This window comes from Hordeum vulgare, chromosome 6H (genome assembly GCF_904849725.1).
Source record: "Hordeum vulgare subsp. vulgare chromosome 6H, MorexV3_pseudomolecules_assembly, whole genome shotgun sequence".
In the NCBI taxonomy this organism is placed as follows: domain Eukaryota; kingdom Viridiplantae; phylum Streptophyta; class Magnoliopsida; order Poales; family Poaceae; genus Hordeum; species Hordeum vulgare.
Window position 1 is genome coordinate 128,205,077 of NC_058523.1, and position 72,089 is coordinate 128,277,165.

The 72,089-nt window shown below is 45.8% G+C and overlaps 1 protein-coding gene across 3 annotated transcripts; it reads right to left on the reverse strand.

Annotated features, from left to right (window-relative positions):
* Positions 1-9,435: 9,435 nt before the first annotated feature.
* On the reverse strand, positions 9,436-48,429 carry LOC123401453 (putative callose synthase 8). Of its 3 annotated transcripts, XM_045095277.1 has the most exons (41): positions 47,900-48,420; positions 46,762-46,862; positions 46,454-46,524; positions 46,208-46,289; positions 46,028-46,132; positions 34,170-34,286; positions 33,979-34,071; positions 33,806-33,897; positions 33,560-33,686; positions 29,384-29,521; positions 29,225-29,301; positions 28,981-29,155; positions 28,278-28,403; positions 28,062-28,179; positions 27,602-27,930; positions 27,272-27,324; positions 27,133-27,193; positions 26,755-26,836; positions 26,589-26,638; positions 26,425-26,511; positions 26,212-26,346; positions 26,042-26,139; positions 25,882-25,966; positions 24,722-24,882; positions 24,483-24,606; positions 23,194-23,288; positions 22,941-23,088; positions 22,706-22,857; positions 14,853-14,959; positions 14,657-14,755; positions 14,495-14,563; positions 14,117-14,303; positions 13,925-14,036; positions 13,590-13,709; positions 13,400-13,515; positions 13,243-13,326; positions 12,936-13,048; positions 12,628-12,857; positions 10,315-11,157; positions 10,042-10,227; positions 9,436-9,963 (listed from the first exon to the last, which is right to left on the reverse strand). In XM_045095277.1, exons 1-41 carry the CDS (start codon positions 48,183-48,185, stop codon positions 9,733-9,735), a joined length of 5,865 nt encoding a protein of 1,954 aa, XP_044951212.1. In that variant the 5' UTR covers positions 48,186-48,420; the 3' UTR covers positions 9,436-9,732. The 3 variants fall into 3 exon arrangements, with proteins under 3 accessions (XP_044951212.1, XP_044951213.1, XP_044951214.1); XM_045095279.1 differs by lacking the exons at positions 9,436-9,963; positions 10,042-10,227; positions 12,628-12,857 and having other exon boundaries at positions 10,982-11,157; positions 47,900-48,429; XM_045095278.1 differs by lacking the exons at positions 33,560-33,686; positions 33,806-33,897; positions 33,979-34,071; ... (4 more) ...; positions 46,762-46,862; positions 47,900-48,420 and adding an exon at positions 30,191-30,214.
* Between the last annotated feature and the right edge of the window lie 23,660 nt (positions 48,430-72,089).

Genomic DNA, 72,089 nt, shown 5'->3' on the forward strand with positions numbered 1-72,089 from the left:
CAATGGGCCCAACTTGGAACTCGGGGTGGTCAACATCCAGCGGCGCCGTGAACGCGGGTTTCCGTCTGTCCTCCTACCCAGCCATCCCAAAGGTTGGGCCGAGTCTTGGTTTTATTGCGGTGACACTTCTCCTCCGGGTGAGAACCCACTTCCGGGTTATAGAGAAGATCGCTTACCCATGGACTTCAAGCTGCCAGAGAAGCTTACCGAAGAAGAAGAATCAGAATTCATCCCCATCTTCTCCGAGTTGCGGTCTTTGACTAATAATGGGCTCACCGGGGTGGACCTATTCTGTTGCTGGGTGGAGTGGAATATTCTTCCTCTGAGTCACCGGAATGGTCTGATGTGCGAATACGATGCCAGCATGAACCATCCACAATATTTTCATCATAAAAGACTCCCCGAGAGAGATATTGTTGACATAATCAAGAAGCTAACCGGCGAGTCCTTGGAAAACTGCGCCAAGGTTGGACTCAAGCCTTTCTGCCTCACCAACCCGGCTCCACCGGTAACATTCTAAGTCGCCTCCTTCTACATTTTTCAACATATGTGCCACCATTCCAAGTTTGAATTTTGATTCTATCCACCGGAAAGGTGATCTATTTTTCTCTCGAAGGCCAAAGGTGACTGCCCAGAAAACAACTAAGCCGCCGCCGAAGAAGAAGAAAAAGACGGGCAAGGGCAAAGCCACCGTCAAGGATTCATCCATCGTCGGCGAGTCCCAAGCCGGCGAAGAACAGTCAGAGGTAAAAACTTACCCTTTTGTTTGTCATCATTATGTTCCGACTTATGCTTATGTCCGGTTACCTTTGTACGTAGGACGATGGCTATGAGAGACAAGATGACGTGGTCGAGGTAATTTCTATTTCTTCCAACTCAATTTCCTCTTCTCCTAGGCCGGCCAGGCGGATTTGTGGAAAAGTTCCCTTGTCTCACCCAAATGCTTATCTGGACCCTGATTTCCTTTTGAAGAAGGCGAAATATACTCCCAAACGTAAAACCCGGAGCCGCTCTGGCGACTTAGTTTCCGGGTTACCTGAAAATACAACCGGTTGGAAGCGCACAAGTGAGGTATACTCTTGCTAAACACACTCTCCTCCTTGTAGAAAATGTGATTCACAACTCATTCGCTCTTTGAACTTTTGTTCTTTCAGGTTTCTCCTCCTTCATCTAGTGACTCAGTGATGTCAGCTCTTCCGCCAATGATTCGTGTACAAGGGTAAGTTATTTTATTAAACTTTTCCCTTGCAATAATGATATTTTTTCTAACTTTGATGTCCTTATCTCAGAGCACAAGCAAAGAAGAGAAAACTGGCGACTTGTCTTCTGCTCCTAAGACGACTGAAGTGTTAGGCGTTAGCACCTCTTCCCCAGAGCTTGATGAGGAGCAAGCGGCGGCTCATGATGATCATGCGAATGACATTCTTGACATCCGGATCGACTCTCCAGGCTCTTTAAAGGAAACTACTAACAATGTTAACCCGCCGAGTTCTTCCAAGGCGACTGAAGATCCAGATACTGTAATTATCACTAGTACTGGTTACTCCAAACCTGCAGCGGCGGTGTTATCCAAACACACATCAAAAGAATCCCATCCTTCCACAGAACAAGATGTCACTAAGCTGAAGCTTCCCCATTATGAGAAGCCCGAATTTGACCAACTCTGCTCTGGCTTCGTAAGTCGCCTGGAGACGAGTTATGAAATGGATAAGAGCTTGATCCACATGATGAAAGTCAAACATTAGGTACGTCCTTTATTATGTGTTCTTCCACCCATTAGCCTTCCAGGAAACTAGTGTTGCTTGATGAAATAATATTTGTTGCAATCTCTCGTAGACCCATATTTGTCCATAGCCCCCAAGGGCCGGCTCATCTTTTTGAAAGATTAGTCGGGTCTTGAATTGATAGAAAAACTTCAACTTGTAGCCCCCAAGGGTCGGGTCATCTTTTGAAAGACGAGTCGGGTCTTGCATTAGATAAAAACTTCAACCTGTAGCCCCCAAGGGTCGGGTCATCTTTTGAAAGATGAGCCAGGTCTTGCATTACATAAAAACTTCAACCTGTAGCCCCCAAGGGTCAAGTCATCTTTTGAAAGATGAGTCGGGTCTTGCATTAGATAAAAACTTCAACCTGTAGCCCCCAAGGGCCGGGTCATCTTTTGAAATGTGAGCCGGGTCTTGCATTAGATAAAAACTTCAAATTGTAGCCCCCAAGGGTCGGGTCATCTTTTGAAAGATGAGTCGGGTCTTGCATTAGATGAAAACTTCAACCTGTAGCCCCCAAGGGCCAGGTCATCTTTTGAAATATGTGCCGGGTCTTGCATTAGATAAAAACTTCAACCTGTAGCCCCCAAGGGTCGGGTCATCTTTTGAAAGATGAGTCGGGTCTTGTATTTTGTATGACTTCGAATAGAATCATACATTAGCGCCCAAGTGTCAGGGATGTTGCTTGCAACAGTTCTGAAACTTGTCTCCCCAAAATTTGTTTGCAGGAATCTGTGACACGGGCCGAGTCATCTCTCGCTGACTTGAAGAAAATCTTAGCTGAATAGCGGGATGCTCGGACTGCATCTGACAAAAAATATCAGTTGGCTCTGGCTGACATGGAGAAGATGAAAGCCGACCATAAATTTTTTGAGAGGAAAGCCAATGTTGATCAAGCCGCCCTCCTCAAGCGGGCAGAAAAGCCGAGGCAAAGTTAGAAGCCACCCTACAGGAGCTCTCCAGGCTAAAAAAGCACGTCTCCAACATGACTCAAGCCATCTTTGGTAAGAAGCAATTCCCTCGTTCAAAAAGAGAAGTCATAATGTTAGTTTCCAAATCTTGATTGTCATTTTTTTATCCTTTGTAGGTCCACGAGCCGCCAATCTCCAAGACGACTGCATCCTGAAGCTTAAGGTGATTTACACTTTTACGGAGCAGGTGTATACAGGGAGCATGCGGACGATGAAGGCAGTAATGGGCAACAAGGAACCAATCAAATCCATTAAGAATATGTTGGGCTGCTTGTCAACGTTGCCACCACAAGTAGAGGAGCTAAAGAGGTCAGCCGCCCGCAAAGGAGCTCTGACCACCCTAAGCCGGTGCCTGGCGTATGCCCGTGAACTCAAGCCAGAGGAAGTAGCAGCTGGTTACCCTGAGTTGAAGGACGATGAGTCGGAGTTTACTGAAGATGATTACCACCGGGTTGTGAAAGAGTCCCGTGTCGTGGCGACTCAGCTGGCGGCCAGTTTGGACTTGAACAAATACCAGGTTGCGTATGACGACAATAACCAAAAGGTGACTCCTCCTTCGTTTCGAATTACCAGCCTGACTCCTTGTCGGCCCAAGAATCCCTTCGACTTTGAAGCAGGCTTATCTGTCTTTCTAAATGACGAAGATGAATTCGTCGCCTTGTCCAAGTGCAACTGGAAACTCGATGACTTACAAATTGAAGATAGAGAGAGCTCGAGGCAAGGCGACCCGGAGGCGGCTTAAGTCTAACCAGGGTGTAGTCGTTGCTAGAAAAACAATTTGATATTTCCTTGACCGGGAGATGATACCCGGTATGGCCGTGTGAGCCATGTAATAGTTGTTAGGGAAACAATCTTCCATCCATGCCTTTTGCTTGCCATTGCTGAATAGTTTATCCTTTAGGCGAATCAAGAGTCGCCTTTACCAATCTTGATGCTTGATAGTTTAGGAAGTGTCATATGTCAACAAGAGAAAACTACTTCAATCTGTTTATCACGGAGAAAACGCCATAGGCCGACTCAATAAGTCATGGCAAGTTATAAACAAGGAGCCGGCTCAGTGAGTTGCGGCGAGTCATATAAAGTTTTACAAAACCTTGCAGCAGTGCCACGAAGATAGTCGTAAAAATTTGTCTGCTCGATGAGCTACGACAGGATAGGATGAGTTTGCAAAACTCTAGTGCTACCCGAAGAAGGCTTTTGCAATAGCCCAAGTTTTTAGACCGGCTGATCAGGCGCGATTCAGGCTTCAGTGAAGCAGGTTCAGTGAACCAATGGTTTCTCTATTTTCCATGTGTGGCTCTCGCCGGTACCTTTCATGTTTTAACCAAGGCGAGTTCAGGGTCCAAAAAGCGGATTGACTCGCCAAGAGTACATGGGTCCATACAGTGACTCGTCCAACACATAGTCCAGTATAACCATTTGTAATACGGTAATTTTTCGCTAGCCAAGAGGGTATTCAGGCTGAACTCAGTGAGTGGAAGCCCCCAAGTGACCTATGGTTAGGGAAAAGTCGGACATAGGATTGCAGAAGCGTTTTACGCTCTTACTGCAAAATGACTTGGGAACTAGTAGCCCCCAAGTAAGCCGGCTTTATCCTCAAAACTATATAAGGCGCCCATGTTTGAACCGTGCAACGTGGCAACTTTGGTCCTCTTTGGCTTATCAGTAGCCAGTTTTGAAACAAGTGTAGCGTGGCGACTTATGCTCTTTGGTACTGATAGTGTCCATGCTTGGCCGACTCATAGAACAATAAAGACTCATGCTTTCCAGAAGCTGAAACGGCAAAGGACCCCAAAGTTCGTGGGTGCCGGCTTTATTGCTTTATAAATAAAAGATTACAAGTTCTGAGGTTTGCAGAAAAGAAAGGAGCCCATGGCTCTAGGTGTAGTAAGGCCGCAGGTGGGCTATATTCCAGGGGCGAGTTGTCTCAACCTCTATAGTTGGCCGATCAGGGCGAAGATCCAGGCTCGGCCCCAAGGACAACACCGCCTCCGAGTCGTCGTAGGTCACCTACACCTCCATCACCTCCAAGCCCTCCACATGACGACGGCCAGCACAACACAAGTCCATCTCGATCACCACCGCCGGACTTGGGTCGTCCGTCTCCGCCGCGGCCCGCTCCGGATACTAAGCGGAAGCGTGCCAGCAAGAATGCTCCGTCGATGATTTCTAAGCGACGGAGCTCTCCAAAGCGCAAACTGTCGCCCCTCCCAAAGGTACCTCATGCTAATCTTCCTATCAGACCTTATGATCGTACCGCCGAGGAAAACGCCAGGATAGCAAAGGAACATTATGATGCGCAGATGAAAAAGAAGGAACCTGAGCCCCGCCCGGAATACACCGAGAAGCAAATAGCATATGCAAAATACTTCACGACCCTTCCATCGCAGTATGACTTACACCATAAGCCTGATGACTATACACGCACATTGCATAAGGAAGGGCAAAAGAGCAGATCACGTGCAAGTGCAAGTGGGAGCAAATCAAGTTCAACTACAAGCAAAAAAAGATCAGACGTTCCTCAGCTTGGACAACAGGCCAAACAGTCGATCCCACCCCTCAGGGTGTTACCTGAGAATGTTCCCCCTCTGGTGGAGGGGCAAGATTTGGAATTAGCAAAGAAGTGGGCGGATGAATGGGGTATCCCGGTTGAAGACGTTCTGGCTTCCCAAGACGACAGGTTACCCAAGGCTGTGGTAGCCCCTAAGCCACAGTTTGTCATGCGAGCGCCTTTGTTCAGCAAAGATGATCTCCCAACAAATATGCGTTACTTGCATACATGGTACTTAAGTGAATCAAAGAATGGGAGAACGATGATCGTGGCGAGTGTCCCACCGGAGTACTACGGCCGCCCCGAAGAAATCCATATCGACTTTGATGAACTCTTCCAGATGTACAATGCGACGCCCTCGACAAATCGCTTATGAGTTGCTATTGTCTGTAAGTTTTTCAATTCGTTGTCTACATATAACTTGTTTAGTTATTTCAATTCATTGTCTACATATAACTTGTACTCTATTATGCAGAATGAAGATTCTGGAATGTAAAAGCAGGAACATCCTAAATATTGGGTTTATTGACCTAGATAAAATACATATAGCGACGCTAACTGATAAACCCAAGGAGACGGAGGAAAACCTTCTAAGGTTTCTAACAGATCAAAATTTCTGTGACCACATACTGTTTCCATACAACTTCAAGTGAGGGTCTTTACTCTGTTGTGTCCATTCACTTATAAGTGTAATTGATAAGTTACTGACACACACATATATATATATATATATGTGCAGCTTCCATTGGATTCTGTTGGACATTCAAATTGATAAGGGAAGAGTTGATGCCTTCGACCCATTATCGAGACCCTTGGAACAGTTCCAAAGCCTGCAGGACATGCTCCAAGGGTAATTTCAATCATTCTTGCGCTCTATCGGTCTCTTTCGATGATTTTCTGATATATCAATTAATGAAAAACTTAGCAAATCATTTTCCTTGTCGGGCAGGGTTTGGAAGCGGTTCAAGTGCGTGACTCCCGGTATCGAGCCTGAGAAGCTGACCTTTAGAGCGGCTCAGGTAAGTAGTAGTATGATATACTTCTATTTTCAATACATTTATGATGCTAGATTATTATTTTGATTATATATATTCTATTCTCGTAAAGTGCGACCAGCAACCACGGGGGACGCATCTATGCGGATACTATGTTTGCGAGACCATTCGCACGTTTACCTCTGAGCACAAGGATCACAGATACGACGTAAGCAATGAACATTCACACCTCTATTTTTACCCGTCATTCTTTGTTATCATGATTGATATTCATATTCATCTCCTCTTCTTATATAGTACACGGCCATGAGGGAGAAGTCCCTACCAGAGCAACGCGCGATTGCTGTTGCAGAGGAGCTTGCGACCTTTCTGAGGACGGAAGCTATAGATGACAAAGGACGATTTAGTGTAGCTAGGGGCCATTACTGATGTTGGTCCATGTAATCGAATAGACGGGCTCTAGTCCCGATAATTCAGATCTCCATATAATTGTATATATATGCTCGCTTGTAAGATAAGTTAATCTTATATATATGCATAAACATGTATATTTAGAATTATATGAAAACTAATTCCCGAACACCAAACGAGGCATCACGTTAATCTCCCGAACACCTAAACCCTAAAACCCTAAAATAAACAAAATCTGCAGAAACTCTTTAGTCCCGGTCCGTGTTAAGACCCGGAACTAAAGGGCCTGCCCCTGAGGGCGCTCCGAGGCGCCCACGTGGAGCACCTTTGGTCCCGGCTTGGAATAGGGTCGGGACTAAAGGTTAGGCCTTTAGTCCCGCCCCTTTGGTCCCGGTTGGTGAACCGGGACTAAAGGCCCTTACGGGCCGGGACTATAGGCCCTGTCCCACTAGTGAAACAATCCCAATGGTTCAAGGCAAACTGGGGAACATGGTTTTCTTAGCAGAAATACTCACATTTACATGATCTGTAGTGTTTGGTAGAAATACTGACAGGTATTGGGAATGTTGTAAGATTCATGAACTGGAGGATGGAAAACTCAGGGACTTAGTTCAGGATCTTGAGATTAACTACATCCCTAGTTAATTTGCATGCACCCCTTTTGATAGTACTATTGTCCTCAAACTCAATGTGAATCTCGGATCCACTAAAAACCTATAGGGTACATGCTACGAAACCAAAGGGCAAACCACCTGAGTTAGTATAAAAGTTAGAGGTCACCAATGATGTTTCCACTCATCAACATGGACTAAGTTCCTAAGATAAACTTAATAAAATATTAGTCCTCTTAATTGCCTCGACATTAATCATCAAAAAATCTATGCACTTTAAATACAATCATCCGCTCCTTACCGCGTAGCTCATAGACATTATTTGGTGATACTACGCTGCAGTGAATCAAGGTATTGCCCATGACGACAAAGGGTTCCCCCTGCTTTATATTATAAAGCAACCATCCGATACAACCAACACGTTGGGGCCGCGGCATAAACAAGACCAAAAGAAAAAACAAATAAAATGAAAGAGAAACAAATGCCGACACTAGCAGATTGACGAAGAGAAGAAGATCAGCAATCGTTGCACCCATCAGAGAAGTACCGCCGCGTCCCCAACATTCTGAAGCATTGCACGCCAAACAACACCTTCAAGACGGAATCTGACGCCACCGCCGATGTTGCCCAAACAAGTCCTAGGGTTTTCCCGGTACGTGGAGGGCAGTGGAGGAGGGATATACCCGACGCCCTTCGGGAAGGTCCAGCGATGCCCGCGGGTGTCACTGTGTCGGTGTCGGGCAAGCCGCCATGGATTTCTCCTGATCCACAATCACCACCGCCACCCAGACACTTCGTAATGCACCACCCACTCATCCATCCACCAACCTATGACACCATGGTTACCGGTCCATCCTCGCCGTCTCTCTGGAGCGGCCAACATGAGGCCTGGAGGGGAAAGGAGATAATGGCCACGAGAGTGACCACAACTCGATTGAAGGGAGGGGACAACCTCCACTGCTCTTTCGGCACTACCCCAACTCTATCACGTATATCATCATTCCGGATTCGGTCATTTCTTGTGTGACCACACATCCATCTCAACATGTGCATCTCCTTCACACCTAATTGTTGCACGTGTCTCTATTAGTTGACCAATACTCAGCGCCATACAATATTGCGAGTCGAACCGTCGTCCTATAGAACTTGCCTTTTAGCTTTCGTGGCACTCTCTTGTCATAGAGGATGCCAGAAGCTTGGAGCCACTTCATCCATCCAGCTTTAATTCGATGGTTCACATCCTCATCGATATCCCCATCCTTCTGTAACATTGACCCAAAATATCGAAAGGTGTCCTTATGAGGCACCACCTTCCCATCAAGGCTAACATCCTCCTCATCCTCGTGCCTAGCAGTACTGAAAGCGCACCTCATGTACTCGGTTTTAGTCCTACTGAGTCTAAAACCTTTCGATTCCAAGGTTTGTCTCCATAACTCCAACTTCTTGTTGACCCCCGTTCGACTATCATCGACTAGCACCACATCATTCGCAAAGAGTATACAACATGGGATATCTCCTTGTATATCCATGTGACCTCATCCATCATCAAGGCAAAAAGATAAGGGCTCAAAGCTGACCCCTGATGCAGTCATATCTTAATCGGGAAATCATGAGTGTCGCCATCACTTGTTCAAACACTTGTCACAACATTATCATACATGTCCTTGATGAGGGTAATGTACTTTGCTAAGACTTTGTGTTCCTCCAAGGTCCATCACATGACATTCCACGGTATCTTACCATAGGCTTTCTCAAAGTCAATGAACACCATATGCATGTCCTTCTTTCGCTCCTTATATCTCTCCGTAAGTTGTCGTACCAAGCAAATGGCTTCTATGGTCGACCTTCGCATGAAACCAAAATGGCTTCCTCTGCCAACTCAGCACACCACATATTTCATCCCACGTGGCTTCATTTCGGGTCGAACCAAAAGTGAGACGGGTTTAGCTTTACAAAATTCTAAGTTGCCAGTTTGTGGGCTAGAATGTGAATACACATGAAAAGTTAATGTACCGCAAGTGCATTTCACTTGAAACTAAGAACGGTGCTCCTAGAAACTTGTCAATGGACACAGGTAAACAGCGAGAACACTTCACTTTTCCAAGAAATAGGCCCATTTTGGAAAAGGAAAAGTAAAAAGGGACCCATGTTCCTCTAATATATACATTCTAGAATCCAACATGATTTGTCCAACAGCAATAGTACAACAGTTCCACTTTTTCTAAGAAATAACAAAAAGTATAACGTTTTGGTATTACATGAATGGTACTGGGGATACAACGTAAGTCTACATCAAAACTGAGCTGTTAGGTTGGTCAACGACATGGACCAAAAAATATATTTACACCAGAATACAGAGGCTTATTATCATCCTGACCAACCAATACATCATATTCACAAATTCAGTTCTCATCCGCATGCAACCATCAGTTACCTTCGTTTAGTTTTACCAATAATAAAAGGTTGGATCTGCAGTTGCCGTGAAAACGCTCTATTGAAAAGAACCCGAGTTTGGATAGCCGAGATAATAGGCATCCATGCTAGTACAGCAATTGGAAAAAATAGCAGCGTACCCATTCCATAGTCATAAGCATGAGCGATGACCTGAATAGGCTCCCATATTGCATAGTATTCTATTTTTGGCCTCAAAACCTGAACAATCTGTGTAGTAAGGGAGGAATTAGAGCAGTTGCGGAAAATAATATTGTACAATTGGTAGAGTGCACTATTGATACTTACAAGGAGGAGGCCCCAACCAGTTGGTATGAATGCAAGGCAACAGACGATCAAGTCCATGATGGATAGTTTGCACAGGCAAGATAGAAGGATAAAGGAAGTCACCACTGCCAGGAATGTCAACAACTTTATGAACCTGAAGATGAGTTGGTGCTTTGAGCTCAACTGACGACTAGCACAATTAACAAGCTGCAGAAATTTCAGAAAAAGAAATCAGTATAACATGAAGGATCACAATTGGCAGAAACAAAGACATATTCAGGACAAAGCATATACCTTGACCAGCCCAACAATGGAAATTATCACAACCCAAGAAAGCAAGTACACAAGAAAATTTTTGTTATCACGAGATATCTTGAGATGATAGACAAGTCCATACTGATAAACAAAGAACCGTAAACAGAGCAATACTTCAATAATCCTAGAACTCAACACTGAGTAACGGAGATGCGCATTCTCAGCATTCCACCATGACTCCCAACTCTTTTCTGGTTGCACACCTATTCCCCCTTGGTTCATCATCCATCTATTCCAATCTGCCCAGTCGTCAACAATCTTGTGCCAAGCAAAACCAGCTGGATTGAAAAGAAAAGGTGCGAACAGCCAAGTCATTGCCATAAACCATGTTGAATACGTGACCATCACATGAAACTTTCCATCGGATTTCTTAAATATGTGGTAGATTATCAAAAGAAAGAGCAGCTCAAATGCTTTGACAAAGTGACTCCGGGAGTACAACTGATAGTTTTCTGTAAAGCTCGCATGAAAAACTACAAATTTACGCCCTGTTGGTCGATATTTAGCGCCACCATGAAGAATAGTACGTCCATAGTAGTGAGCTTTCGTTCCAAGAGAGAATGTGAAAAAAACTGAAGCAACCTGCAGTTGCATGAGGATGAAGTCACTCAAAGCTGCTCTGAAACCCTTCTCCAACCCTAGCTCCATCACCATAGGTAATCCTGTGAGCAGTCCCAACTGAAGAAAAGATTGAGATGCAAGGGCTGTTTCTAAGGACTTCATATTCTGGTGATGAGCTTTAATCAACAGAGCACTCTGTAATCCACTGAGAACCAAGTATAGTTGTCCATATAGGAAAACATAAACACCTACAACTGATATCTGCACAAGATATGAATCCATTGAAACAATAAGAATCGCTGTTGGTGATAAGCTCAAAGATTGTATTCACACAAAATATTATATGTGACGGGTCACTTAAAAATGTGTATGTAAAGAAAAGAAAAATATTAGTATTCCGATGGGCCACATGGATCATTATTACAATATAAGTACAGAAAAGTCATATGATTAACCTACAAAATTTCAATGAGTATGACTTTTCCTGATCTGTAGGCAGGAACGTGCAAAAACTTAAAAGGTAATATTATTCATATTCAAAATCAAACGTTAATAAAAATATATATAAAGATCGTAGCAAATTGATTCGTTCAAAATTCACGGTTGAACCTCCTAGTTTACTTCAAGTACAATTTGCCCTTTACATGAGGCTGGATTGGTCTATCAGCATTTGTTTTGAGAAATAGCATGTCTGGTTATCCAATGATATATGTGGCATGAAGCCCGCATCGTGTATTTGCATTGTGGCCTGTTCTAGGGCTCCCTAACTGGTGAAACTTTCACACCTGGTTGAAACAAGGATAACCAACATAAAACAGACTATTGGTATATCTCTGGAAAAAGAAAAGTGAAGCTTGGTCTGGCCAATAATTACTAAATCAATCTTGGAAGCAGTTCAGTTTAAACTGCCAATTTTCTAAAGATCAAGCCGGCAGGTCTTAGGACAAACATTGATTTTACTGGAATCCATGACCTAAACTTACAACAACAACAACAACCACCAAGCCTTTCAGTCCCAAACAAGTTGGGGTAGGCTAGAGTTGAAACCCATAAGATCTCGAAGCCAAGTCATGACTCTGGAACGTGGATAGCTAACTTCCACGCACCCCTGTCTATGGCTAAGTCTTTGTCGATATTCCAAACCTTCAGGTCTCTCTTAACGGACTCCTCCCATGTCAAGTTTGGTCTACCACGACCCCTCTTCACATTCTCAGCACGCTTTATCCGTCCGCTACGCACCGGCGCTTCCGATGGCCTCCGTTGAATATGTCCAAACCATCTGAGACGATGCTGGACCAGCTTCTCTTCAATCGGTGCTACCCCAAGTCTCTCTCGTATATCGTCATTCCGTACCCGATCCTTCCTTGTGTGGCCACATATCCATCTCAACATGCGCATCTCTGCTACATCTAACTGTTGGATATGTCGTCCATGACCTAAACTTAGATAAACATTTTTTACATCATATTTAAGGTTTGAACCAAAGATTGTCAGCAAAAGATAAGGCTTAAATGGCAGGAAGCAATATTCTTTTTTCTTCTATTATTCTACTTCAATGGTTCTTGCTCATCTTTCTTTTCACATTTTTTGTAATTTCTCAGGAATTGCCATACATTATTGTTCTAGCTGCAATGCTTCTGGGCATCATAGTGTACATGTGGAGACAGACTTGCAAGCATGCACGTCGAGATGGATTTGGGGGGGGGGGGGGGGGGGGGGGGAGGGGCATACTAGGCTGTTGAAGTAAAATCCCACTGTTGTGAAATAGCATGAAAGCATCCTGAAAAAATCGAAACGCCGCCCTAACCGGTAGATATCACGGCTGAGGGTTTGTTCACTGTTGCCATTTGCAACTTTAGCTTCGAATTTTGATATCTGATTAAGTCCAACATCACGCCCTTTGCCAACTTGAATGTACTCATTGTAAGTTATATGTCCACGACGCAAAATGGAATTATACCCTGTAGAGTTAATATTAAATATGAAACCCTCTGAAAATGACATAACAATCTAGTTTCTGAAGGAAAATATTAACTTACCAGCAAACACATCCTCACTTAAGTTGATAGTTTTAGATGCTTTGCTTATGCCGCCCCTTGTTAAATGAAACATCCGGTCGAAAATGTCTGGATGGCCATAGTGAAACCGTACCCTGCAGCCGTGGAAAAGATAATTTAGACAACAGATGGACTTTACAGAATGAAGATAGACAAATACACTAAATTCTTTAGAAAAAAATACATATATCTAACATAAGTTTTAGCACGGATAAAAATCTTAGCACATAAGTAATGTGTTCATGGCATCATCGCTAACACTAAGATCAAATAAGAAACATGTTTTCACCTAAGGGGGTCAGCAAGGAATCTCTGTCCAATTGTGACGAAGCTTGTCTCTTGGTATGACATGAATCCAGCAAGTGATGAAACACTGCACAAACAATAATCTCATATTATCCAAAAGACGTTATATGTTTAAAAGCCATTTCAGGAAAACTACAAACCTTCCTGTGAAAATATGCTCTCTAAGCCCAAGGATGGTTGGAGCTTGGTCCCTAGGATTCCTAACAAACTCTTGAAGTACATTTCTCATTTTGTAAGCTTCTTCCAAATAGTTGTCCTGATAGCACCGCAAATAAGTGGAAAGAAAATATTTTATGGAGACAAGCTATAGAAGAATGTTCAACTTATTACTTGATTCATATCAATCGTTTGTAGAGCCTCTCCACGGGTGAATATAATTGCATGGTTTTGATTTTCAGGCTTCCCTTCTCCAATAATGGGTGGGCCAGGTAGCTTTATACGGTAAATCTCCTATGTAGATAATCAACAAGCAAGAGCATTTCTATGAGAAAGTATATTATGGTTATGCATGTCATGCTTAACAAAAGATAGTTGAACAAATAAAAAATTGGCATGAAAAAATAACTGATAAAATGGAAAAGATGATTAATACAACAATATTTAGAGGCTTAAATATAAAAACAGTACAAAAATTTCTAATTTTATTCTTAAACTAAGATCATTACCTGGTCTAAGTTATTTTCTGCTTTTATTAAAACCGAGGAATAAACCTTATGAGGCATATTTTGTACTATAATTTCCTTCTCCTCGACGTAGGCGACACGAAGAGCTGGATACCTTCATTGAGAACACAAGAAATATCAACACAATTTGAGAGATAATAATTACTCTACAAATTTATATTTTTCAAAGTGTACCTTGACATCAGATCAATAATGTCTTTAGAATGTGCATCACCATTAGATTTTTGTTCCCCAAACTTTTGACATGAGATGACATATGAAAATTTCATATCCGCAAGGGCGTCTAGTTCAGTTGATAATGACTGGTGGATGTTTCTCTTATTTTGTTCTCGCTCTGTCCCCACAGGTCCTTTATATAACTCTGCTCATTTAAAAGGATTAATATTTGGAAGCATACCAGTTTCCATATAAATATGAAAACGAGAACTACATAATCATCACGGTTATCACAATCTAGTTAGCTTAAAATTTCACTCATTTTGGAAATCAAGCATCAAAAGGAAATGATGACAGGTTGGAAGAATAAGATAAGTTGTAAGTTTCTATGCTCACCTTGGTCATTTGTCCTGTCTAAAAAAGCTTGTAGTCTCAATGCCTTTCTGTAATACATCATTCCCCTAACTGAATAGTACATAATGGAGAGAGTGAGACAGCCAGTAGGCAGGGACTTCAGTGATAGTTTACCAAAAAGAAAATATTAATAGTCCATATTACCGGTTCGACTTAGTGTTTGACCACGGAAAGAGGCCCAATATCTGATGTCTTCACTTTTTACCTTTGTACCAAGCCTTTCCAAGAAATTTGTCCATTCATCTAAAAAATGAGAATGTGGAGTCTTAGTAACAAATATAACTGACGAAAGCAATTGCAACAAAAAAGGGTGAAAATAGAAATATGAAACATAAGTAACCTGGATATATCTTCTGCATGTAGGAAAGGATGGATGCTTCATCTTGATCTGAATAAAGCTCTTCATCTGAAAACTTTACTTCCTCCATGAAGTAGGGAGTTACTATGCTGAACAAATTACATGATGTCAGGATGTCATCGTATGTTCACCATATTTGCTTTCTTCTGTGATTGATATAGACACGAATTTCCAAAGCAAAGAACAATTACAATTGACAACATAACTCACCTATATTGAAGTAAATGCTCCTAATGGTATTCTTATTGATGGGATTTACTTGAAAAACATAAAGGCCCAAAAGATTCAGAGCTCACAACATTCCGTGGCTTTTGGTTCTATTTGAATGTTGCACTGAAGTTCTCATCTTTTACAAAGGAATTATGGCCAATTAACGGAGACAACGGTAATATGATACCGCCAAGCAGTTACTTCTATAGTTGATAAAAGCATCCATGTTTCAGGTATCGTATTTCTCTCAAAACAAACATTGTGCGAATATGTTTTCTTGCTTTTTCCACACACACAAAACTAAACAACTTTACATCTCTATGCATCGATAGAACAAAAAAGTTATATATGGACATGCCTAAGACTAGGCAATGCCACCACACGCTCTACTTTGGTATAACCCCCTGGCAATAAAGGATGAGCTCACCGAGCCTACTGCCACACAAGTTTTGAGGCACTGCTACAAATCAACCGGCTAATGCGCGTGTCGGATCAGCCCCGTCGCTAGCCACCCGATCAGTCCATCAGCATGTTGTGTCAGCCGCATGATGCACCTGAGCTCCCGCTATTAATTCTTCTCTTTGCGTGGGTGTGGCCTCAGTGGGCGTTGGCGACGGGCTTGCTACTACTTTCACACATCACATGTGTGGTGGGCCCCAACGGACTAGTTTAACCTACTATGTCGCATGCAGCAATCTTCACAGAACATCATATGACCCAGCTTGGGGATGGCGGACCCAGTAATAAAATGAAGGGTGTGCACACTCTAATTTTTTTCTACCTAATGCAAGTGTCATACAAAATATAGCAAAATAATAACATGAATAGCTCAATTAAAATCTCACAACAACTAGTTGACAAAATATATATCAAATGAGCTCAATTACAGTATGAATAGTCTTACATGAAAGAAGCACAGGTAAAAGATCACATCACAGGTAAAAAATCACATCACAATTAGCAAGTGGCATGCTCATGTCCTCGGTTCCATGAGCCTACCCATGCCAGCGAGATGTCCTAGAAGCGAATGCAACAAAAAAAAGAATGCATCATCTTACTCGTGGCACCGTCATTGCAGCAAGACGACGAGCTTATTGTGGGTCCCTGCTTGCAGCAGTGGCAGCTAACGTTTTAGAATCACGTCTCAACTTGCTGCAACACAGGCCATCCATTGCAACGATGGAGCCTTGCAGCGCCGTGTGTTCGGCTTGTAGCAACGGGGCTCCCCGCTTGCAGTGTTAGCATCACCGCCTTGCGACGTCGGATCAACCGTCGCACCAGAGGCGCCGCCAGGATTGCATCGTCACATCCCGACTTGTAATGGTAGTGCAGCCTCGCAACATCGTGTCCTGGGTTGTGGTAGTGTTGGTTCAGTGCGAAGCCATTGCAACTATAAGGCGCTCGTCAAGCAACATCGTGTCTGACTTGCAATAATGACGGTGCAAACATGTCAATGTCGTGCTCGGCTAGTCTTTGCAACAAATTGACACCCGCCACGCCACATCATGTAGGACTTGCAACAACTACATTTGTCGGCCTTGAAACATCGTGGCACAGACTTGTGGCAGCTAGTCTTTGCAACAACTCGGTGCCCACCATGCAGTATCACGTCTGAGTTTGTAGCAATGTCAGCATTGGCCTTGTAACGTCATGTCACCGACTTTGGCAGCTAGCCTTTGCAACAACACGATGTCCGCCAGGCAATATTTTGCCTGACTTGTAGGAACGGTGGTGTTGGCCTGGCAATGTCACGCTCTAACTTCTGACGGCTAGCCTTTGCAACAACTCGATGCCCGCCATGCAACATTGTGTCTGACCTGCAAAAACGACAGTAACCACCTTGTAACATAGTACCCCAGCTTGTGACAACTATCCTTCGCAAAAACTCAGCACCCGTCATGCAACAACGCGTCTGAGTTGCGTCGACGACTGTGTCGGCCTTGCAACGTCATGTCCCGACTTGTGATGGCTAGCCTTTGCAACAACACGGCACCCGCCATGCAACATCACGCTTGACTTGCAGCAATGACAGTGTCGGCCTAGCAATATCGCGCCCCGTTTTTGCCAGAGCATCAGGGGTAGCAACCTCGAAGTGCCGAATCCGGCTTGCAACAATGTCGGTGTTGACCTTGCAACGCCGCACCTTGATTTGTGACTGAGCATCAACAAAACCAACCTTGCAATGTCGATTCCCAACTTGCAACAACGCTGACCTGTCATTGTTGCACCAAGGGTCTTTCTTGCAACAAAGACGACATCTATGTTGCAAAAGAGACGACTTCGACCTTGCAACATCACATCGCAAACCGGCTTGTAGCGGCAATAGTGCATACCAGGAGTGCAACAACAACATTGGTCTTACAGCGCTGCATCCCGGCTTGCAGCAACGACTTGAGATAGATTATCTCGGAAGAATCTTATGTGTGTTTTTACGACCGCGAGTACAAAGGTATACCATGGTGTGATGACAATCAGCAGCAACTTACTGTGTTTCCTTTGTGAGAAAAGAAAAGGAAAACAATGTTGAGCACAGTACGTACTACCAGGTAGTGCTACACCACCGCAATGCATTAATGACCCAGGTCTTCGTCGCAGAAAAAAATCTGGTAGCATGCAGCACATGGGAAGGAGAGCAGACTGTTTGGCTTCGCGTGCATTTTATGTTTTCTGCCCCGACCTGGACATGTGGCTGGCGGGGGAGGCGGCTTGTGCGTGAGCATTATCAGACGGCAGAAAGAAATGTTTTCCCAAGTTTGGTCCTCAATGTTGCCCAATTTCTGATGAGGTGGTCCACATCAATCCACTCACCCTCAAAGTTGCATGTGTTACGGTGTATTATATGCACCCTCTTCAAAACTTTACCACTATTTTTTTGCAAGTTTAGCTTCTGCATTCGTACTATTTGCCAACTTGTATAGTTGCATAGGACCATCACCCCCCCCCCCCCCCCGGCTCTCTCTGATCCATTGAACTCAATTCTGCATCTGGGGAATCACATGTACCTCAACGCCCCTTGTCCCGTGTTGCTCAATGAGGCTTAAGTGAGGGCAAGCAAAATGTTTATTTAAATTGTGAAAGCTGAGACTTGAATCCAAGACCTCTAGGCTCTGATACTATACTAAGTTTCATGTGTTGAAGGGTATATGTGGATAGCCTAGCCCTTTTCATCAGTTTGGACTTTTGGTTGCGTTGACTAGTGCATAAAGCTTAACATGGTATGAGAGTCCAAGGTCTTGAGTTCAAGTCCTGCAAAAGCTTAACTAATAGTAGCAGATATTTTTAGCTCTTAGACGGTTTGTAAGACTATAAAATGGGTTGATGCCCATCGATGCAACTCAGGCCAACGCATTTCATTCCAATACAAAGCATCCAGCCTCAAGTGTACTATGTGTGTGTGTGTGTGTGTGTTGAGCCAGCACAAGTAGAAGTGTGTGTGTGGTAGTGTGCATGAGCACAAGTAGAATCAACACACAAGCCGCTACACTAGTTTAGTTGTTCCTTCATTTCGTCTAATCCTCGGTATCGAGCTACTCTATAATTTTTTGGGCTAATAATTGGCATCAGAGCCTCAGGTTGCAGTAGCTATGTCGGGTGGTTCTAAGTCGCAGCCATCACTGGACGGCTCCCAGTCGCCGGCTCCGCAGGAGCAACGAGGGTGCAGCCGGTCCAGGCGCGGCCGTGGCGGTGAGGTCGTGGTTAGGGAGATCGTCTGCGAGACCGTAGTCACCGGTAGCGTGCCCATCACCTTCCCGATGCTCACGTGCTCGAACTACAACGAGTGGACATTGATCATGGAGTGCAACCTCCATGCAGCGAGCCTCTGGGTTCCCATGAAGGACGACACGGTCGAGAGGAAGGAGGACGGGAAAGCCGTGGCGGCACTTATGTGCGCCACGCCGTCGGAGATGCACGGCATGCTCGCGACGAAGGCAAGTGCCAAGGAGGCGTGGGAAGCCATCCAGACCCAACGCCTCGGCAGCAACCGCGTGCGCGAGGCGAACACACAAAAGCTGCGGGCGGACTTCAAAAACATCGCCTTCAAGGAGGGTAAGCTCGTCAACGACTTTGCCATGCGGATCTCCAGCCTTGCGTCGCAGCTCCGCGCGCTCGGGGACACCATGGACGACGCGAGAGTCGTGCGGAAATTTCTTCGTGTCGTGTCACCTCGCTTCGCTCAGGTAGCAGTCTCCATCGAGACCTTACTTGACCTGAGCGAGCTCTCCATCGAGGAGTTAACGGGCCGGTTGCGGGTGGTCGAAGACAGCCTTGAAGACGGACGCGAGATTTTCGACGACGGACAACTCCTACTCTCGAAGGAGTGGGAGGCGGGGAAGGGTCATGGACGTGATGGCGGTGCCTCGCTCAGCGGAGGCGGCACGGGCAGAGGTGGCAATCGCACCCAGGGCAGGGTTGGACGAGGTGCCGGCAAGGACGACCGAGACATGTGTCAATATTGCAGCATCAAGGGACATTGGGCCCGTGGTTGCCGCAAAAGGATAGCCGATGAGGATGCCGCAGCCGTGGCGAACCTCGTCCAGGCTGAAGAGGACGATGGGCCAGGAATGATGATTGCTTGCGTCAAGACCATGCAGGAGGGCCCAACGCCTCCGGCGACCATGATCCCGACAAGCACCGAAGCCGTGTAGGAGGGCGCAGCACCTTCGGCGACCACGGTGTTGACAACCGTCAAGTCCGTGCAGGAAGCACGGAGCTCTTCAACTAATCCCCTCCCGACATTGGTAGGGCTCTCCCCGACAATGACATTCTCCAGGGACTACGATTGGGAGGTGATGAAGACCCGGGTGTGGGGGAGACACACCCCGGCAACCACGTCCCCTGCGGCGCTGGTCAAGCCCGTGCAAGTTGGCACGACAATCGTGGACCTGACATCCTCAGGACCCGACAAGCCCGTGCAAGTTGGCACGGCAACGGCGTCCCCGACATCCTCGGGACCCGACAAGTTCGTGTCAGGAGGCACGACAACAACACATCTTGTGGGACACGCCCCGACCATGATGTTGGCGACCACTGAGCCCGTGCAGGAGCACACGTCAACTCAGGTCGGGCACACCCCGAAAACCAGGTTCTCAGGGTTCTCCAAGCCCGTGTGGGTGACACGGCACTCTTTGTTCGCCTCAACACCAACTCTAATAGGCCACTCCCCGACAATGTTGTTTTCGGGGCCTGTGAAGTGGGAGGCGACGAAGAGACAACCATGGGGCGGCAAGGCCTCGACCATGACATTGCCGACCAACGTGGCCATGAAGGAGGCGCGGTGCTCTCTGGTCGGCCATGTCGCGACCCAGACACGCTCGGGGTTCATTGAGTCCGTGCAGGAAGCACGACATTCACTGGTCGGGCACGTCCCGACCATGTTGGTGGCGACTATCGAGACCGTGCAGGAGCCACGAAGCACTATGGTCGAGCACACTACAACCCCGACGCGCTCGGGGTCCATCAGGTCCGTGCGGGAGGCACGACTCACGACTGTCGGGGGAGACCCGACATGTAAGTCTGATGGGAAGAGCGACAAGGACTTCGCTGTCATGAGAGGAGCCACTCCGGTCAGTGCGACGTCCGGCACATCGACCCCGGAAAGGGAGTTCCCAGGCAGTGCGACGTCTGGCACAACGAGCCTGGAAAGCACTACCTCGGGATGTGCAACCTCAAGAAGCCGGACATCCCAACAAAGGGATTTGGCCGCGTACGGTTCCAGGAACCACGCGACAAGGTTGGGATCATCGACAACAAGCTCCTTCAAAAGTAATCTGACAGGCCCCAGGGTGCACGCTCCTCCATCTCCTCCGCGAAGGAGTCCGGGAGCCGGAGCCAAGTGCGGGGTTGGTTGTCCATCCCCACGATAAACTCGCGGGCCGCGTCGGCGAAGTGGCTCCACGGCCGGGGCAGACGGGTGGTTGTGCCATTCCCCCTAACCCGCCCGTGGCCGCCTCACCCCCGGCGTCCGCGGGCTGAGCTTCTTCCATGACTGCCTGAGCCGGCACGGGTCGCCAGCGGAGGGCACCCGCGCCCCCGGGGGGGCGCCCCGGGCATGGCGGCGGACGTGTGAGGGCGGCCTCACACCCCCCCCCCCCCCCGCCGGCTTCGACACTTCCGCATCTTCCATTGCTACTTTTCCCTTCTCAACAGCGGAGAACCTCCTCACAGGCGCCATCGCTACTACAACAACAAGCGGGAATGAAGAGCAAGAACCAGGAAGATGAGCCAAGGGACCCTTCCCATTGCCTATATATAGCATTTGGTGGATGGCCGGCCTGCGCCCCTCGCCTTCGCTAGACGGACATAAGGTAGGGAAAAAGCAACGATGGCTCCGCACCGCATGCAGGCTTTATGTCGGTGTGGGTAGTTGTCGAGGCGCCATGGAGAAGTGGGGGCGTCCCGGGCCCCCTCGTGCGCCACACGTCGCGCCTGACCCGCATGCGGTTGGAGCCCACACCGTTTCGCCCCTTCAATTGGAGGAATTGTGCATATGCTGCGGGCCCGGGGGACTAGGGGTACCCAGGCCCGTCCGCCTGCGGCCCAAGATGCGACGCATGCCATAGGTCCAGCACGGTCCACCATTGGACTTCATGGGCAAGACCCTCGCGAGGTGCATGTCAGCAAGCATCGTCAGGAGCCACGTAAATCCCCCCTCGCGAGGTCGCCTCTCGAGGCTGCCCCGGAGGTACTCGCGGGGCGGACTAATCAAGGGTGGCCCGGCGGGGTCGCACGGTCCTGCATCTTCACGTGGGTGACGCGTGCCACGCCGAGCGGCGCCACGAACCGTGCCAGCAGGCACGGATGAGGAGGTTTTCCTCTTTTGTGCTAAGGGAGCAGGGCCAGCTTGCCGGTCCCCAAAGCAACCTCCAAAGGTTTCCTGTTTGGTGCAAAAAGACCAAGGCTGGGGGCTCGCTAGGACGGAGGTCATCCCCGAGCCCACCAGTGTGTCACGGTAGGGGGCTTTTGCAGGCAAAGACTACCTTTGTCAGGATAAGTTGCAGTGCTATCCCCCTTCAAACTGGCCGTTGTGGCAACCCTTCCCGTCTTGTGTTTTCGGGGGAAGAGGACTGGGGCCAGTATAAGATAGGGCAGGCTGCCGCCATAGAAAGGGATCAACCTGGAGTTAGCCAGAATCGACCTTTGTATTTTCTCTCACCCTCAAGCAATCCAGACAAGTAGGAGTAGGGTTTTACACCGCAAGGTGGTCCGAACCTGGGTAAACTGTCGTGTCCACTGTTCTTCTTCCTTAGCTCGTGCACGCCGGAGTGTCACCGCGAGGTTGCGAGGTAGAGCAGAGCGGGGGAACCAGCGCACCCCAGAGTTCGAACCTCTTTGGGTCCCCGGAGCCCCGATTCCGACAATATCCTACACATGTACATGTATATATACTGGCCTATGACCTCGTGGGAATGCAAGTTGCTTTCATAACATCATGCACCAACCAGTAGAACTAGAAGTCCAAACTTATGAAGAAGGTTGGGCAATCCACATATACTTCAACACCTTTTAGTGACGATTTTACAAATACCTTCCCTCAGCCACAAATTAGATCATAGAGCTCATTAACTGATATTATCAAAATTAACCTGAAATAAGTTTTAACAGAATTTGAAAAGCACAAGTATTACCTAAATGACAACATACTGCGCACTTTGGGAGCAGCCGGCATATCCATGAAAAGAGAGGTTGCAAAAAATGAAATGCGTCGGCGAGCCTCTGAATTTGATGGTACTTCTGCAGCCTTCTCTTTTGTATTAAGTAGTAGGTAGAGACGTTTAACCTGAATATGCCAAATCATCTCATCATTCAGAGAGTTACTACCATTCCTGCACTCTGTCATAGCTAATGAAGGGTTATGTCGACCTGCTCTTTGAGTGGACCAGTGTCAGGAAATGGAAAGCGAATTTTTGATATTGAGCTGATCGACGCAAAGAGCTCTGGTTTGTAGTAATCGAATGCTCCATCGTTATCAGAGATCAGTGTCTCAGAAGAATTTATCTGATACAATACACTGTTGAAAGAGGAGACTGTTATCATAGTAACCACAAAACAAAAGGATGTAAAAGCATAGAATGATCAAATATAGTATGTTATTGTTATATTATGTTATTGTTACCTTTGAGCATCCACGAGCATATCTTGGATCAGGGAATCAATGATATCTTGGAGTAAAATTGTCACCTCATATTGAAGGCCTTGTTTGTTTGAATACTGGGTAACCATTAGGCATAAATTTCACTACATGTGCTGACATAATAGGATTCAAAAATCAAAATATAGGAAGGCCATATATACTACCCCCTCCGTTCCTAAATATAGGTCTTTTTAGAGATTCCACTAGAAGACTACATATGAAACAAAATGAGTGAATCTACACTCTAATGTATGTCTATATACATCCGTATGTAGTTTTCTAGTAAAAACTCTAAAAAGACTTATATTTAGGAACGGAGGAAGTACCAGAGAAATAGGCTGTCACTCAAATTTGTTACTAACCCTACAAGCACCCCATCCGACCATATGCAAACTAAAATTAGTCTGACAGCTCCACCCACTGTAATACCTCATCGTCCCCTATGATAGAACTGCTATGTGTTGTATTCTAGTAAGTAACAGGGGATGCAAACTGCACGCTGAATGGCAATCAATGTCTTCAAGAAGAATGATGGTGCGGTTTTAAAGTCTTTAAGGACTTTGGCTAGTTCATCTTATTCCAGAAAACAATGTCAGTGCCATACTCTTATCTTTCCAACGAAGAAACTTAACATTCAAAGAGATAAAGATAAAAACCTACCCCTAGTCCCTGTTTTTCCTTCTTCATGATGTTAGGTTTTCGTGGTTTCTGTTGATCATTGTAATTATGGCACTATTATTTTGGCTGAGTTTCTTCTAATATACACCCTCCGCCCCAAAATAAGTGTCGCACATTTAACACTAAGTTAGTACAAATTTTGTACTAGAGCAACGACACTTATTTTGGGACGGAGGGAGTACATGGCATCCACTTGCGTGTTTGAGAAAGAAAAAAACTAATTAACGAAGCTAAGAAATCTCAGCCAGTTCTGCGTTGCTACTGGCTCTCTGGTGCACCATTTCATGGACCACGAAAGTAATGCACACGAAAACAAGTGTAGTTATCTATTTCCTGAACTCTGGGAACAAACTCCTTCCTCATGCCCATCGGTTTTCCTGCAAACTAATTCTGTAATTCTAGCCATCTCTGCCATTACCCTTATAACCTTTTAGTCCTCACCAACAACCAGTGTGCCAAAAAGGCGTAATGAAATTATCCTCTAATTACAGATTACAGTAAGAAAAATGATTTGAGGTTGATGTGTTACAGTAAAACAGTGAAGTATAGAACATAAAGGGAAAGAGAGACAATAATACTAGTGAAGTGGTTACCAAAATCTCAGCCAGCCGTTCAAATTTGTCAACCAGCAAAGGCAAGTGATCCATCTTAAAATCTACCAATAAACTTGAGTTCTGGATACTCTTTTTTATTTCAGAAAATATGGCAGCTATTACCCTGAATAGAATCTGTCAAACATCATAATAATATTCACGGGAGCATGTATTGCCAAAGCATTGCAAACATGAGAGAAAATGCAGTAAAGGAGGTAATGTTGAAGTAAAATGATTACCTTTTCTCCACATCACCAATAACAAGAAATCTGAAAATACTTTTTGTCAATTCATAGAAATCGTTGATCGCACAAAACATGTAGTTATCCTTCTTTATTCTCTGAAAGAGCTGTGCACTATTTCCAGTAAAATTCGCTGCCATATCAACTGCTTTTGAAAACTGTCGCAGACGGAAAACAAGCATAACATTATACAACGTTTTATGATATATTTTATAGATAGACAGAATACAGATGTAAGCCTGAGTGCAGAATAACTTATTTTGCACTCCGGCTAGCAGGAGTGAGCCAAGCTAGCCAACTAAACCCACCCTCGATGTCCGTTCTTGTTCTAGCCAGGAGAACTAACCCATCCACTGGGAATCCGCCCTTAATTGTGATAGTAAAAACTAAGGAATATGTACTCCCTCCGTCACGTCTTACATTATGGGACGGAGGGAGTACTAAACTAGTAACTTATGGTAAAACTAAAGCAATATATAGTTAAAAACTGTATGTAGTAAAAGTAAACTCAAACAATATGTAGTAAAAAAATTGCAGTAAACTCCAGCATTATTTTGTAAAATAATTAATTTGTAGTGGAAATCAAGATATGTAGTCCAAATTTCGGTATTATGCTGTACAAATCTTGTAATTAACACCAGTTAATAATTACTTCATGATTTTCTATTATTTGATTGTTCTCCTATCCCCAAAACATTACGACATTTCATGGTTGTTTTACTAACTCGCTTCTTCTTGCTCCCCACCCCTTCCCCCCCTCAATCTCCTTTTACAGGATATGCTATGATTTTATTATTGGCTCTTACGATTTACTACCATACTAGGTTCAGAAGTGTAACATAAAGCATTTTTACTACATATATAATGATTTTACCTTTGGTTCACTAGGGCTTTACCATTGAACTTAGGTTGCAGACCATGACATAAAGAGTTATACTAGTTTTACTACATAGAAACAATTTTACTATTAGTTTCATGCAATTTACGATCAAATTAAGGCTCGGGAGTACACCGTACAAGACTTTGCCACTTTTACTACATGGTACTAGTCTATTACGGTCAAGCCTAGAGAGATGCTACGTATTTCCAAAGTACTAGTGCAGAGTGTATTGCATTGAACCCATGGGCTGTCATGTATACATAACAGTTCCATATACCTTTTTGGCAACTAAAAACAAGGGCCAGCGAATAGAACCAGAACGATACTCTAGTGACATGGGCATTGTCATCAAATCCATCTCTCTGCAAAACCAATGAAATATGAAGGAGAAAGTAATCTGATAAAGCTTTTGTCGCACTGGAATAACCAGAACGTACCTATTGCTTATTAAATCCTCTGAGCGGAAGCTATTTATTATCTGGTTCCAAACCAGAGCGAACTTTGTTGGGTCGTGTCTTTCAGATTTACCCAAATCCTGAAAATAATATAATCTGAGAAATAACAAGAAAAGCACCTTCAAGGTAAACCGAACATGAATAGATTCCACCTTAAATATTTTCTTTTCCAAGAAACTAGGCAATATCCCTTTTTTCTCCTTTGGACTTGAGCGAGGAACAAGGCAAGCATTGAACATTTCTGGTAAGGTGCAGAACCGACTTCTAACCATTCCCATTGTGCGAATCTAGGAGTAAGCATCAGAAATAAGAATCTGTAAACAACTGAAATAAACATTCAAGAGTTTGGTGGCGCTTCATCTCACCTCACCAAGATGATGAACGATACCACACATACCACCGAAAATGGTACAGAATACAGAATACCAAATTTGTGTGTCCATGAAATAGACCTGTTGAAAATGCAACGATATTAATTAGTTTATGAGCCATATGCAAATTAAATACTGGAGTTCATATGAGTTCTTACAAGAATTATAGGGGCCCATACAGCAAGAATTGCACCAGCATTGCTCTTGACTGGAACAAAACAGATAGAATCATCACTCTGTGTTCAGTGTTAGTTATCAAACTCAATACCCTATTGGGTAAAAAAGATGATTAATGGACAAGGGAAGATGAGATATGGGGAAGACCTTGTGGAAAGAATTCATGCCACTCATATATATTCACATTGACCCTCATGATTTCTTTCGTAGGTTCCACAAGAGGCTTAATCTGCTCAAATTATATTCAGAAAAAAACATAGCAGGACGAGCGGCCATACAAAACAAATATAGAGATAAGAAACTAAGACGTGCTTAGAAGAATAACAAACACTCAAACAGAACATCTAATGGTGTTACTATGTTCTATCATTAACATAACCTAAGACCATCGTACATACATTATAAACTGTAATCGAGTTGGACCGACATAGATGCATTTTCACTGATCTGAATAAATCTTGAGTTGCATTGTGTTGCATAATAAAGCAAAAGGTGTATAAATTCTATATTGAGAGATATTCTTACCTCGAAGTAATAGCTGAATACAAATTTACTTGATAGAAGAACCGTCCAAAAGGATGTATACCTGTCGAGACACAGATAGAATATTTAGCTCACATCAAATGGCCACCAAAGTAGGAGAATAATAATACTCATGTTTTACTTTAGTAAAGGTACTTGGCCTTCATGCATTCCTCTTCCAACATATGACGGGGCCTGCACATATCATTGACAATATATCAGTACTTCATTAAGGTATAATGCGCATGCACGAGATCTGCAAGTCATGATGCAGTACAAAGAGCTGACTAATAGCTCTATAGAAGGAAAATGATTATTTCAGAAATTTAGGTTGACTCAAATGTCGGAAAATAAGATAGCATAACAATGTATTCCACTGAGATCAATTTCATGACATACAATATTTTTGTATATTAACTACAAAATGTAAACAAAAACAAGTTCTACTCTTGTGCAAGGTAAAAGATCATACCTGGCACCACCAGGACAATATATTGCAAATTCGCCAGGTAGATGTCTCTATATAGCTGCTTACAGCTGGAACAAAAAACAATGCCATCCCAATCACATTGCTTGTCAGGTAAAATGCGACAGCCATCATATACTTTGACAGGCAGAACATTCCCAGAAAGTTTTTGGGACGTCTAGCAGAACAAGCCTTGTAATTTTGAGAACTGAAATAAAATATGGGCAGAATGATCGCCCATGTGACCGCAAGCAAGAGTTTTATGAGAAATCTTAGTTTCTGGCTAGATCTCATTGTTCCCCTGGTTCTCCATGAAAATGAAATATCAAGGACCACTGCACAGAAACAATTAGACACATCACTGAAAAATGAGGATAGAACAATAGGAAGAAAGTTACATCAATGTGTTAGTACTAATTCATCAGAATGTATGGTATAGATATGCACAAGCAAATTCCAAATAAACCTTGAATAACTCGAAGTACTGCATTGGTTATGAAGATACTCAGAACATTCTCGAAAAAAATTGGATCTAGTAACTGAAGAGGACTTTCCAATCCATGCCATGCTATTATTATCAGAATCTGGAAACAAAACATATTAGAAAATGGGTCAAAGATCTGGCAGTGATTAAACAATATCCAAATGTATCACTCCCCAACCATTAATGTAAGAACTAAACCTGAAGCCCAAGCACAAGGAGTGTCCACAGCCTGTCAAAGCTTCTGAAGATATGCCAAAAGGAACGGACCTCAACAAAATTCGTCTTTCCCAACCACCTTTGCTGAGATGTCTCACTTATAGTTTGCTATATGCAATAGCAGAAAAATGGAGAACAAGAGCACAGATAAACAACTATTCTTAAATGAATGTACTGAATCATGCACATTTCTGTTAGTTGAGAATGTACATGAAAAGCTTAAATTGCGTTGTGATAAATAATAATGTGGCAAATTATTACAAAACACAAGCTTAGGGAACATAGCAGGTCAGAATGTGAAGTTACATGGAACACGGCACATTATTTCTACAGTATAAACTTTAGCACTGAATTGCGCTACTTCCTTATATTCTCAATACAGATGAATGGGAATACAAGATTGCTTCCCATAAAAAAAGTGCAAGATTGCTTTACTCGGAACTGAATACGTAAACAAAAAAAATAGGTATATGATGCACATATTATATTCCCTCTGTTCCAAAATATAAGCCTTTTTTAGAGATTCCAATATGGACTACATACGGAGCAAAATGAGTGAATCTATGCTCTAAAATACGTCTATATACATCCGTATGTAATCCATATTGGCATCTCTAAAAAGTCTTATATTTAGAAACAGAAGGAGTACTGTATTATGGAATGGCCTTGTTCTGATATTTACTACCTGTTGGGATTGATCAGGTACTTCTGAATCAACAATGTTTTCTGCTGAGGAGGATCCACGAGGCAATTGAGAATTTTTTATCTCAGTTTCATGAGACTTTTTATTTTTAGTCGATGTGAAAAAGAAGTCATTGTTGAGACGCATGGGCCACCCAAGTTTGAAGCAGTCTGCAGACCTGCATCTTAACATATTTAGTACTGCATTTGAGTATCAAAGGCAACACCAACAAAAAATGGTATCTGACCAGAAAAATTCGTTGAGGTCATCGTAGTTTCTCCATGTTGAGTGATCAGATACTCCATTTTTGTTCTTTAGAGCTTCCTTCATTACAAGAAAATAATGCCATCATTTTAACTTCGAAAGCTGTGCTAAGTTTAGTTGCTGAAAAGTAGGGATGTCTAACCGCATATATCTCGTCGTATATTGGTGCCACTACTTTATTAAGAAATGATTCGTCTTCTCCGCCATATGCAGGTCTGACCTTTTCACCAGTAATTAAGCTTACAGCTCCAGAAAGCACTCCATACAGCTCGTATGACATCTGAAGCAACAAGTGGTTATCTTTTTTAGCAAATTTGGACTTAACTTTGTGGCAAAGTCTTCAGCACAAAAATAAAGAAACTACTTAGAAGCAAGAAGTGTTTTTAAGCAAATATAATCCTCGAATAGTGACAGTAGATTTGTTTTTCTAATTAAAAACATGCATAACACTTGCTTAAACTCCTTGCTGCAAGAATCTTATCTGGGAAAGCAAAAGCTAACTACAGATTAGGAGTTGCTATGGGAACACGTAATTCAGCTCGAACTAGTACTACAGAAACAACAGCCCAGCTAAATCCAAAACATTTCTTTTAGTTCTGATGGTTGATTATGAAACAGCAAAAGAAAAGGACCACAGAGACTCTCTGACAGCATGATACCCTGATGGGAGATAGCAGGGAGGAGAGATGTAGAGGAGAGACTTGCCATTGGTAATTCAAGCAGGTAACTCTGGCCATTCTTATTTCAGATATTAGGATCAGCTTCACTGTAACCCCCCCCCCCCCCCCCCCCACACACACACACACATTAATGCAATCCATGGTGGACACTAAAACATACCTTTTCAAGTGAAAGGGTATGACGGATTGACGGCTTAGTAATTATAATAATTAACTTAACAAAAGAATCCATCCCTCAGTTTCAAAAAAAAAAACATCCGTTGGCTCACATGTTTCATGGACTGCTATCTCATCATCGAGATGGCATGCACGGCGCTTGGATGCTCCAGCAGGTAGCAGCCTGTCATGTATATCCAACCATCCATTGGATTGTGCACAGCTTTCATAAGAAATTAGAGCATTGGGTCAAGCAGAACACGGACATCAATGAAGCCGCTGCAACCAAGCCGCTAAGAACGCACATAGTATTGATTAAGCGTGCGAGCCCTGAATATTTCATCTTCAGTTGTGGCGCGGACAGCGGAACGAGTTTGTCTGTGGATCGATCAATGGAATGCACAAACAAGCCTTTTTTCGAGAATCATTGCATTGAAAAGAGAGAGAGTTGTTACAATCCTCCTACGAGGTGATTACAGGTTCCGAATCGATGAAATCAATGAACATCCCATGTTTGGGGGGTGATGGCTCTAAGCCCTAGAGCACCAGCGCTTGCCCAAAGGCGGCCTTGTCCTTAATCATCCATGGGACGAGCAGGGTCATGGTGCCAAGGCCCTTGCACATGGAGGTTCGGACTGATTGCCTTGACAATTGCCACCAGTCGTGTAGAGATGGCTCATCGTCTAGCGGGGCGCATCGGATCAGTAGCCAGTGTAGTGCTTCATGCCAGATCTGTCGGGCGAAGGGGCGGGCGAGGGGGCATCGCGCGGGGTGTTGCAGCCCGTGGCGGGCAAGCCGGTCTGCTGTCCAGCATTGGTCGATGTGGGCAAGCCAATGGAAGAAGCGGACGCGTGGCGGTGCCCAGTTTCTCCAAGTGAGCTTCCAGGCGGCGCAGGTTGTGCATCCGGCGGAGGTGGCGGTGTATGCTGATTTGGCGAAATAGACGCTGTTTGCGCTCCATCTCCAGGTGAGGCGATCCGGCTCGGCAGAGAGGGTTGTATCGTCGATCAGGTGCCAAAGTTGGTATTGCCCGATTTCGTGGACGCCCACCATGCCCTGGATGTCTTGCGCCCAGCGGTTGGCCTCTAACCCCTCTGCGGCCGTCCTAATCTTGCGTCGACGCTTGGGGATGCACGCGTATAGGAGCAGAGCGATCTCGCGGATGGAGCGTCTGCCAATCCATCGATTCTCCCAAAAAAGGGCCTATGTGCCATTCCCCAGCTGCATAGTGGTGGAGGCGAAGAAGAATGCGCGCTCCTCGTCGGAGAATTGCAGGTCTAGGCCCGCACATGCACTGGTGGTGTTTGTGCGGCTGAACCAGAGCCACCATGTGTGCAGCATGAGGTCGTGGATGCCAAGGCCGCCAAGAGAGATCGGTCAGGCAAACCTTTGCCAGTTGGCGTGGCAGTGCCCGCCATTTGCCTCCATGCGCCCTGCCCAGAGGAAGCCTCGTTGGATCTTCTTGAAGGCCATGATGGTCTTCTTGGGGGGTGCCAATGCTATCAGCAGATGTATCGGGATCATGTTGAGGATTGCCTTCACGAACGCAAGGCGGACGGCCTTGTTCATGAAATACGCCTTCCAGCAGGGGAGCATGTGGGTGGTCTTGTCGACGACGGGCTGTAGCTGGGCAGCGGAAGGCTGGCGCAACGTCAAAGGGATGCCCAAGTAGGTGATGGGAAGCTCGACAATGTGGCAGCCCAGCAGCTCCACAACGGGCATGGCCGCATCCACATCGCTGTGAATCAAAGTGGTCGTGCTCTTCACAAAGTTGACCTGGAGGCCGGAGGCGCTCCCAAATAGCTGCAAGATGCTCTTCACGGCGGAGATATCACTCAAAGTGGGATGGCAGAAGAATATCATGCCGTCCGCGTAAAGGGAGACCAAAGGCATCTGGCACCATGGGTGAAGGAAGCTGTTGTAGCACGCCCAACTTGATGGCGCGGCGGAACATACGGCATAGGGTGTCGACTGCGAGCACGAAGAGCTGTGGGGATAGTGGATCGCCTTGGTGAAACCCACATCTGTGCCATAATGCCGGGCCTGGTTCTCCGTTGACGAGCACCCTGGTGCTTGCAGAGGAGAATAGGATGCCCAGCCAATCTAGGAACCTGGTGCCAAAGCCGTATTGGCGAAGGGCATCAAACAGGAAAGGCCATCTGATTGAGTCAAAGGCGCGTGTCAAGTCCAGCTTCAGGAGTGCGCACGGGGCGCCGAGCTGGTGTAGTAGGCCAGTGGACTGGCGCACGAGGATGAAGTTGTCGTGAAGGCGTTCTGACTCGCTCTGACGAGGGAGTTGAGCTTCTGGGCAAGGCATAGTTGCAGGACCTTGGCGAAGATCTTGGCAACCAAGTGGATGAGGCTTATGGGCCTGAAGTCACCGAGAGCGTGGGCGTCCGCGTGCTTGGGGAGCAGGGTGACTAGTGCACAAACAAGCCTTCAGCCTGCCCTAGATGAGGAGCAGCCCCAGCCTGTTATCGCAATCCCGGGAAGCCGGTTCCAGCGAACAGCCGCAGCGGCACTAGTGGGATGAGCGGCGTATTCCATTTTTTCATAGGCAGGGATGAGCCAACGCAGTTTAATCATGATTAGCATAAATTAATAGTGAAAGACAAAAATGCCCTTTATATTTTTGAAAGGGGGCGTACTGAGGCGGATTCCATAAGTCTGATCGTTCTCTTTTTGCAAGGAATATGACTTTAAAATATTTTGTCCTGCTAATTAAAGCAATAACTTTGACCATTTTCCACTGAAACAGATAGTATTTTTTACACAATCTGATGTTCTTTAAGATATTTAGAATGTATTTACAAGCGTATTTGCAAAAGTTTGCGCTTGAAAAGTCACATCGCACCATACAAAAAACACGAGCAAGATAGCCTTACAATATAAATGCAGTCGGTCTTTCCTTTTTTTTCCTAAAATGCACATGTGACCATATTTATGCACACAAATTTGCAGATGCACAAGAACCAACATATCCTACTAGGTTGGAATCTGGCTTTTCAACTTAGCAAAGAGAAGAGGCTAAAGGGTACTAGGCACCTGCAACATACTCCTAAGAGAAATATGGGTTTGAACATGTGTTGCTTGGTAGGACAACCATGCATCCTACCATTTAGCTAGTCAACTTAAAATACAGTTCAGAAAAAAAACAAACACTAAAAACATCCAAACACTTAGCACATGTTAATTCTATAAGCATGGTTATTGTTATTGTTGTTCTCGTCCATTGTCCACAACAAATGTGTAAGAACTACTCCTAATAATAGTGTTATTATATTATAAAAAGATTCTTCTGGCAGAAGCATTTACATGCTAGATTTTACTACCAAGCAATGAAAATTTATATGACCGATGTAAACCAATAAACATATATCAAATGTTCAGAGATGATTTCAAGAAAAAACTAAATTTAGTTATAGTTTGAATCATTAAGGCAGTGAGAGCAATGGAAAGACGAAGGACAAAAGTTTGCATACATGATGAAAGATGTAGCATAAGCATTCTGGCATAAGTCTTAAATTTGATGCTTCTCCCCATATAAGAAGATAAAGAGCTATGTAAAGAAGTTTATGCTGCTGAATTTCCTGCATCACAGAGGGCAACCTGCAAGTGCAATAAAAAGAAGACTAGTTCAAGTAAAAAAAAAATCCTTGAAATTCACTCAAGCTGATGTTCAGTTAGATGCAGTCCAATCTAAAGAAATGAGAACTGCATATGCTTACCATATGTTGCTTTTTCTCCCCAAAAATTTGCACCAGGTCAGATAATTTTCAAATGTTTTCGCTAATAATTCCTCTACTGCTCTTTCATCAAGCTAAAAACAGGCATATCAAAATGTTATTCTAATATGTTAACCAGAAGATAGATAAGGCAAACAATATTCTTGAATGAATACCATTGGAGCAGAGGATGACTTTGGATTCAACCGAGCATGCATATTTGCAAGCAAAAGAATGAGATGCTCCCTTTGGTTAGCAACATTCCCTTTCTACGCCACCCAAGAAAAAACAAGCCTATTTACTGAGCTGAAATGCAAGAGAAAATCACTGGTACTAAATCTGATATTTGAAGAGATAACTAGTCAACCTGGAATCCGAACCAACTTTGCAGCCATCTAAAAATATCTGTCTGACTTTTTCCATCCTGGACATTAGCCAATGGAAGACTGCGTACATTAAACACCGCAGCAACTGCAACTTTGATCTGCACAATAGTATATCATAAGGAATTCAATCTAAATTCAGAATGCAGGCTCAGTAACTAAGTAACAGGTTAAAGGTTATTCATTCCAAAGAAGAATTACTATCATCTTTTGTTCGAAAGAAGTCCACATACCCCCTGAACTGTTAGATTTCGAGCAGATCACCCCCCAACTGCAAAACCGGCTTCTTAATCCCCTGGACTGACAAATACCAGGCAAATCACCCCCTGAGGCCAGTTTGGTGGGTTTGAGCACCCGGTTTTGCGTACGTGGAGGAGGTGGTTGGCACTGTTAGGAAGTATTAGTATTAGTCTAGGAGTCCTTATTAGTCTATTAGTATTAGTCTAGGAGTCCTTATTAGTCTATTAGTATTAGTCTAGGAGTCCTTATCAGTCTATGTTTACTTTCCTTGCACCTCAAGTCTTGTGTAATATATATATGCCCCTTGGGCCTTCAATAAAGATAAGTTGCTTTCCTAACATGGTATTAGAGCCTAGGTTTAGGTCTCCGGACGCCGCAACTCGTCCTCACGATTCAAATTTTTTTTATCCCGTTTCCTGGATCCCGTCTCAGCCCCCCATGGCGCGTGTGCCTGAACTCCTCCCGACCGCGCCGCCCGCCTGCCTCGACATTGGCGCTCCTGACCCTTCCGGAGCAGGCTTAGTGTAGGAGTCCTTATTAGTCTATTAGTATTAGTCTAGGAGTCCTTATTAGTTTATGTTTACTTTCCTTGCACCTCAAGTCTTGTGTAATATATATATGCCCCTTGGGCCTTCAATAAAGATAAGTTGCTTTCCTAACAGGCACTTTAATTAAAGTGGGTGCCACATCGGCAAATTTGGTCTACTGCACCCCCTGGCCTTGCCTCGAGCGCTCCGAGTCTCTTTTCACCTCCCGCTCCCCTCTCCCCTATCTCTGACGAAACGGCGGCGATTGTGGCAACCACGGCGGCGCGGGCGATGATCGGCGGCCTGCTGTGAATAGCGGGACCGGCGGCGACGATCAGGTCAGTGCGCCCAAACCTTGTGCTGAGAATCTAGTTTTTTTGCCTAGAGTAGGCCTGTCAGTTTGGGGTTTTCAGGGGATTTGATTTGGGGGCTAGGGTTTAGTCCAGTTTTTTTGAGAGAATGTTGGAAGCAGTTATTAGATGGCGTCGTTTCAGGGCATTCTGGAGTTCAAATCAGTGTGCATATGCTCGTATATGACTAGATGATCTAGGGTTTACTTGATCTGAAGAAAAAGACAGTTTTTTCAGAAAAGTTCAGTACATTGAACTGACGATTCACTGACTTATGCTTGTCAATTGTGTATCATTTTGTTTAGGATATAGCCATGGATCCACTGGACTACCTTACTGTCAGGTTTCACTACAGAGGTGACTTTGGGCATGATGGAAATGACTGGAATTATGTGGGAGGAAAATCTGGGCTGTCCACAATTGAATTTGCAAAGCTGTCAGTATCTGAGCTGAAGAAGAACCTTGCAGATTATGTTGTATGCTCTGATAAAGCTCTAGAAAATACTACATTGCATTGGAAATATCCAGGTGGTGATATGGCAAATGCTTTGCTTGTACTAAATGATCAGACTTCAGTGGAGACGATGGCTAAGCATGTGACTGATGCTGGTCTTATATTGATATATATGCTGTCATTCCTCCTGATGAATTGGCAGTTTGAATTTGAAGGGGAGTTTGAGGCAGTGCATAAAGGGCAAGATCAGGCAGAGGAACTGCAGGCAGAGCATTATCAAGCAGAGCAAGTTCATACAGAGTTAGGGCATGCAGAGGAGGTGCAGGCAGAGAGAAGAAATGCAGATGAGGTACAATGCAGGGCCAAAATGCCTGTTTTCAAGTCTGCAAGTTCATTGTCTGATAGAGGAAAAGGTGTTGTAACTGAAGAGATGCATACTTCAGATGACTCTGACAGTGACAGTGACTATGTTGTGCCTCCTGCAGAGAGCAACAGTTCTGCTGAAGATGAAGAAATCCTTGAGTACAGAAAATATGCCAAAGAATTCAAGGAGAAAAAGAGAAAAAAATTGTTAGGGGAGGAAGAAGCACAAGCTTGCAATGTAACTGACGATTTCATTGTACCAGAAACATGTAAGTTGGATGATGATGCAGATGATACCCCTTACTTTGAAAGTGATGATGATCTTTCCTATGATGAGGCTAGTGATGGAGAGGTCAATGATGTCAGAAGGAGAAAGACCACTCATAAAGTGTATGATGATAGTACAGATGCACCACAATTTGAAGTTGGTCAAGCTTTTACTGACAGCAGGCAATTCAAAAATGCACTAGTGAAATATGGACTGAAGAATTTCCATCACTTGTTATTTCCCAAGGATGAGAAAAAAAGAGTAAGTGCCAAGTGCAGCTGGACTGGGTGCCAATTGAGCATTTATGGGTCTATTAATAGCAAGTCTGACTGGTTGGTGGTGCAAAGGTACAACAATGTCCATACATGTGTGCCTAGGAGAGATAATAAACTTGTGACCAGTACTATCATTGCAAAGAAGTATTTCAGACAGATCAGAGACAATCCAACATGGAGGGTGGAGAAGATGCAGGAATCTGTACTAGAAGATTTGCTAGCAGATGTTAGCATATCCAAATGCAAGAGGGCAAAGAAGCTTGTGATGGACAAACTCATAGATTCAACTAATGGTGAATATTCTAGAGTACTTGACTACCACCTTGAGTTTTTTTTTCGAGAAAACGCAAAGAGCCTTGCGTTTCTTTGTATTGAAAAGAAGGGGAATTACAGCCTCCTAAGAGGCGATTACAGCAAGGTTACAAGGGGTTTAATGGACATCCCAGGATGGGGGCAAGACTACCCTAAGCCCTTTGTCCCCGGCTCTAGCTCAACACCTCATCTCATCTTTGATCCTATCCGAGAGCTCGGTGAGCGATGGGGAAATATGATCGAATACACACGCATTCCTATGTTTCCAGATCATCCAGGGCACCAGTAGCGTGGCGGACCTCAGCGCCTTGCAGAGAGATGGTGGTGTGGCATCCCTCGCCCTCATCCACCAGTCCTGTATGGAGGCATCATGCTCCGGCGTAGGGGCTGGTAGGCGCAGCCAGGAAAGGGCCTCGTGCCAGGCTTGCCGCGCGAAGGGGCAGGTGAGTAGCAGGTGTCGGATGGTCTCCGGCTCTTGGTCGCACAGCAGGCAGCGAGTGTGATGGGGGAGGCCTCGGCGAGCGAGTCTGTCCGCGGTCCAGCATCGGTCCAGGTTCGCAAGCCAGTGAAAGAACTTGACCTTCGGCGGGGCCCATCCCTTCCAGATGAGCTGCCAAGAATGGCATGTCAAAGATCCATGGAAGGTTGCCTGATAGCAGGACCTCGCCGAGTAGACACCGTTGGCCGTCCATTTCCAGACGAGCTTGTCCGGCTCAGCGGACAATTAGTGTGCGCCACAAGCTGCCATGTCGTCAGGTATTGGCCGATCTCTTGCAGCCCCACTATGCCGCGAATGTCCCGTGCCCAGGCATTGCCGGCAATGCCTTCCGCCACCGCCCGCGCCCTTCTCCTGTTCTTGGGAATGCAAAGGTAAAGCAGGGGTGCTAGCTCGCGAATAGACTGCCCGTGCAGCCAGCGGTCTTCCCAGAACAGCGTCGTGTGACCATCGCCTACCACCATGAAGGTGGAGGCGTAGAAAAGGCCGAGCTCCTCGTGGGAGAACTGCAGGTCGAGGCCTTGCCAAGCTCGGTCGTCGTCCGTCCTCGATAGCCAGAGCCACCGCAGTCTGAGCGCGAGCCTCGTGCGCTCAAGATCTCGGATGCCCAGCCCGCCATATGCGAGCGGCCGGCTGACCGCGCGCCAGTTCACGTGGCAGTGTCCTCCGAGCGCAGCCGCACGACCAGCCCAGAGGAAGCCGCGCTGGATCTTCTCTAGTTGCTTCAGGGTCTTCTTCGGGGGCGCTAAGGCAAGCATCTGGTGGGTTGGAATCGCGCTGAGGACCGATTTAACCAGTGCCAGTCGCCCGGCTTTGTTCATGAGCCATGCTTTCCATGTCGGGAGGCGGCCAGCCACAGCGTCGACCAGCGGCTGCATCTGTGTCGCAGAGGGTCGGCAGGTGGTGAGCGGGATGTCCAGGTAGGTGATGGGCAAGTCCGCCGACTGGCAGCCCAGCGCTTCCAGCAAGGCGGCGCTATCCTCGTCGCCATGCAGGGTCGTGGCCGAGCTCTTGCCGTAGTTGACCTGCAGGCCCGAGGCGGTGTCGAATATGCCCAGAATGCTCTTCACAGCGAGCACCTCATCCATCTCAGCATGGCAAAACAGCATCACGTCGTCGGCATATAGAGAAATGGCTGCGACGTTGCGGCGGGGGTGCAGGCGCCGAAGGATGCCGGTTTGGAGCGCCCGGTGCATGAGACGGGCAAGCGCGTCGACAGCCAGGACAAATAACTGTGGCGATGTGGAGTCCCCTTGGCGCAGCCCGCGACGGTGCCAGATCGGGGGGCCAGGCACTCCATTGAGCATGACTCGTGTGCTGGCCGAAGATAAGAGAATGGCCAGCCATTCTCTGAACCTGTCCCCGGACCCATATTGGCGCAGAACCTCGAAGAGGAACGGCCAGGATATGGAGTCGAAAGCCCGCGTGAGATCGAGCTTGAGCATAATGCACGGCGCGCCCAGGTGATGGAGCATCCGGAGAGACTGCCGGACGAGCATGAAGTTGTCGTGGAGCGATCGTCCAGCGATGAAGGCGTTCTGGTTGCGGCTGACCAGGCTATCCAGCTTAGGAGCGATGCGCAACGACAGAACCTTCGCGAATATCTTGGCCACAATGTGAATTAGGCAAATCGGCCAGTAATCCCCAGCTTGTGGGCATCCGCGCGCTTCGGCAGCAGGGTCAGCAGGGCTTGGTTGAGCTAACCAAACCCTCTCCCACGTAGCATGTATAGCTGCTCGAAGACATCCAGGATGTCTTGCCTGATTATGCCCCAGCAGGCACATAGGAATTCGGCGGTGAACCCGTCTGGCCCTGGTGCCTTGTGCGCCGGCATGCGTCGCACCGCAGCCCAGATCTCCTCAGGGGTGAAAGGCGCCTCCAGGCTGCCAAGGTCACCGGGCGCGATGAGCTGCTCAAGGTCAAGCGTGTGCGCCCGGTCCACGGTAGTGCCCAGCAGCCCGTCGAAGTGCACGAATGCCGCGTGGGCCATCTCCTCGTGATCACAGAGCACATGCCCGTCGACTAAGAGGTTGTGCACGCGATTCTTCTGACGCCGGAACGTGCACTGGCTGTGGAAGAAGCTTGTGTTCGCATCACCCTCGGCGAGAAAGGAGATGCGGGCGCGCTGCCACGCGATGGTGCGCTCAAGGGAGGCCAGCCCAAGGTATGCCAACTTGAGCTGCTTGTGCAGCCATTCTTCCGACGGAGTGAGCGGGTGGCTCTCCATCGCGTGGTCGACGCGGGCGATCAGCTCGCGAGAAATGGCCAGCTTGTCCCGGACATTGCCCGTGGACCTGGCGCTCCAGCTCGTAAGGGCGTGGGCAGTGGCTTGTAGGCGTCGGACCAGCCGCTGGAAGGGGTCGGGGTCATGCACGGAGCTCCAGGCCGTGGCGACAATGGCGTGGAATCCATCGAGGCGAAGCCAGAAATCCTCGAAGCGGAAGCGCCTGTGGGCCATGGGCATGGGGGAGCAATCCAGCAACAGCGGGCAGTGATCGGACACGACGGACGCAAGGTAGCGGAGGTGGCACTCCCCGTGGTAGTCCTCCCACTCCGCGGTGCATAGAACTCGATCGAGGTGCACGAGCGTCGGCGGCGACTGCTCATTAGACCAGGTGAAGCGGCGCCCATTTAGGTATACCTCCTTCAGGGCAAGATCATTGATGGCGCGCCGGAACCTTACCATCATGCGGCGATTCAGGGTACCGGAGCTCTTGTCAGCGTCACGGTAGATGAGGTTAAAGTCACCGCAGAGCATCCAAGGACCCGGGCAGGCGCCGCGAATGTCCCGCAACTCTTGCAAGAACAGCAGCTTATCGGGGTCGCTTTGGGGGCCATACACCGTGGTTAGCCACCACGGGGCGCCGCTGGGCACGCACACCTTAACCGTGATCGCGCTTTCGATGAATAGGGAGTCGGAGATGGTGACGGCCCTACTCTTCCAAGCGATGAGAATGCCGCCGCGGGTGCCGTCGGCCGGGAGGTAGGTGGAGCCATCAAACTCGGACCCAAGAGTGTCTAACACAATCGACGAGCAAATCAACGCCATTTTAGTTTTCTGGAGGCATACAATGGATGCACGGGTGGTACATATCAACGAACGAATTGCGCAGTGCCTAGCTCGCGAGTTCAAGCCCCTGACATTCCAAACAGCAACCTGAGGACCTAGATACATGGGTAAGAGATCGACTACGGTCACCACCAGGCTAGCGCGCGCAGACCATGGCATCACCAGCCGGGAGGGTCAGGCCTGCAGGGACCGACCGGTCGACCAGAGCGGTGATGGCCTGCAGCACTGGGAGCCTAATCGGCGTGGCGAACATGTCATCGTATGCCTTCATCTCGACGGGGGTGATCTGCTGGTTCGTGCCAACGATCCCGAGAGTGCGGAGTATCTGAACAACAGCCCTCCTGTCTGATGTGCGAGGCGCAGAGGCCGGAGCGTCGGCGGCAGCAGAGCGTCCCTTCCTGGGGCTGAAGTTGAGGAGGGGCGTTGGCGCTTCCCAGGGGAGGGCAAGACCGCATCGAGCTGCTTGGTGGCTGCGGACAAGAAGGCACCTAGCGTCCATGTCTGACCAGCGGTGTTGCAGCTTTCGACGTCGCTGCAGGGTGATCGGTGGCGAGGCGAAGCGCCCTGGGATCAGAATCTGCGCGCGGGGGCTGGCGGCACAGGGTTCAGAATCCGGATGGCGCACAGGCCTCTGCAGGATCGAGATATGGCCGCGGTAGTGGGACGGACCCACCCCGGCCCAGGCTGGGGCTGCACATCCATGGACGGCACTGACCCGTCAGCCCCATCAGCGGGCGAGCCATCGAGCGTGGGCGCGTCTTCGGGCGTGTCCCCAGCAGCCAGAGCGTTCTCGACCACGGGCCCAGTAACAGCAGCTACTGCAACTTCGGCTGCGGGCCCGGCCGTATCGACGTCCACGGGTGTTGGTGCGGAAACAGCGGCATCAGCGGCCGCGGGCCCCGCAGCAACAGTGCTGGCCGGTGGGGACGTAACGGGCACAGCGATCTTGGCGGGGAGGGACGAAACGCTTCCCGCCCTCTCCTCGTGGGCGCGCGCGTGGGGCCGCGGCGGTTGGTCAAGGAGGGCCTGTGGCGGGGTGGAAGCGACAAAGGTGGGTTGTGACTCCTTTAGTCCCGACCGGGATGCAGGCGGGACAGGGACGACCGTCCTCTCGCGCTGCTTTGCAGGAACCAGACGCAGCTGGCAGTGATCCCGACGGGGCATGGGATCAACCGCTGCAGTGGCGGGCCCGACCGGATCTTCCTCGGTCGTGGGCAAGTTCGAATCCCCGGCCGCTTCGTGGCCACGAACAGCTAACAGGAGCCCGCCACCTGGCCCGACGCCAACGGCCGCACCGTCCTCGACGATGGGGTTGGTGACTTTGTGCGTCGGGGCCACCGGCAAAGCCGCTTTAGGCGTCACAAAGGGCCCCTACGGCCTTCCTTTTCTGACGCCGTGACGAGGGCGCGCTGGGCCCTGCTGACCAGGCCAGGTCAGCATCCTGTCTCGCTTGGGACGCTGCCCCTGCCGCGACGCGGCCATGGACGGCCAGAGCGCCACCACACTGGCACCATCTGAGCGGTCGGAGAGGCCATGGGCATGCAACGCCAGCGCATCCACTGCCATGCCATCAGCCCGGCCACTCTGCGTCTCGCCCGTACGACGGCGTTTGCGACCACGCCGGCGAGCGCGCCCGGGACCAGGGCCATGGCCCTTGCCGGAACCGTGCCGACCGTCTGCGCCACCAGCCTCACCACCTCCGGCACTACCATCAGCGTCCTGGGCGACGTCCGGGGCGGCCCGGATTAGCTCCGCCTTGGTAAGGGCAATTGACACAGGGAATGTTAGCGTCCTGATGGACGGCGCCTCCGAGGGCACGCGGCCGGGCAGCTGCTCGATGATCTCCAGGATAGCAGCGCGCCTAATGTCGGCCGGGTCGTGCGCTCGCCCGGAGACGCGGAAGACCGCCATGTCGTCGCGGGAGCGTGTGCGGGGGTGCAGGCGTTCGATCCAGCAGCTACCTCCCAGCACGTGCTCCGCGGTGGAGAGCAGCCAGGCGTGGGCGGGGATGCCGCGGAGTTCCAGCTCAACGCGGTATTCGAGTTCGCCGGCGCCGGCGTGGGCAAGCTTGCACCAGGGCCGGAGAGACAGTGCAAAACGCGTCGAGCTGATGAAGTGCTCGCCGCGAAACCGCCGCATGGTCGCCAGGGAGGAGAAGATGATCAAGAAGTCCTCCGGGTGGTGCTGGTGGACACAGAAGTCACCCTCCTCGAGCTCCAGGGAAGAGAGAAGGAGCTCGGCCACCTCGTCGGCGGACACGGAGGGACGATTGCCCGTGACGGAGGCCACCATCGCGCGGGCGAGCACCTGCTCGGCCTCGTCCATCTCTTCAGTTTGTGCCAAGAACACGCGAGCAGGGGCGTCGTCGATCGGTCGGGCCCGGGGCAGAGGGAGAGCCGGAGCAGGAAGGGCAGGAGCAAGAGGGCGCGTCGCCTGGAGAGAAGCCCTGGCAGGGGCACCGCGGAGGGGCCGGGGCTGCGGGTCCACGACGACACGCGGGGAGGGCGTAGGCGCGGCCGCGGGCCGCCGACCGCCCCAATCGCGGGATGTGTGGCCAGAAGCAAGGCAACGCCGGCAGCGGATGTCATTCGGGAAGTCCCTGACGCAGTGGCGGTGGTCGAGGCATCGGAAGCAGAGGCCCGCGAGCTCCTCGGGGAGGGACTGCGGCGGCGCGGGCGAGGGCGTGGCTGGCGCAACCCGACGCGGGCGACGGCGCTATTCCCTGCGACGAGCCTGCTGGAAGCCGTCAGCGTCGAGCACCAGCCCGCCCAAGACGCGGTGGACCTCCGAGCGGGGGCCGAGGCGATCCTTGGCGGGAGGACGAACCACAGGTGCGATGCGGCCAGGAGCGATTGCGGCCGGCGGGGTGCGGGCGACGTCTCTGTACGAGCATGCCGAGGACTCACTCTCCGAGTTGGACCAGCGGTCCCCGTAGGAGACGCGCTCGCCGGAGAGGGTCGCTCGGCGGTCGACAGGGTCAGCCACCACCGGAGCCATGGCGCGGGGGAGCGGAGGAGCGCGGGGGAGGTCCAGCCGGCAGGGACGGCGCCAGCAGCGCGGCGCGGCAGCTAGGCTAGCGGGGCGCGGGGGAGGTCCAGTCGGCGGGGACGGCGTCAGCAGCACGGCGCGGCAGCTAGGCTAGCGGGGTGCGGAGGCAGACTTCACTACCACCTTGAGTTAGTTAGGAGTAATCCTGGTAGTACTGTTGCAGTTACACATTGGACCCTGAGGAGCATGCAAAATGTGTTTGAAAGGATGTATGTTTGTCTAGATGGCTGCAAGAATGGGTTTATGGCTGGATGTAGGAGAGTTGTTGGGTTAGATGCTTGTTTCTTGAAAGGTGCAGTACATGGACAAATATTATCTACAATTAGGAGGGACTGGGGATGAACCCTAGTAGGGGAGGGGGTTTATTCTTCCCGCGCGAGACAGAACCTCCCAGAGCCGATTCCGCGCAAAAGAGGCGCCTCGGTGAATCCTACCTGGCAAAAGATCCGCCACATACGCAAAACCGGGTGCTCAAACCCACCAAACTGGCCTCAGGGGGTGATTTGCCTGGTATTTGTCAGTCCAGGGGATTAAGAAGCCGGTTTTGTAGTTGGGGGTGATCTGCTCGAGATCTGACAGTTCAGGGGGTTATGTGGACTTCTTTCTCTTTTGTTCCTATGAGACGTATCATTAGAATTACAGCACTAGCCAATTGCTACTATGATTTGTATCCCAGCAAATTTGTCCTGCAATGAGGATTGGTCATTATCTTGGCAAATACCATCTGCTAAGAGCATCTCCAGCCGTTCGGCCCAAAATCAACAACAATTTTTTTATCACATTGTTCATCAAAGAAATCAATACAATTCAAATAGTTCAACGAAGCAAGCTCATAATTCAAACACAAACTAAAACACATGGAACTAGGCATTGCCCTTAAGCCTCCATAGGTGCTCCACCAGATCGTGCTGCAGTTCTCGATGCACCTGTGGGTCTCGGATCTCCTGGCGCGTATTGAGGAAGGCAGCCCATTTTGCCGATACCTGGTGATCAACAACTGCAAGAGGACCCTGCCTGAAATATGGTTCAGTGTCGAACACTGGCTCCTCCTGCTCGTTCTCAATGATCAGTTGTGCAAGATGACACAGCAATTCATCACCTCCCACATCTAAGATTTTGACCAGGTCAAAGCGGGGTACCGGAGAACAGCAAATCGAGATTGGGGCACACCAAATGTCGGCTCGACATCCTTCCTGCAAGCCTCCTGACACTTAGCAAAGTAGGAGTTCTTGCCTCCTGGCATAGTGTTTTAGATAGTCTTCACAAATGTGGACCATCTTGGATAGATGTCATCTGCTAGGTAGTCTCCCTTATTGTAGTGGTGCCCATTGACCTCGATGTTCATCGAAGGAGCAGGACCTTCAACAAGCTTGGCAAAGACATTCGAGCACTGCAGTACGTTGATGTCATTGTGAGTTCCTGGCATACCAAAGGAGTGCCGAATCCAGAGGTCATGTGTGGCCACTGCCTCAAGTACCACACTACAAGCTCCTTTGGCGCCTTTGTACATCCTCTGCCAAGCAAATGGACAGTTTTCACTGCCCAATGCATGCAGTCGATGCTTCCAAGCATCCCAGGAAATCCTCTTGCTGCATTCTATGCTAGGATCCGAGCAATGTCTTCAGCATTGGGTGATCGCAAGTATTATGGTCCAAACACTGCCACCACTGCCCTGCAAAACTTGTACAAACACTCAATGGTGGTGGACTCGGCCATGCGTCCATAGTCTTCCTGTATATCACCGGGAGCTACTCCCGTGAACGCCTCCTTGTCGTTGGAGTCCATCGCCGAACACCTCGCGGGCGTGGTGGGCGGGCAGGCGCCGGTATCCCCGCTTGCATGGTCATAGTCCTAAAGAGCTCGCCCAAGAGCGGGATGGCGGCGAAATACTCTCTTTCCAGTGGGGGAATGGCCTTTCTAGCAGCGGAGCAGCGGCTGTGAGCAGGTGGGTGGCGCCAGGATCAGCATGGCAACGAAAGGGGAAGTGTCGTCCTGCCGCTCGCGGATCGAATCTGGGCGGGGGAAAGGCGTTTCTCACCTGGCAGTGGTGCCCCACCCGCCACTTTTCCTTCTGCCGAAGCCCCCAAGTGCCCCCCCCCCCAGTGCGCTGGGTTCCGCCTGGGATCGCCGGGCCAAAAAATGGGCCGAGCCGACGAAATTCAGCGTCCTGGGGGCGCGACTTGGTCATTTTTTCGGCGCAGGCAGTTAAAAAGGGGCCGGGGGGCTGTTGGGGGCGCGGCTGGAGATGCTCTAACTTAGTGCAAGTCCTGGCAACAAGGATCTAGTGCCTTCTGTATCATAGCAAACATGAAGAATCACGAGCCATTGGCCCTATTAGAAGGTCGCAGTTTTTTCTTGTAGTGTACTTTAATTATCCTTGAACAAATAGTATACCCAGAGGGTATATTTTTTAGGTTTTGAGTAGAAATATGTGCAAACCTCTTGAAGAAGCATGATTGGTTGCTGACTTGATCTAGGATGAAGTGGAATAATATTGTATCGGAAGCCTGACTTGTCGGCAAAATCTTCACTACGAACAAGTCTCTGCAAAGTTATGAAAGCATTAACTACATGGCACATCATACATCATAATTATTATTTTGTGAAAAGTATCACAACCTCCAAGCCAGTCCCGATGAGAACAGCCTTCAAAACTTCTGACAGGACAGGCATTAGTTCATGTGCATTAGCTTGCTTTTTCCTATAAAATGGCAGAAGAGGATGGAGATCACATTTTGGCTGGGTTCTTAAGAAAGTAGTCCTTTTAAGATAATGAAAACAATTGCCCCGGCCTCCGCATCATAAACTTTTAAGAAGTCTACAATACAGGTTTGTATCTGAGAAAAAGATCATACTCCTACTTACTTCTCATAGAATGATTTAATCTCTCGGGCATCATTTCTTTCTTTCCTCTTTGGGAGAGTGCTTTTTTCATCCTGTTCGGAAAGTATATACGACATGAGCGCGTTATTAACCAATAAATAGTGACTAGTTGCATATACTGCTATCTCAATATAACAGAAAGAAACTGTGCATTGGTGTTCTGAAACAAGGAATATCTGCTAAGATGTGATATACATTTACAGCATGTATAGTATGCTCCAATATCCAGGATATTTATTTATTTTTCATTTATGCAGTATGAATGAAGCTAATTTTCATCATGTACACACCTGCTCAAGTCTCTGAAGAAGTACAGTTTTAAATTGCCGAACACCCCTCCCTGTTGAACGAGGGTCCAACATATGAGCCTTTTCAAAGGCATGAAATCGACCTGTAAAAGAACAAAAGTTAACTCTTGTAGATAAAGAAACACATTTCCTTCCAACATACATTCAGTGATTATAGTACTTAGTTCTGCATTGGAACAAATTTACTAATTGACCAAGCAAAATGCACAGTGCTACAAAGAAAAGAAAAAAAAAGACAGGCAGAGTGAATCAAACGGTAATTGAGATATTTGACATTCTTTGCTAGTAATTCCCAGTGAGCTCTTCGGTGATACAATATCATGAGTTATGACTGCTTTTATGCGACCTGATGCAAATGTTCTACTGTAGCCCAAATTAAGGAATGTTTTTCACTTGCCTGCTGATCAAGCTACCTGTATTTTTAAGGCTTCCAACAACCTACTCTGCTAACGAAGGGTGATAAGCAGAAAGGTACTAAAGAAGAATGTTCTCTGTGAAAGAATGTTTGGCTGATTCTAGAACAGACCCTCCAGCTTTTGGAATATAACCATTTAACATCTGGTCCTACAACACATTTCTTTTAAATGAAAATGAAAGAAAGAATATTCAAGATTCAATAAGGTGATGTGCTAAGCATGTGAGCTGTCCAGTAGCCCCTATTCTGTTGAGGAATCTCCAAATTGCCGGATGTAACGAAAATAGCATCGATGTTGCTTAAGCCATGGTGGAAAGCAGCAGTAGACAACCAGCACCGGAGAACTCATGATCACCAACCATGAACTTCCAGCAGCAGAGAATATGACAAGAAAATAGAATACTCTTGAACTGAAACGAATGGCACCAAAAGTCCAAAACCACCTCGAATATCTAGGCTGGTTTCGTACTTGCGTTGTCCTGAATACAGTCACCAATAGGATCAGATGATAATGGCACTGCACCACTTAAACACATCGGCATGCAGTGCAACGTCCATCTTTTACCCAGGTGGGCCAGGTTAGCTGCCGGCATTTCCTCGAGCACGTCGCGGGCACCAGCGAGCCGCAGTCTACCACCGCCATAAGATGAAAAGGCCTAGACCCTAGAGGATACATAAACGAGCGTTATCGGCGCGGGCGCTTACAGAGGTATGCGACGCGCGGGGACTCGGCCTCGATCTGGTTGGCGACGCGCAGGAACGGCCGTATCTCCAGCACGAGAGTTTGGGGGAGCTTCTCGCTGTCGAACTGCAGCGCCGCCGTTACGGCGCTGGCGCTGGCGCTCGCCTCCGCGGCGCTCGCGCTGGAAGAGGCCGTCATATGCGGCGGCGGGAGCGGGGGCGGAGGAGGGGGCGGCCGCCACTGCGGCGCGTACCGCAGCGGCCGGCTCGACGGGCCCACAGGCTCGACCTCCACGATCTCCAGCTCCATCGCGTGAGGCGTCCGTGCGGAGGAGGCGAGCACTCGGCACTCACCACCATCGCCGCTACTTATCTAAATCCCGCCCTCGCTTTCGCTTTCGTCGTCGCCTTAGCCGCTAAGCTTTATCGCTTTTCCTCCCCCCGGGCCGGCGCGGAGGTGGCGGGCGGCTTTCGCTTTTTTGGCGATCTCGGATTTGGTTGGCCCGGCGTCTGTGTGCGTGCACTGGTGAGGCGAGGCTGGGGCTGGGAGAGGGGCGAGGGAGGGAGGGAGAAACGAGTAGTGCGGGAAAAGATGGCGTGGGGGGAGGCTTTTTGAACGTTCGGGAGTGGGGTAAGCGTTGCAGGAAAAGCGTGGGGTTGTCTAGTGGTAGATTGGCCTTTTATTTTCTTCGTTTGCTGTCTTTTTGGCAGAGAAAAGAATTACATGTGCCTTTGCTTTGTGGCCTTGACGTCCCTCTCTCGGTGGGTGGAGTGCTTTAGAGAGCACTGGCTAAGCAATGTTGTTTTGGGCTAAGTAATCTACCTTGTCATCCCAAGAAAGAGAGTGGTCCTGATAAGAGGTTTTCGCCTTGTTTTACAAATTAAAATCTATCGGCCAAGCGATATATCTGTGTCGGTTATCCTCTTGCAAAGCAGATCAACGAAAATTAAGACATGACAAGGCAAGGGCTCAAACAATGCACAAGAAACACATGGTCTGACACCGTCGGCTTGCCACCAAGCAAAAGCACGGGAGTGACAGAACCACAACAACGAGTGTGTGAAGAAACCAACCAAAAGCGAACTCACCTCTACTAGACAAAGGAGAGAAAACTAACAAGGCCACCAAATGAAGGTATCGAAGAAGCATCGCATCATGATTCACACCTGCCCGCGAACACCGTCGTGACGTTATCACAAAATGAATGCTTCAACGACTCCCTTAGGAGGGTAACGACATACCGCAGATATTTCGATCTGCATGGATTGAGACTGGGATTTGTCACTCTGTATGAGGAGAGATATCTCTAGGCCCTCTCGATGGCACTGGTCCACCCACATATCAAATTATCAAAGTAGTGAACGCGAATCAACTTAATATGTTGAATATTACTAGATAGAAATCTCCATGTGTCCTCGGGAGCGCTTGTTTTATATAAGAGTACTTTCAGGCTTGTCCTTTGCTATAAAAAGGATTGGGCTACCTTTCTGCACCTTTGCTAGTATTGTTACCTGTCACTTGTTACGAAATATCTTGCTACGAAACTATCGATCAATGTTACTTACAACACTTGCAAACAATACCTTGTTGAAAACCGCTTTATCATTTGCTTCTGCTCCTCGTTGGGTTCGACACTTTTACTTATTGAAAGGACTACGATTGACCCCCTATACTTGTGGGTCATCAAGACTTTTTTATGAGCCGTTGCCGGGGGTGAAGCTCTTCTCGTAAGTGGGAATTGGTAAGGAAACAGTTTTCGTACATGCTGAAATTTACTATTGCTCGTCACTATGAAGGTCACCCTTTGAGTGGCTTGTTTGGGGCATCTTCGCCTCGAAAGGAAGTTGAGGAAATTGTTCCTCAACCTACTGAACCTACTAAAAATATTTGTTATGAGATTCTTTCAGGTATGGTAGAGAAACTGTTGGATAATCCTTATAACGGTTCGACTCATCCTGATTACCATTTGTTATATGTCAATGAGATTTGTGGATTGTTTAAGCTTTCAGGTCTACCCGGACACAAAATTAAGAAGAAAGTTTTTCCTTTATCTTTGGAGGGAAAAGCACTAATGTGGTACAGGCTATTGGATGATATTAGTGTTGGGGAACGTTGCATGGGAAACAAAAAAAACCTATGCACACGAAGACCTATCATGGTGATGATCATCTACGAGAGGGAGATTGGATCTACATACCCTTGTAGATCGCTAAGCGGGAAGCGTTAAGAAATGATGTAGTGGAACGTCTTCGCGATCCAAATCGCCGCCGTCCCACGATCCGTCCCGATCTAGTACCGAACGGACGGCACCTCCGCGTTCAGCACACGTACGGCTCGATGACGATCTCCGCCTTCTTGATCTAGCAAGAGAGACGGGGAAGTAGATAAGTTCTCCTGTAGCGTGACAGCGCGCCGGTGGTGGTGGTGATCTATTCCTGCAGGGCTTCGCCTAAGCACCACAGAAATCCGATCTAGAGGAAGAACTACGAAGTAGAGGTTTAGGGTTGCACGTGGCCAAGTTGTGTCTCAAAAACCCTAAACCCTCCAGTATATATAGGAGGAGGGAGGGGCTAGGCTTGAGGCTCAAGGAGAGCCTCCTTGCCTCGGCCGAAGTGGAGGAGGGAGGCGTCCTCCTCCAATCCCACTTGGATTAGGACTTCTTCCTAAATTGCCCACCTCTTTTGGATTTTCCACCTTTTTCCTCATGAGCTTTCCTTGGATGACTTGTCAGCCCATCAAGTCTTATTGCGCATCCAATAAACTCATGTAGACCCCTTGGGGCGTGGTGGGCCCACTAGGTGGGCCCCCGGAACCCATTCGTCACTCCCGGTACACTGCCGGCAATGCCCGAAAATCTTCCGGAATCCAAATACCAACTTCCTATATATCAATCTTCGTTTCCGGACCATTCCAGAAACCCTCGTGACATCCGGGATCTCATCCGAGACTCCGAACAAAACTTCGGTCACCAGCACCTATAACTCAACTATACCGAAACGTCACCGAACCTTAAGTGTGCAGACCCTACGGGTTCAAGAACTATGCAGACATGACCTAAGACACTTCTCGGTCAATATCCAATAGCGGGACCTGGATGTCCATATTGGATCCTACATATTCTACGAAGATCTTATCGGTTGAACCTCTATGCCAAGGATTCATATAATCCCGTATACCATTTCCTTGGTCCTTTGGTATGTTACTTGCCCGAGATTTGATCGTCGGTATCTCTATACCTATTTCAACCTCGTTACCGGCAAGTCTCTTTACTCGTTTCGTGATACAAGATCCCGTGACTAACTCTTTAGTCACATTGCTTGCAAGGCTTATATGTGATGTTGTATTACCGAGTGGGTCCAGAGATACCTCTCCGTCACACGGAGTGACAAATCCCAGTCTTGATCCATGCTAACTCAACGAACACCTTTGGAGATACCTGTAGAGCACCTTTATAGTCACCCAGTAATGTTGCGACGTTTGATACACACAAGGCATTCCTCCGGTGTCAGTGAGTTACATGATCTCATGGTCATAGGAATGAATACCTCACATGCAGAAAACAATAGCAACAAAATGACACGATCGTATGCTACGTTCACAGTTTGGGTCTTGTCCATCACATCGTTCTCCTAATGATGTGATCCTGTCATCAAGTGGCAACACTTGTCTATGGCTAGGAAACCCTAACCATCCTTGATCAACATGCTAGTCAACTAGAGACTTACTAGGGACACAGTTTTGTCTATATATCCACACATGCATTTATGTTTCCATTCAATACAATTATGGCATGGATAATAAACGATTATCTTGAAACAGGAAATATAATAATAACTCTTTTATTATTGCCTCTAGGGCATATTTCCAACAGTCTCCCACTTGCACTTGAGTCAATAATATAGTCTCACATCTTCATGTGATTTAGAATGTAATGAATCTAACACCCATACAGTTCTGGTGTTGTTCATGCTTCGCTCGTGGTAGAGGTCTAGTCAGTGTATCTGCAACATTCAGATCCGTGTGCACTTTGCAAATATTTACGTCCTCTCCTTCGACATAGTCGCGGATGAGGTTGAAGCGTCGTTTGATATGTCTGGTCCTCGTGTGAAACCTTGGTTCCTTGGCCAGAGCAATGGCACCAGCATTGTCACAGAGCATAGTTATTGGATTTAGTGCGCTCGGCACAACTCCAAGATATGTCATGAACTGCTTCATCCAGACACCCTCCTTAGCCGCCCCCGAGGCAGCTATGTACTCCGCTTCGCATGTAGAATCTGCTACGACGCTTTGCTTGGAACTGCACCAGCTTACTGCACCCCCATTGAGAATAAATACGTATCCGGTTTGTGACTTAGAGTCATCCGGATCAGTGTCAAAGCTTGCATCGATGTAACCCTTTACGACGAGCTCTTCGTCACCTCCGTAAACGAGAAACATTTCCTTAGTCATTTTCAGGTACTTCAAAATATTCTTGACCACCGCCCAGTGTTCCACTCCTGGATCACTTTGAAACCTGCCTGTCATACTTATGGCCAGGCTGACATTCGGTCTTGTGCACAGTATTGCATACATGATAGACCCTATGGCTGAAGCATAGGGGACAACACTCATCTTTTCTCTATCTTCTGCAGTTACTGGACACTGAGTCTTACTCAACTTTATACCTTGTAACACAGGCAAGAACCCCTTCTTGGATTGTTCCATTTTGAAAATTTTCAAAACTTTATCAAGGTACGTGCTTTGTGAAAGTCCTATTAGGCACCTCGATCTATCTCTATAGATCTTAATGCCTAATATGTAAGCAGCTTCTCCTAGGTCTTTCATTGAAAAAATCTTATTCAAGTAATCCTTTACGCTCTCCAAAAACTCCACATTGTTTCCAATCAACAATATGTCATCCACATATAATATTAGAAATGCTATAGAGCTCCCACTCACTTTCTTGTAAATACAAGCTTCTCCTACAACTCGTATAAACCCAAACGCCTTGATCACCTCATCAAAACGCTTATTCCAACTCCGAGATGCTTGAACAAGTCCATAAATGGATCGCTGGAGCTTGCATACTTTGTCAGCATTCTCTGGATCAACAAAACCTTCGGGTTGTATCATATACAACTCTTCCTTAAGAAACCCATTAAGGAACGTTGTTTTGACATCCATCTGCTAGGTTTCATAATCGAAAAATGCAGCTATTGCTAACATGATTCGAACGAACTTAAGCATCGCTATGGGCGAGAACGTCTCATCGCAGTCAACTCCTTGAACTTGTGAAAAACCCTTTGCCACAAGTCGATCATTATAAACGGTCACATTACCATCTGCGTTCGTCTTCTTCTTAAAGATCCATTTGTTCTGAATAGCCTTGCGACCTTCAGGTAATACTTCAAAGTCCACACTTTGTTTTCAAACATAGATCCTATCTCAGATTTCATGGCCTCTAACCATGTGTTGGAATCTGGGCCCACCATTGCTTCTCCATAATTCGCAAGCTCATTGTTGTCTAACAACATGATAGACAAGACAAGATTCCCGTACCACTCAGGAGTAGTATGCGCTCTTGTCGACCTACGAGGTTCGAAAGTAACTTGATCCGAAGCTTCATGATCATCATCATTAGCTTCCTCTTCAACTCGTGTTGCCTTGATAGAAATTTCTTTCTGCCCTGCGCCACCATCTTGTTGAAGCAGAGGTTCCACAACCTCATCAAGTTCTATCTTCCTCCCACTCAATTCTTTCGAGAGAAACTCTTTCTCAAGAAAAGCTTCGTTCTTAGCGACAAACACTTTGCCCTCGGATCTGAGATAGAAGGTGTACCCAATTGTCTCTTTTTGGTAACCTATGAAGACGCACTTTTCCGCTTTGGGTTCTAGCTTAGCTGAAGCTTTTTGACATAAACATCGCATCCCCAAACTTTAAGAAACAACGACTTTGGCTTCTTGCCATACCATAGCTCATATGGTGTCGTCTCAACAGATTTTGATTGTGCCCTATTTAAAGTGAATGCAGCTATCTCTAATGCATAGCCCCAAAACGATAATGGCAAATCGGTAAGAGACATCATACATTGCACCATATCTAATAAAGTATGATTACGACGTTCGGACACACCATTACGTTGTGGTGTTCCAGGCGGTGTCAACTGTGAAACAATTCCACATTGTCTTAAGTGAGCACCAAACTCGTAACTCAGATATTCACCCCCTCGATCAGATCATAGGAACTTGATCTTCTTGCCACGATGATTTTCAACTTCACTTTGAAATTGTTGGAACTTTTCAAATGTTTCGGACTTGTGCTTCATCAAGTAGATATAACCATACCTACTCAACTCGTCGGTGAAGGTGAGAAAATAATGATATCCGCCATGCGCCTCCACACTCATTGGTCCGCACACATCAGTATGTATGATTTCCAACAAGTCACTTGCACGCTCCATTGTTCCAGAGAACGGAGTCTTAGTCATCTTGCCCATGAGGCATGATTCACATGTGTCAAGTGATTCAAAATCAAGTGACTCCAAAAGCCCGTCAGCATGGAGTTTCTTCATGCGCTTAACACCAATATGACCTAAGCGGCAGTGCCACAAGAAAGTGGCGCTATCATTGTTAACTCTACATCTTTTGGTCTCAATGTTATGGATATGAGTGTCATCACAATCGAGATTCAACATGAACAAACCCCTCACATTGGGTGCATGACCATAAAAGATATTACTCATATAAATAGAACAACCATTATTCTCTGACTTAAATGAGTAACCGTCTCACAATAAACAAGATCCAGATATAATGGTCATGCTCAACGCAAGCACTAAATAACAATTATTTAAGTTTATAACTAATCCCGATGGTAACTGAAGTGATATCGTGCCGACGGCGATTGCATCAACCTTGGAACCATTTCCCACGCGCATCGTCACTTCATCCTTTGCCAGCCTTCGTTTATTCTGCAGTTTTTGTTTTGAGTTGCAAATGTGAGCAACAGAACCGGTATCAAATACCCACGCACTACTACGAGAGCTGGTTAGGTACACATGAATAACATGTATATCACATATACCTTGTTTGGCGTTGGCCGCCTTCTTATCGGCCAAATACTTGGGGCAGTTGCGCTTCCAGTGACCAGTCCCCTTGCAATAATAGCACTCAGTTTCCGGCTTAGGTCCAGCCTTGGGTTTCTTCGTCGGAGGGGCAACAGTTTTGCCACTCTTCTTGGAGTTACCCTTCTTGCCTTTGTCGTTCTTCTTGAAACTAGTAGTCTTATTGACCATCAACACTTCATGCTCTTTCTGGATTTCTGACTCAATGACTTTCAACATCGCAAATAACTCGTCGAGTGACTTATTCATCCCTTGCATGTTATAGTTCAACACGAAGCTCTTCTAGCTAGGTGGAAGTGATTGGAGAATTCTGTCAGTGATAGCTTCTTGCGGGAGAGCGATCCCCAGCTCAGCTGGACGGTTTGAGTACCCAAACATTTTGAGCACATGTTCACTCACAGATGAATTCTCCTCCATTTTGCAAGCATAGCATTTATCGGAGGTCTCATACCTCTCGATCCGGGCATTCTTCTCAAAGATAAACTTCAACTCTAGGAACATCTCATATGCTCCCTGATGTTCAAAACGTCATTGAAGTCCCGGTTCTAAGCCATACAAAATTGCACATTGAACTATTGAGTAGTCATCCTTATGAGCTTGCCAAGCGTTCAAAACATCTTGGTCAGTCGTAGCGGGTGGTTCATCTCCTAGCGCTGCATCAAGAAAATAATTCTTTTGCCTAGCTTGAAAGATAAGCCTCAGATTTCGAGTCCAGTCTACAAAGTTGCTACCATCATCTTTCAGCTTAGCTTTCTCTAGGAACGTATTGAAATCCAGGGTTGCCACTGCGCGAGCCATTGATCTACAACATAAAATTTTGCAAAGATTACTTAGACTATGTTCAAGACAATTTAAGTTTAGCTAATCATATTACTAATAAACTCCCACTCAAATAGTAATCCCTCTAGTTATTTGAGTGTGGCATGATCCAAATTCACTAACTCAAGTCCGATCATCACGTGAGTTGAGTATAGTTTCAGTGGTGAACATCTCCATGTTGATCATATCCACCATATGATTCATGCTCGACCTTTCGGTCTCTTGTGTTCCGAGGCCATGTGTGTACATTCTAGGCTCGTCAAGTTTAACCCGAGTGTTCCGCGTGTGCAACTACTTTGCACCCGTTGTATGTGAACGTTGAGTCTATCACACCCGATCATCACGTGGTGTCTCGAAACGACGAACTGTCGCAACGGTGCACAGTCGAGGAGAACACAATTTTATCTTGAAATTTTAGTGAGGTGTCACCTTATAATGCTACCGTCGTTCTAAGCAAGATAAGGTGCATAAAAGGATTAAAATCACATGGAAATCATAAGTGACATGATATGGCCATGATCTTGTGCTTCTTGATCTCCATCACCAAAGCACCAGCATGATCTTCATCGTCACCGGCGCCACACCATGATCTCCATCATCATGATCTCCATCACCGTGCCGCCATTGAGGTTATCGTGCTATCTATGCTATTACTACTAAAGCTACTACCTAGCAATATAGTAAACGCATCTGCAAGCACAAACGTTAGTTTAAAGACAACCATATGGCTCCTGTCGGTTGCCGTAGCATCGACGTGCAAGTCGATATTTAACTATTACAACATGATCATCTCATACATCCAATATATCACATCATGTCTTTGGTCATATCACATCACATGCATACCCTGCAAAAACAAGTTAGACGTCCTCTAATTTGTTGTTGCATGTTTTACGTGGCTGCTATGGGTATCTAGTATGATCGCATCTTACTTACGCAAAGCCACAACGATGATATGCAAATTGCTATTTAACCTTCTCCAAGGACCGCCTCGGTCGAATCCGATTCAACTAAAGTTGAAGAAACAGACACTCACCAGTCATCTTTATGCAACAAGTTGCATGTTAGTCGATGAAACCGGTCTCTCGTAAGCGTATGAGTAAGGTTGGTCCGGGCCGCTTCAATCGAACAATACCGCCGAATCGAGAAAAGACTAAGGAAGGCAGCAATTCGAACATCAACACCCACAAACTCTTTTGTGTTCTACTCGAGATATCATCTACGCATGAACCTAGCTCATGATGTCACTCTTGGGGAACGTTGCATGGGAAACAAATATTTTCCTACGCACACGAAGACCTATCATGGTGATGATCATCTATGATAGGGAGATTGGGTCTACATACCATTGTAGATCGCTAAGCGAGAAGCGTTAAGAAACACGGTTGATGCAGTGGAATGTCTTCGCGATCCAAATCGCCATCGTCCCACGATCCGTCTCGATCTAGTACCAAACGGACGGCAACTCCGCGTTCAGCACATGTACAACTCGATGACGATCCCGCCTTCTTGATCCAGCAAGAGAGACGGGGAAGTAGATGAGTTCTTCGGTAGCGTGACGACGCGCCGGTGGTGGTGGTGATCTATTCCTGCAGGGCTTCACCTAAGCTCCGCAGAAATCCGATCTAGAGGAAGAACTACGAAGTAGAGGTTTAGGGTTGCACGTGGCCAAGTTGTGTCTCAAAAACCCTAAACCCTCCAGTATATATAGGAGGAGGGAGGGGCTAGGCTTGAGGCTCAAGGAGAGCCTCCTTGCCTCGGCCGAAGTGGAGGAGGGAGGCGTCCTCCTCCAATCCCACTTGGATTAGGACTCCTTGCTAAATTGCCCACCTCTTTTTGATTTTCCACCTTTTTCCTCATGAGCTTTCTTCGGATGACTTGTCAGCCCATCAAGCCTTATTGCGCATCCAATAAACTGATGTGGACCCCTTGGGGCATGGTGGGCCCACTAGGTGGGCTCCCGGAACCCATTCGTCACTCCCGGTACACTGTCGGCAATGCCCAAAAATCTTCCGGAATCCAAATACCAACTTCCTATATATCAATCTTCGTTTCCGAACCATTACGGAAACTCTCGTGACGTCCGGGATCTCATCCGGGACTCCGAAAAAAACTTCGGTCACCAGCACCTATAACTCAACTATACCGAAACGTCACCGAACCTTAAGTGTGCAGACCCTGCGGGTTCGAGAACTATGCAGACATAACCTGAGACACTTCCCAGTCAATATCCAATAGTGGGACCTAGATGTCCATAATTCTATGAAGATCTTATCGGTTGAACCTCTGTGCCAAGGATTCATATAATCTCGTATACCATTCCCTTTGTCCTTCGGTATGTTACTTGCCCGAGATTTGATCGTCGGTATCTCTATACCTATTTCAACCTCGTTACCAGCAAGTCTCTTTACTCGTTCCATAATACAAGATCCCGTGACTAACTCTTTAGTCACATTGCTTGCAAGGCTTTATATGTGATGTTGTATTAACGAGTGGGCCCCGAGATACCTATCCGTCAAACGGAGTGACAAATCCCAGTCTTGATCCATGCTAACTGAACGGACACCTTCGGAGATACCTGTAGAGCACCTTTATAGTCACCCAGTAACGTTGCAACATTTGATACACACAAGGCATTCCTCCGGTGTCAGTGAATTACATGATCTCATGGTCATAGGAATGAATACCTGACATGCAGAAAATAATAGCAACAAAATGACACGATCATATGCTACGTTCACAGTTTGGGTCTTGTCCATCACATCGTTCTCCTAATTATGTTATCCCGTCATCAAGTGATAACACTTGTCTATGGCTAGGAAACCTTAACCATCCTTGATCAATAGGCTAGTCAACTAGGGACTTACTAGGGACACAGTTTTGTCTATATATCCACACATGCATTTATGTTTCCATTCAATACAGTTATAGCATGGATAATAAATGATTATCTTGAAATAGGAAATATAATAATAACTATTTTATTATTGCCTCTAGGGAATATTTCCAACAATTATATTATGGGACACGAATTGCTTGAAGCTGGAATTTCATCAAAAGTTTTATCCTATGCATCTAATTCATCATGATCGGAATATTATTTATAATTCCTGCCCTCATGAAGGAGAAAGTATCGTTCAAGCTTGGGGAGGCTTATATCTATGATGCACAGTTGCCCCTACCATGATATCTCAAGAGAATTGATTATACAAAAAAATTATGCTCGACTTTCTCATGATTATCAAACATTACTCGATTCTTGTGTTGTTGGTTCGTATATGAAGGAGACTATTGAAGTCAGATGGGATCTTTTGGAAAAATTTAAACGCAACTCTGAAGATTGGAAACTCGATGAAGGTAAAGAGTGAAGTATAAAGCTTAATTTTAATTGTGTTAAATCTTTCATGGAAACTTCTCCTTTTCACGAGTTTACCAGTAAATATGGTCTTGACTCTGAGATAGTAGCTACTTTCTGTGAATCTTTTGCTACCTATATTGATCTTCTAAAGTAGAAGTGGTTAAACATCATCCTACCATAGAAAAATTACCCGAGGAACCTGCTAAAGTTAAGAAATAAGAAATAATTGTTAACCAAGTTGATCCAATTGTTCCTACTACTTATATTGAGAAACCTCATTTTCTTGATATGATTAGAGAACATGCTAAGGCTACAACAGTGGTTAACAGAAGTTATGTTAGAACACCTAAACCTTTTGAACAAATAAATGTTGAACCTAGTGTTGCTATAGTTAAAGATCTCTTAGTTGATAATATTGATCGACAGGTTATTTACGTGTGTGATGAAGGTACTAGAATTGCAAAACCAGTTAGAAACAAATGAGATGAACTTGGTAAAATAAACCAGTGATAGGCACACGTGTCTCAATTAAAATTGGAGATCATTGTTGTCATGGCGTGTGTGATATTGGTGCTAGTATTAATGTTATACCTTTCACATTATATCAAGAAATTATGCATGATATAACACCCTCTTCGATTGAAGATATTGATGTCACTATTAAACTTGCAAACCGTGGTACTATTTCACCACTTGGGATTGTTAGAGATGTTGAAATCTTGTGAGGAAAAGTCAAGTACCTGACTGATTTCTTAGTACTTGGTTCAGAACAAGATAACTTTTGTCCCATCATATTCAGTAGACCTTTCTTGAATATTGTTAATGTCGAATAAGTTGTGCTACTGAGAAGGTCAAAGTGAGCTTTGGTGATATGTCTCATGAGTTTAATTTCTCCTAGTTTAATAAACAACCACATGAAAAAGAATTGCCTAATAAGGATGAATAATTGGTCTTTCTTCTATTGTTGTACCTCCTACCGATCCACTAGAACAATATTTGCTAGACTATGAGAATGATATGCATCTGAATGAAAGGAATGAAATAGATAGGATATTCCTTGATCAACAACCTATCCTTAAGAACAACTTACCATTTGATATTTTAGGTGATCCTCCTCCACCCAAGGTAGATCCCGTGTTTGAGCTTAAGACATTACCTCATACTTTGAATAATACTTATCTTGATGCAAAGAAGATATATCCTGCAACTATTAGTGCTAACCTTTCAGAGCATGAAGAAAAGAGATTACTCAAAACTTTAAGGAAGAACGGGGCTGCTATTGGTTATACTCTTGATGATCATAAAGGCATAAGCCCCACTCTTTGTCAGCACAAGATTAATATGGAACCTCATGCTAAACCAGTCGTTGATCACCAACGCCGTCTCAATCCTAAGATGAAAGATGTGGTAAGAACTGAAATACTAAAAGTTCTAGAGGCAGGTATAATTTATCCTATTGTTGATAGTATATGGGTAAGTCATGTTTATTGTGTTCCTAAGAAAAGTGGTATAATTGTTGTTTCTAATGATAAAAATGAACTTATCCCCCAAAGGATAGTAACTGGTTATAGGATGGTAATTGATTTCAGGAAATTGAATAAAGCTACTAGAAAAGATCAGTACCCCTTGCCTTTTATTGATCAAATGCTAGAAAGATTATCCAATCACACACAATTTTGCTTCCTTGATGGATATTTCGGATTCTCTCAAATACCTATGTCAAAAGAGGACCAAGTGAAAACTACCTTTACTTGCCCTTTTGGAACTTATGCTTATAGGCATATGCCTTTTGGTCTATGCAATGCACGTGCTACCTTTCAAAGATGCATGGCTGCTCTATTCTCTAACTTTTGTGAAAAGATTGTTGAGGTTTTCATGGATGAATCTTCCATTTATGAAACTTATTTTGGCGATTGCTTGAGCAACCTTGATCGAGTTTTGCAGAGATGTGAAGAAACTAATACTGCCTTGAATTGGGAGAAGTGCCACCTTATGGTGAATGAAGGTATAGTACTTGGGCATAAAATTTCCGAACGATGTATTGAGGTAGATAAGGCTAAAGTTGATGCAATAGAGATTTTTTTTGGAAATATGCCCTAGAGACAATAATAAATTGGTTATTATTATATTTCCTTGTTCATGATAACCCTTTATTATCCATGCTAGAATTGTATTGATTGGAAACTCAAATACATGTGTGGATACATAGGCAACACACTATCCCTAGTGAGCCTCTAGTTGACTAGCTCGTTGATCAAACATGGTCAAGGTTTCCTGGCCATAGACAAGTGTTGTCACTTGATAACGTGATCACATCATTAGGAGAATGATGTGATGGACAAGACCCAAACTATGAACGTAGCATATGATCGTGTCAGTTTATTGCTATTGTTTTCTGCATGTCAATGTATCTGTTGCTATGACCATGAGATCATGCAACTCCCGGATACCGGAGGAATACCTTGTGTGTATAAAACGTCGCAACGTAGCTTGGTAACTATGAAGGTGCTCTACATGTATCTCCGAAGGTGTCTGTTGGGTTGGCGTGAATCGAGACTGGGATTTCCGTATGACGGAGAGGTATCTCGGGGCCCACTCGGTAATACAACATCATAATAAGCCTTGCAAGCAATGTGACTAAGGAGTTAGTCATGGGATCTTGTATTATGGAACGAGTAAAGAGACTTGCCGGTAACGAGATTGAACTAGGTATAGAGATACCGATGATTGAATCTTGGACAAGTAACATACCGAAGGACAAAGGGAACGACATACAGGATTAACAGAATCCTTGACATAGAGGTTCAACCAATAAAGATCTTCGTAGAATATGTAGGAGCCAATATGGGCATCCAGGTCCCGCTATTGGTTATTGACTGGAGAGTGTCTCAGGTCATGTCTGCATAGTTCTTGAACCCACAGGGTCTGCACACTTAAGGTTCGGTGACGATATAAGTATAGTTGAGTTGTGATATTGGTGACCGAAGGTTGTTCGGAGTTCCAGATGAGATCACGGACATGATGAGGTGCTCCAGAGTAGTCCGGAGGTAAAGATTGATATATGGGATAATAGTGTTCGGTCTCCGAAATGGTTTCGGAATTCAGCGAAATGGTTTCGGAATTCACCGAAAGGGGTTTCGGATATTCCCGAAATGTTTGGGTACGAGAATACCTTTATTTAAGCCAAGGGGTAAAGCCCGAGGCTTTAGGAAGGTGCAAAATGAGTTTTGCGAAGGCCACGGGCCAGACGCCAGGGACCCTGGCGTTTGGGGCCAAACACCGAGTACCCTGGCGTTTGGTCCTGGAGTCCGAGGAAGACTCTTGTCTTGTGTGCTAAACCGACTTTGAAGCAGCTCTTTCTCCAAGAAATGTTTGGTCCTGGAACTCACCTACTACTTCGCCCCTCTTGCTGGATCAAGAAGGCGAGGACGTCATCGAGCCATACGTGTGCTGAACAGGGAGGTGCCGTCCGTTCGGCACTAGATCGGGATGGATTGTGATGGGATCGCGGGACTGACTGTGATTTGGATCACGAAGATGTTCCACTACATCAACCGCATTATATACGCTTCCGCTTAGCAATCTATAAGGGTATGTGGATCCGAACTCTCCTCTCGTAGATGATCATCACCATGAATAGGTCTTGCATGTGCGTAGGAATTTTTTCCCCATGCCCCATTCCCCAACAAAAATTCCATGCCTAAAAGATAACAAAGGTATAATAAGTTTTCTTGGCCATGTTGGTTTCTATATGCATTTCATTAAATATTTCTCAAAGATCTCTAGTCCATTAACTAATCTTCTTCAAAAAGATGTCCCTTTTTCTTTTAATGATGATTGTGTAGAAGCCTTTGAAATACTTAAGAAAGCCTTAATTTTTGCACCTATTGTTCAACCACGTGATTGGAACTTACCCTTTGAAATTATGTGTGATGCTAGTGATTATGTTGTTGGTGTTGTTCTAGGGCAAAGAGTAGACAAGAAATTGAATGTTATTCGTTTTGCTAATAAGACCCTAGATACTGCTCAAATAAATTATGCTACTATCGAAAAGGAATTTTTAGTAGTTCTGTTTGCATGTGATAAGTTTACACCTTACATTGTTGATTCTAAAGTAACTGTTCACACTGACCATGCTGCCATTAAATACCTTATGAAAAAGAAAGATGCTAAACCTAGACTTATCAGATGGGTGCTATTAATCCAAGAATTTGACTTGAATATCGTTGATAGGAAAGGAGCTGAAAACCCTATAGCAAATAACTTGTCTAGGATGGAAAATGTTCTTGATGACCTACTGCCTATTGATGATAATTTTCCCGATGAGCAACTTGTTGTTATAAATACTTCATGTAGTACTCCTTGGTATGCGGTTTATGCTAATTACATTGTTGCTAAATATGTTCCACCTAGCTTCACATATCAACAAAAAAAAGATCTTCTATGATTTACGACATTACTTTTGGGATGACCTACATCTTTATAAAGAAGGAATAGATGGTGTTATTAGACGTTGTATACCTGAGCATGAACAGGAATAGTCCTAAGGAAGTGCCATTCTGAGGCCCTATGGAGGACACCATGCTGGTACAGAACTACAAAGAATGTATCACAATCCAATTTCTATTGGCCTACTCTTTTTAAAGATGCTCGTAAGTATGTCCTTTCATGTGATGAATGTCAAAGAGTTGGTAATATTGGTAAGTGCTAGGAAATGCCTATCAACTATTCACTTGCTATTGAACCATTTGATGTCTGGGGCTTTGATTTTATGGGACCTTTTCCTTCCTCTAATGGATATACTCATATTTTAGTTGTTGTTGATTACGTTACTAAGTGGGTAGAAGCTATTCCAACTAGTAGTGCTGATCATAACACCTCTATTAAAATTCTTAAAGACATCATCTTCCCAAGGTTGGGGGTCCCTAGATATTTAATTACTGATGGTGGTTCACATTTTATTAATGCTGCTTTCCATAAACTCCTAGCTAAATATCATGTTAACCATAGAATTGCATCAACTTATCATCCTCAATCTAGTGGCTAATTTGAATTGAGTAACCGGCAAATAAAACTAATATTGCAAAAGACTGTCAATAGGTCTAGAAATAATTGGTCTAAGAAACTTGATGATGCTTTATGGGCGTATAGAACTGCTTATAACAATCCCATGGGGATGTCCCCATATAAAATGGTTTATGGAAAAGCTTGTCATTTACCTCCTGAGTTAGAACATAAAGTTTATTAGGCAATTAAAGAACTTAATTATGACTTTAAACTTGCCGGTGAAAAGAGGTTATTTGATATTAGCTCACTAGATGAATGGAGGACGCAAGCCTATGAAAATGCCAAGTTGTTTAAAGAGTAAGTTAAAAGATGGCATGATAAGCTAATTCAATGTAGGAGATCTAGTGCTTTTTTACAATTCTCGTTTCAGACTCTTTGTAGGAAAACTTCTCTCCAAACGGGAAGGCCCATATGTTGTCGAGGACGTTTATCGCTCCGATGCTATAAAGATCAACACTTCGAAGGCAAAAATCCGAGAGTGGTAAATTGGCAAAGAATTAAGTATTATATCTTAGATACGTCCATTAATGTTGAAACTAATATTATCCAACTGATAACACCAGAGGAGCACATAAGAGAGACCTTCCGGAATGCTCTGGAAATCTAAAAAGGGATTAGGTACGTGAAATAGTAAGAAAACTCACTCCAAAAATTCCAAAAAATATGTTCTGTTGGTTTTGGCATTTTAGAAAAATTACAAAAATAAAAAGGAGTCAAGGGGACCCATAAGGACTCCACAAGGCAACAGGGCATGACCACCCCCCTTGGCGCGCCCTCATGCCTTGTGGGCACCTCATGTGCCTCCCGGTCTCCATTTTCTTCCCGAGCACATATTCTTACCTCGAAAAAAATCATTGTATATACTCCTAACTATTGTGACCATCGCATCGCGATATTTTCCTTTGTTCTTGTTTCGGGTTGTTTTTCTAACAGATTGCCAAAGGTGTGGTGCTATGTGTTTGTCCTCCTCCAACAACATTGAGGACCAAGCATGGCTGTTTCAGATGGACCTCGAGCAAGAAGGCTCTGGGGAGGTTATCTCGGGAGAAGTACCGGGGGACTCCATGGAAGTTCACCCTCGACCTCAAAGCGTGGAACGCTAGCTGGCATATCCTCCTCTCTGAATCCTTGCCCACCTATGGGGAGGAGAGGCTAGCTAGCTCGGGAAACTCAAGGTGAATCTACCATAGGAAGGTTCCTTGGCAGGTTACATGTAAATAACTTTCACAATTTGATTCATAATTGTGGAGTAGAGAATATTCCCTGCTCACATATACCATCTAATCGAGACATCTCTCATCCCAGTGAAAGTGATGCAGGATAATGCTCTTGATGGCCTGAAAATAAACACATCATAATGGAAGTACAAAAGAACACCACAATGATCGAACAACTATTTCATGAGATGAGGGAACTAAGGGATGCCGTGTTAATTCTCACGAAGAAGAATGCTACCACATCACCACCATCATCACTCAAGAAAGACGCATGAGTACATGGGTATGGGCACTACCCTTAGCTTGTTCCAAGCTTGGGGGAGGTGCCTCGGTATTGTATCACCATCATTGCCATCTATCTTAGTTTGATCCTTATCTGCTTCGTGATTTAGAGAAATAAATTTCTGATTTGCTTTGCTTAGTATTTTTGCTTTGCGATCCATCTATACTTGCAATCGAGTATGAGCGTTATATAATAAAGTTTATTTGAGTTTGTGTGCTTTACTTGTGTGCACCCATCATCATAGCATGGCAATAAAAAGGAAACATAAAGATCATATGCTTATCTCATGAGAAGTAATCACTTCACACAAAAAGTGTATACGTGATAAAAGTTGTTGATAGTAAACAAACATAGTATTAGTTATTGATGCAATCTAAGAAATATTATGATAGAGGGTAGAAGACTCACATATAAATAAACTATCTTGGATACCTTTTATGATTGTGAGCCCTCACCAAATATTATATGATGATCAAGTGTTGATATTGGACATGGAAGACAACATAATGATTATAGTAGTTTACATTCACATAGAAGTTATATGGTTATTGATGATGAGATGATGGATATATTTATCGCCCTTCGTTGGATACCCCAAGTGGAAGGTGGAGATGTAGTCAGCAGAAAATTTCCCTTACACGGAGATTGTAAGGTTTATCGAACCAGGAGGACTCCTAGGCTCAACAAGTAGGTGTCTTCCACCCTGGCGCTAGCAGAAGACGTGGACCTGCACACACAACAAATAACTTTGCTCCCAACAAGTACATAGAGGTTGTCAATCTCTCCGGCCTTGTAGTTTGCAAAGGATCAAAACACAAGCGGGAAGGTAATAGTGATTGCAACGGAAAAGTAAATGAAAGCGGTAAATGATGGAGGTGTAAACAATGATGGTGATAGGGACCGGAGTCACATGATGTTCACTAGTGATGTCTCTCTCCCAAAAGACGATAAACAACCATGCTAGGGTAAACATATTACAGTTGGGCAATTGACAGAATTATGATCACACCGCAATGCTAATTATGCTCCTTGGTAGTTAGAGGTTCAATAGTAATGGGCAGTACGCCAAGACAAGTAGACCGTTTATTCATAAGCATCTACTTACTAATCATCCACCCTGAGATATCTATGCAGAACATCTCGCCGGTATTAAGTTGCGAGCCCCGCCCAAAGTGTAAACTCAAAGCAACGGACAACTGCATTAACGAACTATGCGTAAGGTAAACAATCCTTGCAACCATGGTCACAAACACCGTTGTTTTCTCCCTGGTGGCAACAAGCACATCCCCTGGTCTCATGTTTCTGTCACTCAAGCTAGACATCGAGGGGCATGAACCCACAATCATGCATAACACTCCCTCTTGGAGTTACAGTCTACTGCTTGGCCAAAGCAATAAAAAGCAACGGAGAACATGATGAATCTCTAAGGAACATAATATAAAAGGATAATCAAATATATAACTCATAACAATGTGAACATAATATCATAATCCGTTGGGTCCCAACAAACCGAGCATAGCAATAGCAAGAGAATTACATAGATGCCTTGATCATGTAGGGCATCTCACAAGGACTAACCATTGAAGCACAAGATTGGAGAGAAGACATCACATAGCTACTGGTCATGGACTCATGGTCCAAGGAGGACTACTCACGACACGTCCGGGAAGCGTCCATGGTGGTGGAGAAGCTCCCGGAGGTCAATCCTCCCTCCGACAGGGTGCTGGGAAGAGGTCTCCTGACGCTCCCGATCTCGGAAGAGCTGCGGTGGCGAAACGATGGAGAAATTCGCAATTCCAGAAAGTCTGCGAGGGTTTCCTCTCGGGACTCTAAATATATGCCAAAGGAGGGCACCGGAGGAGGTGGGACCCACCCAGGCGACCTCCTGGCGCGGCCTAGGGCCTCGACGCGCCAGCAGGCCGCCTGGGAGGCCCCTGGCCCTCCTTCGTTGATCCGAAAGCTTCTGTTTCGCTGATTTTTTAATATTTTTGCTGAATTTTTTCAGGCTTCGGAAAATTGGGTAAAAGCCCGTGCAAAATAGACATCAGCAGACAGAAACTGGCACTGGGTGCACTGAGTTAGTAGGTTAGTCCAAATATGTGTAAAATGATATAAAAGTGTAGCAAAACATATAACAAATGTCACCCAAAAGATCATGGAACAAGCAGAAATTATAGATACGTTTGGGACGCATCAGTTATCGATCCTTTAACATGTGGTGCTTTCTTTAGATCCTTTTTAGCCCAAAAATTCCACACTAAGTAGAGATACTACTTTTGCATCCATAACCCTGAAACCCGATCTCTTGTCGTAAGAGTCCACTATACCTACCTATGGATCGAGTAAGATCCTTCAAGTAAGCTGTCATGGTGCATCGAGCAATAAAAATTGCTCCTAAAACATGTATGATATTTTATTGTAAGGGAAAATAAGCTTTGTGCGATCTTGTGATGATAAAGAAATAAAAGCGATGGACTGCATAATAAAGTTTGCTATCCCAAGGGGCAATATAAAGTGATGTTCCTTTGCAGTAAGAGTTTGCACATCAAAAAACTTGAAAGCGTCATGAATTACTATTGATATTTGTGTTATTCTTATCCATTATCCCCTATTATCATACAATTCTTGCGTCATTTCTCTCTGAATGTGCAAGGTGCATCACTGAGAGGGAAATATCTGGAAACTGGAATTCTGGACTGGGAAACCGAGAAAAGGCAAAAAATCCACTGTCTCCAAATGACCTGAAATTTCATGGAGAATTTTTCTGGAATATTTAAGAATTATTGGGCTGGAAATATAACAGAGGGGGCCAACAGTTGTGCACAAGGCAACAAGGCGCGGCCACCCCCCTCATCGTGCCCTGATGACTTCTCGGCCCCCTGCTGGCCCTCTAGCAATCATCTTCTCCTATATGGCGTGTTTCTACCTAGAAAAATCATCAGCAACCTTTCAGGATGAAGCACCACCATCTCGAGGCGAAAACCTGGCAGAGGCCCTTTTGCTCTCCAGCAGAGAGATTCTGTCGGGGAAACTTCCCTCTGGGAGGGGGAAATTGAAGCCATCGTCGTCACCGATGCTTTCTCCTTCGTGGGAGAACCAATCTTCATCAACATCTTCACTAGCACCATCTGATCTCCAACCCTAGTTCATCTCTTGTATGCAGCCTTTATCCCAAAACCTTAGATCCGTACCTGTGGGTTACTAGTTGTGTTGATTAAATCTTGTAGTTGATGCTTGTTGGATTACTTGGTGGAAGATATTATGTTTAGATCCTTCATTATTATTGTTACACCTCTGATCTTGAACATGTTGATGAGGTGTGAGTAGTAACAATTGTTACTGAGGACACACGAGAAGTCTTGTTATAAGTAATCATTTAAAGTTGGTATTCGTTCGATATTTTGATGATATGTATGTTGTTACTTTTGTTAGTGGTGTCATGTGAATGTTGACTACATGACATTTCACCATGTTATGGGCCTAAGGGAAGTTACTGTGGAGTAACAAGTATATGATGGGTTGCGAGAGTGACACAAACGTAAACCCCAGTTTATGTGTTGCTTCATGAGGGGCCGATTTGGATCCACACGTTTAGTGTTATGGTTAGATTTAACTTAATTCTTCTTTCATAGTTGTGGATGCTTGCGAGAGAGGGTAATCATAAGTTGGTTGTTTCTTCAAATAAGAACAACACCTTAGCACTGGTACACCCACATATCAATTTATCAAAGTAACGAACACGAATCAACTCAATATGATGAATATGAATAGATAGAAATTCGTTCTCGTGAACGCTTGCTTTATATAAGAGTACTTTCAGGCATGTCCTTTCCTATAAAAAGGATTGGGCTACCTTTATTCACCTTTGCTACTATTGTTACTTGTCACTTGTTACGAATTATATTGCTTCAAAACTATATGTCACTGTAACTTACATCACTTGCAGAGAATACCTTGCTAAAACCAATTATCATTTCCTTCTGCTCCTCGTTGGGTTTGACACTCTTACTTATTGAAAGGACTATGATTGATCCGCTATACTTGTGGGTCATCAAGTACCTTGTAAAAAATTATCATTCACTTGTTCTACTTTTTGCTTGCTATAAAAATAAAAAAGTACAAAGGTATTTATCTTTGCTAGTTTACTTGTTTCACTTCCTTGAAGTTGCTATCATGTATGAGTTTGAAATTAATGGTTCTTCCGACACTATTGCAGAAGCTCTAGATTTCCAACTTCACCTTATAATGAGAATGCTAAAATAAATTTTGATGAAGTTGCCAAAGAAAAACTTGATAATCTTGCGGACGATGATCCTTCTAAAGGAGAACTGATAACCCACAAGTATAAGGGATCGCAACAGTTTTTGAGGGTAGATTATTCAACTCAAATTTGTTGATTCGACACAAGTGGAAGCCAAAGAATATTCTCGAGTATTAGCAGTTGAGTTGTCAATTCAACCACACCTGAAAGATTTAGTATCTGCAGCAAAGTTTCAGTAGCACATTAGCGTGATAGTAACGGTAGCGGCGGTAACAGTAGCAGTAGTGAGAGCAATAGCGGTAACAGTAGCAGTAGTGACAGCAGTAGCGGTAACAGTAGCGCAGCAAGGACCAGTAGGAAAAGATTCATAGGCATTGGATCAGTGATGGATAATTATGTCGGATGACATTCATCATGTAACAGTTATAACATGGGGAGATATGTAACTAGCTCCAGTTCGTCAATGTAATGTAGGCATGTACTCCATATATAGTCATACATGCTTATGGAAAAGAACATGCATGACATCTATTGTCCATCCCTCCCGTGGCAGCGGGGTCCTAATGGAAACTAAGGGATATTAAGGTCTCCTTTTAATAGAGAACTGGAACAAAGCATTAGCACTTAGTGAATACATGAACTCCTCATACTATGGTCATCTCCAGGAGTGGTTCTGGCTATTGTCACTCCGGGGTTGCCGGGTCATAACACATAGTAGGTGACCACAACTTGCAAGATAGGATCACGAACACACATATATTGGTGAAAACATAATAGGTTCAGATCTGAAATCATGGAACTCGGGCCCTAGTGACAAGCATTAAGCATAGCAAAGTAGTAGCAACATCAATCTCAGAACATAGTGGATACTAGGGATCAATCCCCATCAAAACTAACTCGATTACATGATAGATCTCATCCAACCCATCACCGTCCAGCAAGACTACGATGAGATTACTCACGAACGGTGAAGAGCATCATGGAATTGGCGATGAAGGATGGTTGGTGATGACGACGGCGACGATTTCCCCTCTCCGGAGCCCAGAACGGACTTCAGATCTGCCCTCCAGAGGAAGAACAGGTGGTGGCGGCGGCTCCGTGTCGTGAAACACGATGAACTCTTCTCTCTCATTTTTTCCGGGCGAGAGAGAATATATAGAGCTGGAATTGGAGGCGGCGGAGCCACGAGGGGCTCACAAGCCTGCTAGGCCCTCATACGTCTCCAACGTATCTATAATTTTTGATGGTTCCATGCTATTATCTTGTCATCTTTGGATGTTTTGTATGCATGAATATGCTATTTTATATCTTTTTTGGGATTAACCTATTAACTCAGTGCCAAGTGCCAGTTCCTGTTTTTCCGTGTTTTTGACCTTTTTCAGAGGAGAATATTAAACGGAGTCCAAACGGAATAAAACCTATAGAATGATTTTTTTCCATAACAGAAGACATGCAGGAGACTTGAGAACCAAGGCAGGGGACCTCGGAGGAGGTCACAAGCCACCCAGGCCCGGCCTAGGGGGCCGGGCCTAGCAGGCTTGTGGGCCCCGTGTGGCTCCCCTGCCCTAGTTCTTCCGCCTATAAATTCCCTAAAAATCTAAAACCACGGGAGAGAGCCAAGAAAATACTTTTCTGCCGCCGCAAGCTTCTGTCTCCGCAAGATCCCATCTAGGGCACGTTCTGGTGCCCTGTCGGAGGGGGGATTCGGACACGGAGGGCTTCTCCATCAACACCATTGCCTCTCCGATGATGCGTGAGTAGTTCACCACAGACCTTCGGGTGCATAGCTAGTAGCTAGATGGCTTCTTCTCTCTCTTGGATCTTCAATACAAAGTTCTCCATGATCTTCATGGAGATCTATTCGATGTAATCTTCTTTTGCGGTGTGTTTGTCGAGATCCAATGAATTGTGGATTTATGATCAGATTATCTATGAATGTTATTTGAGTTTCCTCTGATCTCTTATATGCATGATTTCGTATCCTTGTAATTCTCTTCGAGTTGTGGGTTTCGTTTGGCCAACTTGATCTATAATTCTTGCAACGGGAGAAGTGCTTGGTTTTGGGTCCATACCGTGCGGTGTCCTCACCCAGTGACAGAAGGGGTA

What these genes read in the sequence shown, in the direction of transcription:
- LOC123401453 (XM_045095277.1), bottom strand. Translation starts at nt 48,185, where the DNA reads ATGGAGCTGGAGATCGTGGAGGTCGAGCCTGTGGGCCCGTCGAGCCGG. An exon ending in CAATCATGCTTCTTCAAGAG is followed by an intron (nt 34,287 to 46,027) that starts GTTTGCACATAT and finishes ACTATTGTGCAG; the next exon opens with ATCAAAGTTGCAGTTGCTGC. An exon ending in TTCCTTGCTGACCCCCTTAG is followed by an intron (nt 13,049 to 13,242) that starts GTGAAAACATGT and finishes CCACGGCTGCAG; the next exon opens with GGTACGGTTTCACTATGGCC.